The sequence below is a fragment of the Spinacia oleracea genome, chromosome 6, assembly GCF_020520425.1.
Source record: "Spinacia oleracea cultivar Varoflay chromosome 6, BTI_SOV_V1, whole genome shotgun sequence".
Taxonomy (NCBI): domain Eukaryota; kingdom Viridiplantae; phylum Streptophyta; class Magnoliopsida; order Caryophyllales; family Amaranthaceae; genus Spinacia; species Spinacia oleracea.
The window spans coordinates 133,955,998-134,028,086 of record NC_079492.1 but is presented as its reverse complement, the minus strand read 5'-3'; the positions used below and the strand labels follow the sequence as shown (position 1 = coordinate 134,028,086).

The window sequence follows — 72,089 nt, the reverse complement described above, 5'->3', positions numbered from 1 at the left end:
CAATAGGTAATGATGTTAGGTCCATTTAATTTCAGATACGTTAAAAGGTGAATATAACACACTTTATTAATTATCTTATTTAGACTTATCTGAAATTACTAGAGCTTATCGATCTCAACTTACTTTTCATGACATAAGTAAAAATCAATAACTATAACTAATGCAGGCCATGCTTACATCAAATTTGTAAACATGTACGTTAACCGAGTAATAACTATAATTTTAGCTATAAACAAATAAAGTTATTTATGATGTGCAATACACTGTATGACTTACCTAGTAAGGTGAACAAAAACACTATCTTTATAAAACCGTAGTAATTATATATAAAATATTATGATTCATAGCATTGATGATTTGATTTTTTTTTTCATAGTGACCAATGTTTAAAAATGAAATTCAAATATCTTAAACATGAAAATTCAAATATTATTGATGAAACTTAGCCTTACATATCTTTTAAAATGATTAATCACTTGAATTTATGCGAATTTATTTGAACTTGTTTCTAAAAAAAAGTTCGAAATATAATTAAAAACAAGTTAAAAAAAGTTTCGAACGTGACACGGGATAAGAAAAATAAAAAATATAAAAGAAAAATTCAAACCCACGAAATATCAGTTTCAGGCTAAAGGAATTTCATTTTCACGCTAATCGCAAACCCCTCCCTCTTCTACGGTTCTTGTCGTTGCCGCCCAAGTTCTAACTCGATCCCAAGTCCACCGGCCAGTCGGCCACCGCAAAGAAACGAGCAACGGTCACTCGATCGGTCAACGGAGCAGCCCGAGAAGGTCGTGGACTCGTTTCCCTACCAAGTCATCGCCAAGGATCCCAGCGCTGCCGCCTGCTCATTTCTTTGCGATTGCTCACTTTCTCGTCGCTGTGGAGCCGTGGAGGGTCATCGATCTCGGCCAGGGGTGGAGCTCTCTACGGACTACGTTGCAGATTTTCAAATTGCAGGTAGTTAATAATTTTTTAAATTAAACTTGAACAAATTCAGAAAATAGTTAGTAAGTTAGGATTCCTCAATTTTAATTCCTTGTAAAATTGAATTTAAATTGGCATTCGTGTTTGGTGTTTCTACTTGTTTCCTTCCTGTAAATTGTAATCCTGTTGGTTGCTATTGTGTCTAGATCTGTTGATTTTAATTGATTTAGTTGTTTTTATGATCTGGGATTTGTTTGTTCTTCACTTTTGTTGAGTGGGTATTGGTTTTTTGGATCTGGGTTTGTTGTTATTGATATGGTTTTGTTTTATTGTGTTTTTTGTTGGTAAAGTTTTGAACTTTTTGTGTTTTGAATGGTGGATTTTTATGCCTTTTATTTTCATGTTAATATCATAGCGTGTTCGTGTAGGGAAGAATTAAAAAAATTCGTTTAATAAGGTTGGTGTAGTGTATTGAGCTGGATTTTCTTGGCTGTAACTTGTATTTTGATAATGGAATTCTGAACTTGGTTAATTTTGGTAATGGAGAGATACATGATAAAGAAAATCCAATTCCAACCTGGGTTTGCTTCCTCAAACTCACACCTGCTTGCAGATTTAATAAATTCAACGTAGCACTAGCAACCATGGAAATTGGAATGAACAACTCAATTCTTGATTTTTCCGATTCCTGATTGTTTTCTGGAGGAGACAGAAAAGGTTCCCTGTTCTTCTTTCCAGTTCTAACCCTCTCTTCAAAATGTAAACTTGTTATCGAAATTAAATCTAATTAAGAAGCGCCTTTCTTCTAAATTATAAAAATATTGTTGCATGTCTGCTTTATAAGAAAAACAAAATGTATGATAAAATCACGCGTCCTTCAGTGTTTATTTGAACACATATTTAGGTGAGCTATGAATGAGTCGTGTCTCGCTCATAAAGAATCCTACAGACATTTATGTATACTGTATTGCACTCATAAGGGAACTTACAAGACATTAAGGTTGTTATGTATGTCGAATTGGCTGAGCGAATAATTGGAGCTTTGTTGATTAACATTACACTGGTGTGCTATGCCGTGACTAGCTTAGAAAATGTGTTAGGCACGTACACTCCCCTAATGAAGTGGGTTCGTTTCATTTTATTGTTTGGTTGGTGAATTGTTGAACTATTGTCTGTTCTTTTTGCTGCTGCTGTTGGTGAAGACTCTTCTTGCTTCTTAATTTCAGTTAGCTCTCTCTTAATATCCTGTTGTTGCTGAGGTAGATTGTTTCTCATCTTGTTAGACAAGATTATGTTCAATCTAACCATGAATTGAGTTTCCTTATGCCAATCAGATTATGTTTTGTTCTGACATTATTAGCAAACATGAACTTTCTGGGAACATTATCCTTAAAAAACAATAAAGGGCTGTCTTGGTGAATCTTTCTGATGCTTAAATTCCTTGTTCTGTGTTTCCTTGGTTACAAGCCATGTTTAGAAAGGATTTATTTTTTGTTATTTTCCACATTCGGAGGGGGGGGGGGGGGATAATGTTCTGGAGGTTGTGGTGACTGGCGAATTATTGTATATGGCTTTAGAGGATAGTTTATATATAATCAAAGTTGAAGGAAACAAATTTAAAAGGTTTCAGAAGTAGGATTTTCTCTCAAATGTCTTTAAGTCATAGTCTCTATCCACAGGAAATACATCCTTCGAACTAGGCAAAGAGGAGAGAAGCCCTGAGGAAGAATTTTCCCTACCAAGAGTTCTAGAGTATAGTTGTGATTTCTTCATTTTCTAGGAAGTTAACCAGGTAGAGAAATTGAATTTGGGGACTAGGCTGGGTAGATATCTTTCAAGTGTAAGATAAATTGGAATTAGTTAACACATCCTTGAGATCTTGACCAAATCCCTTCTCCTCATTCAGCTGAAACTTGAGTCTTTGTAGCAAATATGTATGACAAAAAGTCAGGACCCTCAAACTTTTGGATGGGGCTAGTCAAAATTGAGCACCTTTTGGACTATCATTCTGAAATTAGAGAATTGCAACACCAACCAGCATTCTGAAAGTCTGTAGTTTGTATTTTCAGTTTTGTAATGAGCACCTTTTGGACTATCATATGCGGGTTTCATCTAAGATGTGTAACTTACAGATTTCCCTTTACTGGCTTTAATTTAATGATTTACATTTGCAAATTTACATTTTAGGTAGACTAAATTATGTTCCGGGGTAGTTAAATCGCTTGAGATTGCCCATTATTGCCTTTAGTTTAATGATCAGCAACTGCCTGTTTAATCAACTTATTTTGTTTTTGTTATGCCTATGAAAAATCAAATCCGATCTGTGTTTTAAGGCCCTGCAGCCCTGCACCAGTCTTATTATGCCATGTTTGTGAAGAAGCGTGCTCATGCTCGTGTAAGTATTATTTATTGGCTGGATGTCTACGACCTCATTTTTACAGGAGTAAAGAGTTTAAGATAGGATTAACTTTGCATATTCCATGGTTTCAGTTGTGGAGCATTGCGGCATATCTGTATTTCCAGCTTGTTTATTAAGTTCTGGTGCCATCATCAATATATGATCCACTCAGTAGCTGACTTGATTCACCTTAGACCTTGAAAATTTACAAAAAGAACTCATATTTATAAAAATGTGATCTGAGACCTGTTGTCTGCTTCATCGGCCATAGGCTATAGGTATTTTCTTTCTGCTTGCTAAGCCATTTATATCTGATTTTCCTGGAATTGAAAGTTATGTTTACTGGGATGCATGTTTTTGTTAGAGTTCTAGTAACTACATAGTGATAACTAGGTCATTTATGTAGTTTATATTTTTATACGGATTATCCTCTTTTACTTTCGCATTTCTTTCTATCAAGGAAATCTGAAACCACTCTTGCACTTTGCAGCTGAAAAAAGAAGGCAACTGGTGGCGGAAGAAACAACATCCAAGAGTGGGCAATTTACTTTCCTGAATTGATTCAATCTAAGCACAAGTACAGTAGCTGCCCTGTTAAGGAGAATGTGAAGCTCTATGCTAACAAATTTTAATTTACTCAGTTAGCCAGGAGCTGAGATGCAACTCCATAGACACTGTAAGCCAAATTAAAGTTGCAGGGAAGTAGGGAATTCATAGTAGTTATTGAAGACTTTATATGTTTTCACAGCAGTTGAAGACCTTAGTTAAAGACCTTAGTTGAAGACCTTATCTGTTCTGTTTGAGCTCAGGCATTTTTTTTTTTACCATAGTTGACTATGGTTAACTTTGCTAAACCTTTATGGCTTTCAAAGTGTTGTTCTCTAGGTGTTTGTTTGTTTTCGCTTGTACAAACGGCATTTTCTTTGAGTTTAATACAATGAATTCTTTACAACAAAAAATAACTCATTGGGTTATATAGAGTAATATATATATTGCAAATATTATTATCTTAAAAATTCTTCGTCACCAATAAATTAAGAAAGTGGCTAATTTGCAACTGACTTTTTTAGTTGCTACATAGGAACCAATACATTTAGTACCAATTTAGCGACTAAAGTCACTTAGTCACTAAACTACGACAGAATTAGCTAGTACCAATTAGTACCAATTTAGTGACTGCTTAAACGTTTGTTGTTAATTTGTCACTATATGATACAGTTACTAAATTGTCACGATACCGTTGGTTGTTAATTTGTGACCACAAGATACGGTCACTAAATTGCCGCGAAATTGGTGGTCGTTAATTTGTGACTGCGTAATACGGTCACTACATTGTGGCGAAATAACCATCACAAGTTAGGCACTAATAAAGTGTCGGTCGCTACATAGTAACTAGAAAATTCGGTCACAAAATAGCGATGATTACTAATCAGTCATCAAATAAACACAGATTTAGTGGTTACTATATGGTGACTGATAATATTTTCGGTCGCAAAATTGAGACAGTTAAAATTTTGCGACCAGGTCTTTAGCGACGGATCAAATCAGTCACAAATCCGTCGCTAAAGACGTTTTGCGACTGAATTTTGATGTTTAGCGACCGATTTTTCCGTCACTAAATGCCACTTTTCTTGTAGTAATTCGAAGTTTTCTTGGTTTAGCGGGTTATTATAGACGCTTTGTGCAAGACTTTTCTAGAATCGCCAAACCAATGACAACCTTGATGAAGAAAGAAGCGAAGTTTGAATGGAATAACCAGTGTGAGGAAGCGTTCCAAGCCTTAAAGACGCAATTGACAACCGCGCCAGTGTTAACTTTGCCAGATGAGAGCGGTACTTATGATGTGTATAGTGATGCCTCTAAGAATGGTTTAGGGTGTGTGTTGATGCAGAACGGGAAAGTGATTGCGTATGCATCAAGGCAGTTGAAGCAATATGAATCCAATTACCCTACCCATGATTTAGAGTTAGCCGCCATAGTGTTTGCATTGAAAATATGGAGACACTATCTGTATGGTGTGAAATGTAGGATATTTACGGATCATAAGAATTTGAAGTACATTTTCACACAAAAGGACTTAAATATGCGCCAACGAAGGTGGTTGGAATTGATCAAGGACTATGATCTGGATATTCAGTACCATGAGGGAAAAGCCAATGTAGTTGCAGATGCCTTGAGTAGGAAATCAAATCATGGTGTGAATACGTTAGTAGTTGCTAACGAGCTGTGTAAGGACATGCAGCGATTGAATCTAGAAATAGTGAGTGGAGAATTCCTTGAGGGTATGATGAATGCCTTAACCATCTAGTCGTCAGTATTTGATGAAATCAGGGAGAATCGGGCTGGTGATGTTAAGCTAGAGCGGATCAAGGAGAAGATTTCGCAAGGAAATGAGGTTGATTTTAAGATCCACGAGGATGGAATTTTGAGGTATAAAGGACGATGGTGCGTACCTCAAAAGTGTGGTGAACTAAAGGAGAAGTTGATGAGAGAAGGTCACAATACGCCATATTCTGTTCACCCGGGAAGTGACAAGCTGTATAAGGATCTGAAAAAGGTCTATTGGTGGCCAAGGATGAAGAAAGAAGTGGCTGAATTCGTGGCAAGGTGTTTGACTTGTCAGAAGGTTAAAATTGAGCGTAGGAGACCTCAGGGAAAGGTCCAACCTTTAGAAATTCCAAGTTGGAAGTGGGACTGTATCTCAATGGACTTTGTTACTTGTTTACCCAAGTCGAAAAGTGGAAATGACACCATTTGGGTAGTGGTTGATAGGTTGACTAAGTCAGCAGTGTTCATACCAATGAAAGAAACCTGGAAAATGGAACAACTTGCCAAATCTTACATCAAACATGTAGTGAGATTACATGGAGTTCCTAAGGATATCGTATCAGATAGAGATTCTAGGTTCCTTTCGAATTTCTGGAAAAGTGTGCAGAAGAACTTTGGTACCACATTGAAAATGAGTACAACATTCCACCTAGCCACGGATGGACAAACCGAAAGGACTGTTCAAACCCTAGAAGATATGCTAAGAGCTTGTGTGATTGATTTCCAAGGAGGATGGGAAGATAGCCTAGATTTAATTGAGTTTTCATACAACAATAGGTCAATAGCTATCATGCCAGTATTGGAATGGCACCATTCGAAGCCCTGTATGGACGAAAATGTAGAAGTCCACTATGTTGGAATGACATTAGTGAAACCGTTGTACTAGGTCCCCAATAGATAGAGGACACTATGAATCAGGTTAGGACTATTCAATCCAAAATCCAAGCTGCGCAAGATCACCAAAAGAGCTACGCAGATTTAAAGCGTAGGGATGAAGAGTTCCAAGTAGGTGACAAGTGTTGTTAAAGGTTTCACCAATTAAAAGAGTGATGAGATTTGGGAAGAAGGGAAAGCTTAGCCCAAAATATATAGGCCCATATGAGATCTTAGAACGGATAGGGAAGGTAGCGTATAGACTAGCCTTGCCCATGGATTTGCATAGAGTGCATAATGTGTTTCATGTGTCCCAATTGAGGAAGTATGTCCCAGATAAGTCTCATGTACTGCAACCGGAGACCATAGAGTTAGACCAAAGTTTGACCTTTGAGGAAAGACCTGTCAAGATACTTGATAGCAAAGTGCGTAGCACTCGAACTAAGGATGTTAAGATCGTAAAAGTGTTGTGGTCTAACCAAGAGTCTGAGGAAGCTACCTGGGAAGCGGAGGAGGAAATTAGAAAGAAATATCCCGAGCTTTCTCCCGAGGTTAGTTGAGTTACGGGGCCGTAACTCGTTTTCTTTAAGGGGGGTAGAGTGCGGTAGAATTTCGCGCTTTTTACCTTATTTACCCAATTTACCCTTAAGGATATGCTTGAATCGTTGTTTCCAGTGAAGTATCATTGTTTATTGTCATGTTGAATTACTTAAAGAGTACAACAACTAAAACTTTTTGCAAAGAAAACGCACTAAAGTCTCAAAATAATCTCAAGTTTAGTTTTAAAATTGTGATTTCCGTGCCCAAGTTTCGGGACGAAACTTCTTTTAAGGAGGGTAGACTGTAATACCTCGTATTTTTCTATTATTATAAATATATTTTATTATATTTATAAAGCATTTCGTTGTATTTTTACAAATTAATTTCATTTAATGAGAATTAAATGCACTTTTATTTTTAATTAATTTAAATATTAATTATTTCGAAAACCGTATTTTTATTAAATAAATTCAAGGAATTTATTTAATCGGGAATTGTTGGGTCGTATTTCAAAAACGAATTTAATAAACTTAAAGCCCGGTCGTTTTGTTTAATTTAATCCAAAAAAGCTTGCAAGGAAATTAAGGAACTAAGCCCGAAAGCAAGCCCAACTCAAAATTACCCTAACCTAGCCCACAAGGGAGAGAAAACCTATAAATAGACCCTCTCATTAAACCCTCACAAAATTTTCAGCACTCCCTCTCTCTCCTCACTTTCTCTCTCCTTGGGGCACCCTTCCCTCTCCTCTCGTCCGACCCCTTTGCTTGCCGTGCAAGGCACGCTGCCGTGCCGTGTGTGCTCGCCCAGCCTCACGCGTCGTGCCTCGTCCCGCAGCCCGCAGCGCCCCGTGTTGCTGCTGCCTTGTCCCTCGCCCAGCACTTCGCGTGCCCCTCTCTCTCTCGTCGCCTCGCCCAGCAGCGCAGCGCCCTCGCTGCTGCTGTGTGTTGCGTGCGCGTCGTCCCGCCCAGCAGCCACGCGAGCTCGTGCCCGCTCGCCCCTGTGTTGCGCGCCCAGCGCCTGCCTGCCCCTCTCGCCCTCGTCGCGTGCTCGTGCGCACTGCTGCTGCAAGGCGTGCGTGTGTTGTGTTGTTGCGTTGATTGTTCGACGCACACGCACACAACACAATTAATTGTTGTGTGCGTGTGTGTTGTTGAATTGGGACAATCAAATTATGTTTTCAAAAATATTAATTTTCAGTTTTAAATTGATTTAATTATTGTGATTGAGTTTAATTATTGGATTGTTTAGATTAATTAAAACGGTTATGAACACCGTATTGGGTTAGTATTGTGTTTTAATTAAAGAGATTGGTTTTGATGATTTAAATTATGATTTTCAGATTTTATATGTTATAAAGTGTGGATTTTTGAAATCAAAACATGTTTTCGGATTAAACTATTGCTAGGGTTTTGGTTTCAAATTGATTAAGCAATTGATTTACATAATTTAATGTCAATTTAAATTATGGGAATCAATCAAAATTTTCAGAATGTTTATGAGCTTTAAAAAGTTGGTTTTTAAGGGTTTTAAAGCGAAAAAGTCAATGTTTTTATACTAGGACTTGAGTTGACTATTTGAGACTATTAAATTACCAATTAATGAATGATTTTTAATTAAACTAAGGGTTTTAGTTTCTTAAATAGTTGCTGGAAATTTAGTAAACATGGATAATAATTTAGTTCTCTTATTTTGTTTTATAGGAGTTGATTTCTAGTGAGTCGTGATTCGCACAGTGGCCCCCGTACTTAGGTATTCCAGGTACGTACAAGACTAGGGTGACCACCCATCCCATGAGGACTTTATGAAGTGTATTGAATGCGAATCATGTGAACTTATATGTTATGAATTCATGTTTGATGATTGGGAATGAATATGTTATTATGAATTCATGTTTAATGTTGAGAACGAGCATGTTATTATTATTATTGAATCTATATGAACGAGCATGTTATGAATTGAATTATGCCTTATAGATTCTATTGAACTATCATGTTATGGACTTTTATAATCATTGAATTATGTCAAGCATGTTGTTCAAGTTGGTTTGCATGTATGAGTATTGCGCATGCAAGTTGTTATTATTATTATGCTATAGTACAGGATGTCTAGCATAATTATTGAGCCGGTCGAATATTGCCAGTGAGCAATATATATTCTACCAAAGGGGTAGAATATGTTAGAGACACTACTACAAAAGTTGGAATAAGAAACGCAAGATATAGAACGGTTAAGTTAGAAGAGTGCTTTCTGCAAGTATACAGTACACTTTTCTTAGTTCACTGTTATTTGAGAAAAAGAATACAAAGCGCCTATCTTGATACCTGTTTTTTGTGATGTTCTCACAATAAGAAATTACTTCACCAAATAAAATATCTATAATACTCAACGGTGTTCTAATACATCTGCTTCATATCTTTTACAAAAATAAATAAATAAACAAATTAGAGTGATGGCGGCGTGCTTTTTCCATTTCCCCTCAAATGAAAACCTAACCCTCACACTATACTACTCACGCAGCCACATTAGCAAACCGCCTCCTTAGATGATATTTTTCCTAATATCTCATTCTTCTCTAGGTCTCTGATCTATAACGTGTTATTTCTTCGCGATCGAATCCCTCTCTGCTCTCAAGGAGCCTTTTCTATCACTTCAGCTTCTTCTCAGTTCAAAGGAATTCATGTATCAGTTTTTTAATTTAGAGAATTTACCGATTTGTTGTTGTTGCTGCTGCTTAATCAGGTCGGCAAAGTTCGATTAAGTGTAGAGCAAATGCACATTGTAATTAACTATCTCAATGTTTAATTTATAATTATAAACTTAAATTGATATTAGACTATGCATATATGCGAGATTTTTATTTGTTAATTTATGAATTCTTAGATTGTTTATTTTGATATGACTAAAATGATTGTTTGAACTGTTCACAAATTCAGATCTGATACATGTTATGAACTATGTTAAGTTTTAGTTTTAGGCATTTTTTAGATTTAGAAATGTAAGTTAAGATTTTTATGTTACTGTTTCAGGTTCCAATGGTCTGTTCTTTAACTTTTATTATGTACCATCGTTGGTGGTTGCTTAATGTCATGTACTACGTATCATCTAAATACCTGTCTGCTAGTTGTATTTCGTTGTATTGCGGTGGGGGAATGTGGGTTTTTTTGGTTTTTGTTACAGTTACTCACCATAAGTGAAAGACAATGGGCTACGAATAGATAGCTCCCAATCCCATTGACCATAAATTGGTTACAACTTATTACGCCTTTGATAACAAATCTGAAATTATTCTAGTTAATTTTTGTTTTATTTGTCTTTAATTTGTCTAGACTATTACAAAATTTTCTAATTCGTTTGTTTGTTTTGCTGCAGATCAATGTAGTTTTTTCGGGTGTTGGTCGTGTTGTGGAGTGCTATAAGGGTTATCATTTTTCTAAATTGTTCTTAGGAGTTGTATACTATAACTTTCGTTTATGTTAATTAAGTTGTAAATTTTGTAACTTAGTAAAATTTCGTTGACTGTAATGTATTTTAAATCGTTAAATGTGAATAACAACTTGTATTTGGAAATTGGAGGTTGTTTTTTACTTGTTCTTTAATATTTTGTATTATAGAATATCCAAATTTCATTTATTAATTCCTAAATAAAAAATTATTATTTTTAAAAAAAAAGGAAGAATAGAAAACGGTTATCATAGAAAATCGTTCTCTATTGTAAACACAAAATATAATGGTTACGTAAGTTAACCGTTCTATATTCCTTGTTTATTTTCTGATTTTAAGAAGAATAGAGGACGACTATGTACGGAAGGCGCGCTTTATTATAGAGTATAGGAGACGGTTATGTACGTTAACCGTTCTATATTCCTTCTTCATTTTCTGATTTTAGGAAGGGAATAGAGGACGCTTATCTCTTATCACTGAACTTTATGATTAGGTATATAAAACGCTTATTTTACCCGTTTTATAAACTTTATAGTGCGCTGAGTTGGAGAACGCCTCTAAGGCGTCCTATAAAGTGTATTTCAACAGTGCTCTATACCCTTTTTTGTAGTAGTGAGAGTCTATGTGAATTGAATTAAGGACAATTCGTGCTAAGGGCACACCCCGCTTGTTAATAGGCAATGTCGGGTTATCTCAAACAGTGTTTTTGAGAAGGAACAATGGGAGTAATTTCACTTGAGTCTTGTTTGGTCACAAGTCCTAAAGAATTAAAATAATGAAGTGTCATTGTTGAATTGTTTAATTGTTCAATTGTGTGTATGTTATGTCTTGAGTCACCTTGAACATAATATACTAATTAACGTAAAGTGTAACCCAAAGAGCTTCAAAACTCTTGGAACGTATATACCTTGAGTATGAACAATGGGGGGAGTCTTGCCGGAAAACTTGTACTCCTAGAATGATACAAGACGTTGTTTCATTCTCTTTTATGTCGTTGTGCATTGGAATTCCTGTCGGTATGGCCGACTGTCGGTAGTAGCCCGACTTATTTTGGTGTATGGTTGGCTCCCATCACCCTTTCTTTCCTTTTGAGGATACTTTACTTTACCCGTTCGAAGCTACTTTTTATTAAACTGTGAGTCAAGAGTTGTTTTAAGTGTCGAGTCTTGTCTCCATGTTTACTTGTTTATTATATGGCTTTTGCATGTGAATTATTTAATTGGTCGAGTGAAGCATGTTAGGATAGAATGTTATTCTAGCTTGTTCGTATTCAGCTTTTGCTGACTTCGTGCTTCATGTCTTCTGGTCATGGCCTTCGCCTTAATGACCCTATGATGATCCATCAATTGCATTTGCGTTGTTGGGGAGTAGATTTTCAATAAAGCAGGTCTGTAGAGATAACTTGCGGGAGAAGTTATCATGGGATTCGAGTTGAGAGTTTTATGCTTCCGTATTTTATAAACTCTATTTATTTCTATTTATAGTCATGACTAATACTACTATTTTCAGTTAATGGATTTCAAACGGTTTGTTTTAGTTTGGGCCTCAACGGTTCCAACTTGTTTTAATGACCATTAACTATTTATTTAATGTGTTTTGAAAGTTAGTTATTTCTGCTGCGTAATTCTGGTAAATAGCCTTAGCCGTTATCACGGTGGCGGTAATATCTTGGTAATTCCTGTGTTTTAAGTTGGAAAATGTTTTATAAAAAGCAAGGAATTATTAGGGTGTTACACCATAACATAGTTTTACAATTCAAAACTCTTTTACCAAAAGAGAAATTTGAATCTAGGGATGGGTTTACATACGTGGGTGATGGAAAGTGGATGAATTTTATTTTGTACCCGGCCTTTCGATACGGGGATTGGGAGGGGTGGGTAGGTGTTAAGTGATCAAATAATGAGGTCAATGAGGCGAGTATTAAGTGGGTGTGACTACCGAAAGGAAGGGTGAATGAGATAACTTAATGCGATGACAAGGGTGATGAATGGGGATGAAAATAATTTTGTCCATGTACCATTATTTGTTTTAATTTTTTTTAATAAATAAGACACTGAAAGGGGAAATAACCATTATCCGTCATTGTTTTAATTACGAGAATATCTATAAGCATTATTTTAATGATAATTGTCTACCAGATTTTCATATAAATTTATATTTAGATTATAAACCATGCATCACACGGGTACTATACTAGTATATACTCTACTAAAAGACAGGGCACTAGCTATGAAGCCGACACCTGTCCCTATTTTTTAGTGTTTAATTATCATTTACTTTTTTTGACCTACATATATATCAAATAATTATTTAAGGTAATCAATATCTTTTACAAATCCATTTTATCATATACGGAGTATTTGGAAGAACAAAATAATTCTACGGAGTATTATTTTGTCATACTTAACAAGAGTTTCCTAATATAATGATATATTATTTTGTCAACCTTAAATGATTATGATTCCAAATAAATTTATAGTGAGCAAATATAACTAAGAATGTGTAATATTTTGTACGTAATATAATTTTTTTAAAAAAATAGATTCGACCTAAAAATATAACTATTAAATGTGATATTATACAACAGTGAATAATTATACATATCTTACAAGAAGGAAAAAAACTAATGTGACTTATATATTAAGAAATATTTAACTACGTAATTCGTATTAAACAAGTTAGTCGATGCATGCACAACTAACACATTGTGCTCTCTGTTTTTTTCAAAAATCCTTCAAATTTTTTGGTAAAAAATTAAAAAAAATGGATACTACTTCGTACTCCATATCTTATAATATTATAAAAGTACTTAAATAATGCATTAAGATTCTATGAAATAATTTACTTATTTCTAAAAATCGTCTCATTTCTATAAATTATTGATTATACTTTATATCAATTACTTTACAGTAATAAATACTTCATGAAAAATATATTTTGATATTTCTAAATAAAAAATATATTTTTATATACTCTTTAAAAAAAATCATTTAACATATGAATATGGTAAAAAAGAAAATTAATATTACAAGAAAATGAATGCAACATCACTTATGTATAAATTTTGTACAAAATTAACATTTTGATACGTAAATCGTGCGTCTCTCTTTGGTGGATTATGGGGATAAAATTGTAAGCGATGATGGATTTTAGGGGTACTGCATTCTATTCACCTGATTTTCACTTATTTTTTTATAAATTTATCATATCTGAACTTACCTGAACTTATTAGAACTTATCAAAACTTATTTTAGTTATAATTATAATGGGTCTACCCTTATTTTTCCAGATCTTATCTTATCTGAAATTATCTGAACTTATGCGAACTTATATGGAACTATTTCTAAAAATAAATGGAAATAAGGTGAACAAAACAGAGCCTTAGACTGGAACCGTCTGTCTAACCTGTATCTTTCATCTAATTGATTATGAATATATCTACATCTTTTCACTACTAACCTCAATTAAATAGGAGAATGACAATGACGACAACACATGCTCAATTATAAGGAAAAAAACTAAAGAATTAAAGGGAAATACAATACCTTATGAATTTGGAGTAAAATTTGCTACTCCTTGCAAAGTCTGGTGAATTTGGCTTGAGAATTCTAGAACCTGACCATTCAAAGAGGGAAAAGAATGGAACACCTCAAAGAAGTGGATGCATTTTGTTTATGTTTCGTGCTAGAGTACTATTTTACTGTTAGGTTATGAACAATTCAATTGACATGCGGAAAAACATAATTTTTAGAATCCAAGTAAATTCACCTAATCAATGAGCATAATTGAGTATAATACAATTAATGATGTGGGCCTGCCCTACCTGTTCTCGTATCGAACAAGAACAAGTTTAGGACTTCAAATGGCGTCCCTCCAGATAATCCACAACATGTTGAGATCCGCCTTAAATTCGATTAACTAGAATCTCAATATAAGGTATAGTGAATTCAGGATCTCACTTTTAGGTGATAGGCAAACTATGAAAACTCACGTGTGATTCTATTTACATATAACACACATATATAGGAAATAGGAAATAGGAAAACTCTAGGATACCAAAACCCTAGCATGTGAACCGGCTGGCCAAGAACATTGCTTGTGGCCCAAGTTGCTTGTCGCGCAAGAAAAATTGGCGCCCAAGCCTTGTGCAAGGCCTGTAGTGCGCTGGGCAAGCCTATGCGTGCTTGCGAGCACATTGGCCTGCTTGCGGGTTGGTGCTCGTTGCTGGCGTGCTGGCGCTTGCTCGTGCACAGGCCCATGGGTGTTGGTGCTTGCGCGTTACCCCTTAGGCGCTGGCTTGGCTAGCTTGTGCTCTCTGCATGGACCGTGTTGCACGCGACCCTTTAGCCCGTGCTTCCGGCTCATGGATCGAGCTTCGCGTTTCCGATTCATTTTTCGATTCCGGTAATATTGTCGATTCGAACAATATTTCCATTTTCTTTAATATTTCCGATTCCGACAATATTTCCGATTCCGACAATATTTCCGATTTCGACAATATTTCCGTTTCTGGCAGTATTTCTATTGCCAATAATATTTTCTGATTCAAACCATATTTTCGTTTCCGATAATATCTTCGACTTCAGTAATATTTATGTTTCTGCTATGAACCATATTTCTGTTTCCGACAATATTTTCATTTTCGGTACTCCGATAATATTTCCGATGCGTATCATAATTCCGCTTTCCGGCAATATCTCCGTTTCAGACAATATTCTTGTTTTTGCCTTTTGATGATTTGTTTAGCTCCCACTGAAACCAATATTCATCATTTCCGAATTTCATTTAGAGTATTAACTGAATATAATATTCACCTAAATACTTGATCCGTTAACGTACTATTTTTGTGACCCTACGGGTTTCGTCAAGAATAAGTTGTGGCATTAATATATTAATTCCACTCGAACTGAAGTGGTCTCTAACTAGGCATTCAGATCACTTGATCTCACTGAATAATTAACTTGCTTAATTAATACTAAACCACATTTATTAGACTTCACATTAAATGCAAACTTGGACCAATGGCATATTTCCTTCATGTACTAGATTGGATAATTATATTGTTTTAGATTATTTTTTATTGTTGAAAGGTATTACTTGGGTATGTAATTAGAATTCTCCGGTAACTTTTGCTTACAACGCCTAGGTAATTAATAATGGAAATTTTGCTCTATTATTATTAGTTAACTAAAATAGCAGTTAATATATATGTATATATTTTTTAAACAATTCATGTATGGTTAAGGGTGAGTTAAGTATGAGTTAATTTGTCTGAGAATTGAAGATAGATTCCAACCGGTGAAAAAGTAAAACGTACACCCTAAACAATGAAAAGATTGATAACTTAGACCCATTTTGTTTCCTTATTTCAGTTTTCCGCCAAACAAAACTTTGCACGAGCCATAAAATTATTGTTTGCGCGTCAATGTGTGTCACGAGCGATTTCATTTCTCGCGTGTGAATGTCCATATGCGCAAGATAATCTCAAAAGCTTTGACAGATAGAATGTAAAAAATGCATGTGATGACTTACCTAGTATTTCCTCAATTCCATGAAGTTTCTCAGTTTTACCTATTCTCTCCGTCTCTTTTTGTTCTTTACGTTTTTCTTTTAGGGTGTACCAAAATGTTCTTTAAATTTTCTTTTATATTATCACATAAATGCTTAAATATTCTATCAAATTTGTGTCCAATGATTATTTTAACCAATTAAATTCATTGGGTCATTTAGTGTCTCACACTTTTCCTTTGGGACATTAAAATTTTCTCATTTTTGCAATATCAGAATTTTGATAAAGGTGAAAACATTATTAAAAAAAACGTAACTTGCTTGTTTAAATTAAAAATAAAGGAATTTCAATGTAAAATTAGTCGTTAAAGTGCGTGCAAAATACCAAACGTAAACAACAAAAAGAGACAGTTGGAGTAGTTATTTTTATTATTTACTTAAAATGAATTAATTACAATTAAGTATTAATTATGATATCATTGGTGGACTAAAGTAGCAATTGACATCAAGCATTAGAAATGTACTTTGAACATAGTAATTAACAACTTTATCAATATAGGTAGTAATTGACAAAATCCCAAACAACCTAGGTAGTAATTGGAAAATTTTCCATAAAATTTATAATTGTTGGAAGTACGTAAAATTAAGCGGATATAGGGTAATTCTATCTATAATTACCTCTAAATACATAAATAATATAAAAATATTATATAAAGATTGTATAGAAAATCAAATTAAAGAAACTATATATAATTAGTGTTATAACGGAAGCAAAGAAATATTAAATAACGTTTTTAAAAGCGGTGTAGTATTACAAAGTATTTTATACTCCAGTTCTCAATGAATGATTTGATGGTAGACAACTTCTTCTACCATCAAACCATGCTTTCAGAACTTTAACACGGTGAAAAACCAACCTTTGTAAACAACCTCATTCAAGGTTGAATTGAAATTTATTCAACGTTTGGTAGAAGAAGTTGTCTATCATCAAATCATTCATTGAGAACTGGAGTATAAAATAGTTTGTAATACTACACCGCCTTTAAAAATACTACACCGCCTTTAAACATTATACTTTGTAATACTACACCGCCTTTAAAAATACAAGTAAAACAATGGTGTAAGACTTCATTTAATAACACGAAGTAACACGGTTAAAGATGGTTGTGGGCCGGCCCGACCCAAATCAACACGAAAAAAGCCCGGCCTGACACGGGCACGAAATCATGGGTTGAGCCTGGGCCTGGGCCTAAATTTTTTGGAAAAAGCACGACATGACTTGACCCGACACGACAAAATACGCACAATTCAGTTAAATTAACCTTAGGCATTACAACCCGGCCCGGCACAAAGGCTCATGGGCTAGGGCCGGGCCTAGACCCTGTTTTAAATTTTTCGGCCCGGCCCGACGCAATACAACATGGGCCTGGCATGGGTTCGACACGGTTAGGCCCGTGTGCTCGGCCCAAAGCCCTACTGAGCCCGACCTACGACCATATTTAAACACGGTAAGGGAGAAGGAGTTAAAAGAAATAGGAAAATATGCCGATTACTACATAGATGTTTAGAGAGTTTGTCAATTACTATTTAGCTTGTTAAAAAAATCAACTAACTTGTTAAAAGTTATCAATTACTACCTACATTTCTAATGTCAATTGCTACTTTAGTCTAATTAGTACACTAATGACCTCATAATTAACACTTAATTATAATTTAATCATTTTAATTAAGTAATAAAAAAATAAAATCCAAAAAATAATTCTCAACATTAAATCCCAAAAGTTACCTGAAATTAATTAAAATCAAAATCTTTCTTTGGAATTTTTTCTGATCATTTTGGATCTTTAATTTTTTTAAAAAACAATTGCGTAATTTCAGAAAGAAAATACAAAATGATAAATCCCTAATAAAAATTCCAAAAAAAAAATTCCCAAAATTAATTCCCGGATATATTTGATCTTTTTTTTGGTTTTTATAATTTTTATTTAATTAATTAAAATGATATAATTATAATTAATGATTAATTATGATATCATTAGTAGACTCATTGGTGGGAATATGGACTAAGATAATTGACATCAATTGTTTGGGTAGGTAGTAATTGACAACTTTTAATAAAATAGGCAGTAATTATCAAACTCACTAACAACGTAAGTAGTAATTGACAAATTTTCCTAAAACAAATAAAATACCTTTCTTTCCTACATATCCTCAATAATACATTAACATCATCAAAAGGTATTGCACGTACAAGGTGTACAAGGATGACTTTACCCCAATTTTTTTATAACGTTTACCTAGTTTTATGTTACTTTTAATATATTTTGAATAACTTTTTAGATTATTTGTCATTTAACACCTCACAAAATCCAACTTTTATAATTTAACACCTTACTTAATTTTTATTATATTTAAACACCTTAAAAAACAAAAAAAAAATTAGAAATCAACACTACCTAATGATTTTTGCTAGAAAAAACGTTGGTTTTTAACTATTTTATACTCCAGTTCTCAATGAATGATTTGATGGTAGACAACTTCTTCCACCATCAAACCATGCTTTCAGAACTTTAACACAGTGAAAAACCAACGTTTTTTCCTAACGGTAATCGTTAAGTGGTGTCGATTTCTAACTTTTTTTGGTCTTTTAAGGTGTTTAATTATAGTAAAAATTAAGTAAGGTGTTAAATTACAAAAACTGATTTTTTAAGGAAAAATTGATTCTAAAATACAACCTTTAAGCGATTTGCTTAAAAATGACTGAGTTTTGATTTAGCTAAGAATAACACAATCTTTGACACATATCTTCTTTAAAAGGGTTTCGTTTATCAACGTCCTGCTATATATCTCAGGTAATATGTTGACATGACTTTTTTTCTTCTTTTCTTCTAAAGCCATTACAGGCCTCTTCATCTTTTCTCCCCCATGTTTCCTCTTCAGCTCAGTCACTGTTCTTCTTCCTACTCTCCCCCATTGTTCTTCTTCTACAACGCATTTGTTCTTCTTCCTCCTATATCCTCCCATGTTCTCCTTTTACAGCGCCAGGACATCAATTACTTCGTCGCATACCATTATTCTCTTGTCAAATTTCGAGATTTTGAATTGTTTATAACTCATTTGATGTTTCGCTTATCAAATTGAATAAATTGAATAAATTGAATAAAAAAGGAAATATACACCATTTCCGAATTTTAGAAAATTCACTTAGGCCTAAAGATCTACAAACAAACAAACGGATAAATAATAGAAGAGAGAGAAAGCAAAGGCAACAAACATACACAACAACAAGAACAGATACAACAACACCAATGACAACAACAACAAAACAACAATAATAGAAGCGACATATTTAAGGAAGAGGGTGGCGCTCAACCCGGATGGTGGCTGAAACAAAAGACGACATTGAGTCGGCAAAGGCAGTAACCTCGCAACGGAGGTGGGGAAATTGAGCGGCAATAACGTCAACAACAACAATACTAGCACCAAAACAATATTAACCAACAACAATAGAATACTACAAGAGAGATACGGAAGATCAAAGAGAGATGAATTGGAGATTTTGGGCTACAAATCAGTGGGGATTTTTGGAGGTTTTTTGACGTTCTTTGGGGTGGAGTCAAGAGGTGAAGAAAAAATAAACGAAAAAAATAATTTGTAATGATAATAAAAGACACGTCAGCATATTACTGACAGGCTAAAGTCGTATCACCTTATCAAAAATAAACCTAAGTCCACTAGCTGGGTAGCAAGGGAAGTCAGGATCGAATCCACAGGGAAACACTGTTCTTCCTACTATTAATTAACTAATCTAGACTACTGGTAACAAAAGGTTTGGATTGGTTTGTATGCTAAACTAAGGCAATAATCAAAATGGAATATAACAATATTAAAGGAATCTAGGGCAACGGTTCACCACAAATGCAGACCGTGATTGGACAACGGACAACAACAATCAATTAACAATCATAACTAGGAAAACATGCATCTCTCGAATCTTATGAATTCCTTAGGATAAAATAACTAGCAGGCTCTCGCTATGTACTAGAAACAATTCCTATCTAATAGCCACAGACAAAAAACATCAGATTTATACCTCTCGGCGCATAATCTAAGGTTAATCAAACTCAAATCAAAATAGTCCGGCCGAACAGAATTGACGAGCAATAATAGTAAGCTATAAAAATTACAATTAATTAATCAACTAATCATGTCCACAATTAATCCCAATCATGCATTCATGGGTCCCCTAAACCCTAGAAAATAGACTACTCACTCATGATAACAAATAACAAAGCAATTAATATAATGGAAAACATGATCAAAAGCAATTAATAAAACAAGATAGAAATTAAATCAATACCTAAACGAAGAACGAAAGGATGAAATAAAAATTAAAGCTTTGATTGAAATTAAAACTAAGTGTTTGGAACAATTTAGAGAGAAAACTAAAAAATAACTAAGTAACAATACTAGAATAAGAGATACCACTAAAAATATAAGGGGCTAGTATTTATAGTTTGCCCAAAATACAAGCCAAAAACCGGAAATAAACATGCGCATAAGTGCAGGAGGTTGGCGTCGCCAGATCGGGTGAAAGGCTGCTCGGATCGGGCATTCTGCCCAATCGGGCGGTTGCGAAATACCCAGAACAGCGCCCGGATGGCAGCTCGATCCGGATCGGACGAAGTCCGCCCGGTCGGGCGCGTGTTGAAACTGCACGATCCTCTATCTTCAAAACGCCATATCTCCTTCGTTATTCGTCGGAATTAGGCGAGTGACCACTTGTTGGAAAGGTATTGAAGTCTAAAATCTAACCTAATTAGAATTACTTCATTTGGAGTTGTAGAACTTGAGTTATGATTAAAATAGTGGACTATAGTCATTTTTCTACTTCTTTCGTTATTCGCTTTGCTTCAAAACTCTTCCAACTTAATGTTTCTGCTCTCGAAAGTACAAATCTCTTGTATTGATTCAAATGAGTAGGAAATACACAAAAATATGCTAATTCCTACAATGATGAACTGAAACTACAAACACACTACAAGGAGCACATTAGTACTAAAAATAGCTCTGAAGAGCTCATTTGAAGCATAAAAGTATACTAAGGGACGGGGTTAAAACTCTATATAAAACACACATATCAATTACCCGAGGTAGCAGGTCGTCGATGACGGAAGCCTTTAAGAGAAGATGTGTGTAAAAGGTTATGTTATTCTTAGTTAATCCATAACTCGACCCTTTTTAAGCATACCGCTTAAAGATTGTATTTTTAGAATCGATTTTTCCTTTTTTTAAGGTGTTAAAATGACAATAAATCCTTATTTTTATATTATAAAAAAAAGTTGACCGATAAACATTTTAAAGGGTTAAATGATTAATTTTATATATTATTAGTAATTTTGAAGAAATAATTTTATTAAAATAAAAAAATTATCTCTATTAAAATAGATAACTTTTACTTATTTCATGGTAATTTTAAGTATTTTGCATTAACTTTTATTCATGTAACCCCATTAATAACTCCACATAAGTAATCCAATTGGACAATTATCACATAAATTTACCTCAAACACAACAAGAGTTAGCTCTAATCTCTGTAAGTCTGTAACACGTTCAACAACTGAAGAATTAATACCTATAGCACCTTAATTGACAATTTCATTGGGTTAACATTTTTGGAAATTCCTGAGTTCCCCAAGTTTTTTTCTCCGACGCTTCTGTAAAGGTCGTCGACTAATGACGACTTCTATACCACATAAGATATGATCCGTCGACTTTATATGCCTAATCTAAACCGTTCAAATAAAAAATGGAAAATAATAATTAAAGAGACCCGTTTGTTTGTTGTCAATATAGAGTAAGGGTGAGTTTATCCCCAGACTCACCTTCAATCTTCAGACTCTGTCACATCAGTTTTCCACTAACTTTTTCATTTTTCAGACTCACACAAAACTCACCATATTTTTACACATTATCCCCAGACTCACCTCAGACTCACATAACTCTTAAAATAATATTTTATGTATATATCTTTTTTTTGGTACATTTTCTAAATAATATTGAAACTATGTTTTCTTATATATAAACAAAGTAGACCCGATCAAAAGGCGGGCCGGGTTGAGGACATAAAAATTTGTCCACTATGTCGGGGCGGGTCGGGCCAAACTTCGGGCCAATTTTGTATTGCCAAAAACCGTTATTTCGGGATAAAAATAGCAAGCTTTTCGGGCAAATTTCGGGTCGGGCCAAATTTATAACTAAAATTGTTGTTTTTGCGTTGTCCAAATGCCGTAATTTTTTAAAAAAATCGGGTCGGGCCGAGCCTTCTACTCAACACCGGTAATTTTCGGACCTGGTCAAGCCGGGCCAAGCCCATGTTGAGCAGCTCTAAAACAAAGTAATTTATAATTCGAGAAAAAAATGAAAAAAAGAGTTAATTTCGAAATTGACATGTATTCCGTACAAATTAGAAACAATAATACAACATATTAAATTCAAAAGATCTAGAACATAAATTTTAAGGCAAATGAAACAAAATAATACATAAACCATCAATAATTTAGTTGGGTGAAATAAGATAAATTAAATTTGATGATGTGGCATGATTTGATTGGAGGAATAAAAAAGTGGAGTCTTAAATGAGTCTTGGATTTTCAAACTCACTCCAAGACTTAGTGTAATCTTTTACCACATTATCCCAAGATTTAGGCTTGAGACTCACCTCGAGGCTCCCTTCAAAACTAGGGATAAACTCACCCTAACTGGGTAAAAGTTTTAATTTCTTTTAGTACCCTTCTAACTTTCATCATTTAAACTTTGGTACTCATACTACTAAAAAGAAATCTATACCTAGTATTTAAAAATCAAAACCATAAATCTATAGATGATATGTGACATCCTTTTTTTCATGCATTATTTTTTGACATGTGGCATCCCCTTTTTTAATTCATCATTTTTTTCCCAATTGATTCTTATATTTTACGACTCTAGCACCTTTTCCACTTCATATTCTCCATTCAACATCGATTACCATTTTAATTCATATATCATTATTCAATCTTTTCCACTTCATCTCTTTCTTTAACACTTAATATTAATTTCATCATTTAATTTAATTTTATGAAGTATTTTCTTTTAACCTTCAAATTTCTTACCTCTTTTAAATCATATATTCCTACTCAAATCCAAGCTAGCCCTCCAAAAAAAATGAATTTTAAAAGACAGTTTAACAACCACTAATTGCCCGTTCTTGAAATGGGTTTAAGAGCTAGTTCAATTAATAAACCCTTCCAATCATCTTCTACATGCTCAACCTTCACCGCTTTCGACTTTTGGAAAACTTGCTAACCATTGGTTTATTTTTCGCAATTAGCAGTCCATCATCTTCGTGTTCTTCTATTTATTTCCGAAAATTGGATTCACTCAATTGATCTAACCAACTCACTTGGCTAAGGGATTGAAGCTGATTTAATTAGGGTTTGTTGATTTGTCAAATTACTACTACGAAATTGAAGGATAAATCTTCTAAATCTGTAAGTTTTCGGCCTTAATTCCGATTATGTTATTTATGTATTAATTTTTTCTCTTATTTATTATATTTGAATTAATTTTTCGACTTTTCGTTTTTCTTGATTCTTATATGTTGATGTTCTTATTTTGATCTGGTAATGTATAACTTTAGGTGTGCATTTAATACCTTAAGAATTAATCAGATAATGGGTATTTATCGTTTTAGATCAGACATTTCGATTACTTAAATCATTTTATTTTCTCTCGGAATTCTGGTTATTATGTAAAAAGAAAAAAAACGAATAAAATTAGGGGAGAAGTTATGGTAGTTTGTTCAGATAGTTCTTCATAATTATGCTTAACTAAGTGAAAATAAAGAAAAATAAAATAAAAGATGGGTTAGTTCATGAAACAGGGAAATAACTCTACTGTTGAGCCTGAAATAAAAAGTTTATGTTACTCAAGAGTAGTTGTTATTTGTTAACACAGGAGTATTCCATTTTGGAAGTTTTATAAAAGCTTCCTCAATTTCACTATTTTATTGGGTTGTTCAAAAAATTTCTGTATTGCATGCTCAAAAGAGTTTGATAATTTTTTTTGAAGAAGTTGTAGTTGACAATGTTCACGAAAGAGATAATCAAAGAACCGGAAAGTGTTACAAGCAGGAAATGACATTCAAATCAGGGAATGCCCATCATAGAATAGCATAAAACCCAGTGAGGTTGAGGTGGAATATGATTCTCAGCCTTTTTAATCGCCATTTTTAACTTTAATATGCAATGTATCATGTAGCTTATTTCAAACAACAGACCACTACTTTTGATATGGTTTATGGAATTGAGTTGAAATTTCAGCATTTCTGATTTATTGTTTTATGCCAATGCCATTTATTGATGATAAATTTCTTCTGGCTTTGTTTAGTTTTTGTAAATGGGTGTGAAGTTGTTGACTGAATGTGTAGAACAGTTCAAATTTAGCTGCAAATTTTTGGAAAGTTGATTTTTTTGCTTCTTATTAATTTTAGGGGATTTAAATTTGACACACTCAAGTTCACTCAAAACGTACTTCACTACCACTTCAACAGAAGAATACTCCCGCGAATCTCCGAGCTTTCACTTTTAAGAAATAAATGATGGGTAATTCAATTTCTACCTTTCTTAATTTCCAGATAGCATTGAATTGAATACAAGGGGTGTTTGATTTATCATTGCAATTTCTGAATTTGTGTAATTACTGTCAATTTTTCTGAATTTATTTTCAAATTGCAATTCCCTCCCAGAGAAAATGGCTTCGCGTAAGGAGAAGAGAAAAGCTGCTCGACAAGAAAAGAAACAACATAAACATCAATCTTTGATTCAGCACCAGGTTTATACTTCAAACCCATTGCACTACTTTATTACGGAGTATCAATTTTGATGTATTGATTTAAGGGTTAGCATTTTTGGGGTTTTTGTTGTTGCTTTGTGTTTGTTGGGCTTTCTCCTATTTTGACTTTTGTATGTATTTACTGGTTACCCTGAAGAAAATTAGCAAATCCAAACGGAATTTGGAAAATTTGAGGACGGGGGTTTTGAAGGATTGCAGTGTGAAAGAGACGGTGGTTTGTCAGGGGCAACTTGAAGGTTCAGCGGTGAAAGGCGGCGAGTTAGGGAATGTAAGAATTAAAAAAGTGAGGAATACGGAAGGAAAAGGAAGAACGTTGTCTATGATGGAGAGTGATAGCGATGGGGATAATGCTAAGCCTGATGTTATTAAGAGTAGGATGCCCAAGAGAGATCAAATGAAGTTCAATGGAAAGAAGACAAAGTTTGAGGAGTACTTGGAAATGGAAACGAAGGCAGGGCCGTCAATGGAGGAGGACTTGGAGTTGGAACGGAGATTAGCTAAGAAGCTCAAGTTGAAAAAGGGGAAATTGGATGATGGTGGTGATGGACTTGATGTTTTATTTGAAGGTATTCCATCTTTTGATGATTCGTCTGAGCAAGAGTACAATAGATATTATGATAGTGAAACAGAAAGTTTACTAGATGGTGATGATAAGAAGAGCAAGAAAAAGAGAAAGAAAATGAAAAAACCAGAGCGAGAACTTGGGCTTGACAAAATTGAAGCTTCTCATGATTCACTTACGGAGGAGAGCATTTCATTTGAATCTGGTGAAGGGGATGAGCCTAATAGCGATAGTGAAACAGAAATCGTGGAGAGCGCTGAAAAGAAGAAAAGAAAGAGGGGAAAGAAGAAGAGAAGAAACTCAGAGCCAGAAGGCTCTGATGATGATGATATGAAACAATCTGAGAACATGTCACTAGAATCGGGTGAAGAGAGTGAGGAAACTACAGAGTTAGAAACCGATACTGCCGCTGCGGATGGGGTACAGAGCACTAGCAAGTATGTCGCACCTCATTTGAGATCTAAATCTGGTGATGATTTGCAAGAGTATATACAAATTCGAAGACGGCTTCGAGGTATTTCATTATATTTGCTCTAGCTTTTCTTTTCTTTTCATTCATCTGATTGCTCACTTTCGTCCCCTTCGCTTAAGGTCTGTTAAACAGGATGTCAGAATCCAACGTGGAGTCGATTACTGGAGAAATTTTCTCAATATTCCAGGTATATGATTTTTGTTCAAACTAATTGAAGTTGTAACTGAAATCTTGGTTTTGATTAGTTCTTATTATCTAACTTTATAATCTGAATTCCATGCTGTGCTCATGTAATCATATGTGTTGAATGGCTGGACCTAGTGCTATAGATCAATCATTTCATAGGCTGCCTAGCAAATTAACAATAGGACTTAAGATTGGGTTGGTATAAAAGTCTCTTTCCAGAATTCTTGACAAGTTTATACTTATTCCATATCCACTCTCCCCATGCTCTAGTGCTAAGCTGCTATGTGTGCTTTATAATAGGATAAGTTTTTCCTTATTATTTTCCTAGGTCGTAATTCTTCTATGCCAATATTTCTGCCTGGATATCACTTGCTTTCTATTTAGCTTACTCCTAGTCTGTCATTGTTCTCTAGTCTGTCAGTCGAGCAGTTGCATCACAAATTATCAGTGAAGAAGTTTTGGCTTCATGTGCTGGAGGTCCACGGGGAAATGAACAGTAAGAATCTGACCTTTCAAATTCATTTTCTTTTAATATTAATGTCTCTTGTATGCTGTTCTTCTGTGGGAACGTTTTTGATGCGTTTTTGAGATTTGAATAGTGAAAAGGATATAGGAAATGCAGTGCAAATTGGAAAGAGTAGTTTATGTTCAGGAAGTAGCTTCCTTAATGTATCACGTTGTAAACTTTGTGTAGTCATGATAGTTGATGTAGCGATGTGACATGTACTTTGAACCTAAATGCTGGATTGTTAATACTCCTGCAGAGAATTGGATGATGCATGCTGTATTCTTGTCTATCTATGAGCTTGCATTTTGTAACGTGTGTGCGCGCATACTCTATTTTAGAATAGCATTATTTCGTTGCTTGGTCTTGAAATTTACGTGGTTATACAGACACACAACATCCATTTGAAAAGTAAGTAGGAAAACCCATGCCTGTCCTTGCATCAGTTCATATCCCATCTCTCTAGTGTTTGGTGAACTATTTAAGGGCTTAAGGTGCTTTTGGTAGGGGGTTTCTGTACAAGGAAAAGAGCATCAAAACTCTCCTTTCTCTCTGTGAATATATTTGATTCAACTTTCCCCCCCTCATTTTCTTTTCCCACTTTCTAATGGTTTTACACTTTTACCCCAAGTTTTTCTCAGGCCCCTCCACCTAGGGTTTTAATGCTTCTAACTCATGGTTTTGGATCTAATATTCTAGGCAAAAGTGTTACTGTGGATGTAGGCATGAGTAAAAGTGATACTTGAAGAATGAATTGAAAATGATATTGCTCGTAGCTTCTGTTTTAAACTGAAGCAAAAGGATAGGTTAACAATTACGTTCGTAATGCGATTGTGTTGTATAGATTTAAAGGATATCTTTTCTACCTTCATTTTTTTCTTAATTATTTTAAATTCCTTATATAAGGTTTTGTTTATTATTTTAAAATCTTAATAGTTCTATGGACTAACTAAAAACCTTTGAAGCATGTTAAGATAGTATGCATTCTACTTGTGCTGAGATCAGCAGGTTTGGTGACTACATCCTTTGTTGAGCATTTCTTGGAGTATCAAAGGTGTACTTAGCCTGCATTTTTATTTTGTGTTGAATAAATCATGCCTGTGTAGTTTAATTTTGTATTGACTTGTGTATGTACTTTTGATAACTGATTAGATTATGCCTTTGTGTATTTTAGATTCTAATGTTAAAACCTACAATTGAGATGATGAGTCTCATTCTACGTCACTCTCTCTCACTCTGGGATTTGATTTGATGCATCACCAACTTAAGACATTGTTTTACTTGATAATAAATGGTGCATTCGAACAAGTAATATGGTAGAATGAGAATAGGTAATGTTAGATAGTCGCTACTTAATACCTATGAAACCTCACTTTATCATTTTTTTGAAGTACTTGTTTGGAATGCTCATATTCCAATAGGGATATAAAACTAATGACTGACATTTTCAGTTGGATACGTCCTGGTTTCGAACCAAGTTTGGTAGAAAGAGAGTATATAAAAATGAGAGGGACCTAGAACAAAAAATGATGTAATATATACCCAACAACTTGCTTTAGATAGAAAAGTAAACAATATATTTGCTTGCTCGTAAGCGCTTCCCTTTTCTTGTGTGTGTGTGTTTGCAAACAGATTAATGTGAAAGGTACACGTCATTTAGAAATCGGTATAAGTTTCACAAGTGTCGTGATCCCATATCAAATGTTAGGACCAAACTCCATGTGTCCAACATTTGAGTTATGGCATGCAGTACGTAGTATCTAGGTCATTATTAATCCCATATATGTTACGTTAGGTTTATGATTACTTGATTGTGTATGTGATTTATGGCATTTTTATTGTTTCTAAGGAACGCTCATGTCAATACACTATTAGGTTTATCTCATAAACCCTAGCTTAATGGGTTGGGACTTGGGAGAGTGCAATATACCTGCTGATCCAACCACAGATTATAGAGCACACACACAAATGAGAGACAAGAGGAAGCTTGCTAGATAGAACACTCAAATGAGTACGGTTACAAGGTAGTAGCTTTACAAATCTCAAAAGGTAGTGACTTTAGGTCACAAGTCTCAATACTCAATACTAATGCCTTTCTCTCTCTTTCTCTTCCTACTTATGCACTCTAGCTACTACTCAAGTACACTCCATTAATTACACTTCTTGTCTTCTTGTTGTGGTAACGGCTTGCTCCACCACCTTTACTTGCTTTGCCTTGTCTCCTCTTAGGCTCTGACTGCTGCTGCTGCTTTCCCCTGCTTGTGTCTCCTACTATAAACTAAGTGGACACGTGGATGGTTAGGATGAGTCATTACAGAGAGGTTATCTAACCAGATGTAGAAAGTTTGAGAGACATAAGAAACCTTAGCTCATAGGCTGCCGCAAATACAAGCCAAATCCAGCCTTCTGCTTACTTTACTTGCCCTCAGAGCTCAAACCTCTAGTACGCTTTCTCTTTAGTCGGTGGCTGTGGTGATGTTCTCTCTCCATCGGCAAGAGGAAACCTTTCTACTCAATCTTATCCCTGTCCAATCTTTCTCTGCCCTTTGTGTATGATGTTCCTACCTCGTAGCCTTTCAGAGATCTACCTTCTGCTGATTTGTGTTCTCACAGCAGCTTCATTGCTTCCCTTATGTTGCTTTGTTGTCACTTGTCGCCCTCACTGTGTTCTTAAGTCAAATATGCTTTTCTGTTGTTTGGTTTTCTTTGATGGATCCTAGACCATTTTCTGCCTCCAAGCTGCTGCCTCAATCTCATGTGTCTTTTGATTAACAATTAATTACTCTTTTTCTTTCCCTTGAATGAGGTCTTTTTTTATTTTTATATGTTAACTTTGAATTTTGGTTTTCTAGGTGTGTTTTTTACTTTTTTGTTATCTAGATTTCTTTGGGTATTGTCTTGTAGCTTGCAGTTTGTCTAAATATTTTATATTTGGATTTGTTTTTAATTTATTGCATACTCTCAGCTGCCCCAGTAGTAGTCTTTGTCAGGGTTGGTCTGCTGGTATTATGGTACCCTACCCTAAGGCTTGGGTTTCATGGTGGTTTTTCCTTGCATTGTTGTACCCAAGATATTGATTCAGAGTTGTGTTTATTGTTTAGCATTTGAAGCGTGTTTTCTTATCACATGAACAAATAGGGGCAGAAAAAGTTGGCAGCTATGTTATGTTAACTTTGCTTCTTTAGATTCGTGAATTCAGTAGCATCATTAGCATGTGTGTGCAAACTTATCTCAGTGTTTGTCCACTCTTTCCTAGTCGTATTTATTTGTCCTTTGTATTTGACTTTATTGTTTTTTTCTGCATATGAAGGTATGCAGCAGTATTTGCAGCCTTTGTAGCTGGTATGGCTTCTATGTTTGGAATTGACTTTGGTGCGAGATTCATGGCATCCCTTGCGAAGTCCTTTGAGGTACAGGTTCTGTAGTTTCTTTTGAAGAATTAGAATATTATCATTAAACATCTAGATTCTACTTGTTTGCAAACTTGGTGGAGTTATGTGGATAGGGCATTGGTGCAATGTGCCATCTCTTCTTTGTGCTTATAAATTTGTGCATCATGCTAACTGTTTTAAGTCTAATTATTGTCTTCAAATTAGGATGAATACTCCAAGGAAGACAATCTTTCGCTCAGGAATTTGTCACTTCTCCTCTCCTACTTGTGCATATTTGGAGTGTGCGCTAGGTAAATTTTCTGATTTATGCATCTGATTTTATATAAGCTTATCAATTTTGTGTTTTGTTTGAAGGAATCAAATGATGTTGTGCTTACATTTGGACACCGCTTTTACTGTAGACATGTTTTTATTGTATTATTAGTTGTGTAATTGCTTTCATCATTATCATTATCATTATCATTACCCATTGCCTCAAAGAGGCTCCCGCAAGAAGCGGGGTAAGGGGGGATCGGGTGTACGCAACCTTACCCCTTCAATTGCAGAGAGGTTGTTTCCAATTGACCCAAAAGCAATAACGGGACGACAACGGGACGACCATCTTCTACTTCATGGAAAGGAAGCGAAGAGGTTTTAAGAGCCATTTTGATTTAGTCCATTACTTCCCACAGCCAAAATAACAAATGAATCTTTGGCTCCATCGGAAATATCAATGAGCATTAAAATTTTGATAAGTAAAGCAGTTGTGTAATTGCTTTACTTATCAAAATTTTAATGCTCATTGATAATGCCCATATGTATTGCATGGACGCTCAAGGTGCTAGATGAATAACATTTCAGTGAGGATAACATTTTGATTGTGGTTGTAAATGTCTCACTAAATGTCCTTGTATCTGTTCTAGCTGAAGTAGCAGGACTGTTTTTCTGTTGCTATACTCTGAACCCTTGACACGTTACACCCATGCACTGGGTGGTTTACTACTGTTGCAAGCTGTGTATTTCTCCTAAATGCTGTCCCACAAAAACTTCCCATTTCTCGCTAAATGCTTGTTTCAAAAAAGCACAAAAGACTTCCCATTTCCCCCACGAGTTGAGTCCACTTATAATTATATTTTCTCCCCCCCCCCCCCCACCTCTTTTTTATTCTCTTTCTGTCGACTCCTATAAATTATTATGGAACCCAACTTCTTTCACCTCGAATGAAAAATATTAAACTAATACCCGCTATCTTATTTTTTATTCACTTATACTCCATAAAACCCCACCACCTATCTCCTAACTTGTGCGCGCAAGAGAAATGAGAAGTTATCAAGTCTCGGTGCTTGATAGTTCTATTGCATGAGTTCTTCTCTTTCTCAACTCATTTTTGATGGTTTCATTTATCATGGGGTATCTTGTAGTTGTTAACAAAAATTTGAGGCCTTCGTTTTTAAAAACTTTGCCATATTCTAGGCCTAGAGTCCTATGTGTGTGATTTGAATGAAGACTATGTTACTTAGTTATGGGGTTATATCATGGTCTTACTCACTCGGTATTCATGTTACTCCGGCATTACATAAATGATTGTACGTCTCTCTAGTTCGTTTTGAGATTATGTGGGTTACTCGTTTGGGTTTAATGGAAAGTTGTAGACTGGTGGGGTGAATATATTGGAGGAAGTTTGGCGATCCTGCATAAATTAAGTTTGTGAAGGAAAAACTCAAAATTTTGTATAAAAAAGTTTTGTGACAGTAGAGCTTTAAGGAAGTTAGGTCTTGTTGGGTTCAACTTGTTTAACTTATTTTGGCTTGAGACAAAGTAAGTTCTTTAGATAAGTTCAATAAGTTTTTTCGGACAACTTCAAATACAAAGAAGACAAATTCAGACAAAATAAGTTGAACTAAAGTACCAAACCAAGCCTTAATTTGAAATTGTGTGAGGCTCTTAAATATCTTGGAGCTGAGGTGTGTAGCTGCCAGATGAAGGCGTGTACATCATGCACAAAAAGAACATTATTTAACAAATATGCTCAGCTTCAATTTTTATGAATGTATTTCCGAGTATCAGCTGGAAAATCTCACTGTAATTAATTTTCAAATACACTGAATCATAACTTAGAGAACATGCTTTCATTTTTGTTTCTGGTAGAAATAACGTTCTTAGTTTTGGAATAAAAGAAAAGTTCAAACAAGGTATTGGTGGAAGAACACTACTGTTTTCGACTTGACTAATCGTCTAGATTAACCTTTTTGATTTTGACTCGCGCCCAATAATAATTTTGAAGAAGCTAATCCTCTCTTTTTTGTGGCTATGAAGAAGCTATGGGTTGTATTGGAGGATTCATTTCTCTTTTCTTTCTTTTTTTCTTGTTTTTTTATGGGGGGCTCTTCCTTTCTCTATAGTTCTCTGATGATCTTATCACTTTTCTCCCTAGTGATGTTGATTTGTTCAAGGATGTTATCTAATCTCATTTTTGAGCTTAAGATGAATCCTAGAAACTAGGAAGGGTTCATTAGCCTTTTGCCTTTTGATTTATCTAGGTTTTTACTCCTCTTTTTTTATGCTGGTTGTGTAACCAACTGTTTGCCAGTTAAATAGTGTCATGAGAAGAGGTAATGCTAAGAGAGCTTCTATTGTTATTGAAATGTAAAGAATTCATATGAAGCTTTATGCCTCCTGTGTTACATGGACTCTTTATTTTACCTCAAATACCTGTGTTGGATCCTCGACACCCGGACATGGACATGTACATGAACACTTTGACACTTCATTTTGGACCAAAATCATGCAATTTTTTCACAAAAGAGCCATGCCGGACACTTGGACACGTACCCGTGGTCAATATGGGTATCCGAGTCCTGGTAACATACGAAGTTTATATCTCTCTAAATTTGGATTACAGTTCCCTTTTGTGTACAGAAATCAATTGTTAAGGCCTTTCCAAAAGCCATGACTTCTACAGGTGAATCCGCATAAATTTGAGCGGTCGTGGCAAGATCCTTATTCTTGCTGCATTTTTGAGGAGTCTTGAGAGGATGGTGGGAAACTTCGGTTAGTTATTGTTTGGGAAGAACATAAAGATAGCTTTTTTGGGGTAGGATAAAGTTTGTAGGCTTACAAGAGCTGGATTGGGTTGGGAATTTTGGTTCCAGACTTCCAGTTAACATTTCGTTGGGAAAAATATGTCATGATCCATCATTCAATTTTGGCACTGAGTAAGTTTAAGCGGTTGTTGATGGCCTTGCTGACATGTGCAGCATGTGCCTCTTCTGACTCATGGAGGTTTTTCCCCTATAGATTTACTATGTTTCCTCTTATGGAGTACAAAGTTAGATTTTTGGATAAGACTGGGTTTTGAGGCTTGAGAGGAATCCCTGGCAGTTTTGTGGCCTTACTTGCCTTAGTATGTCTTTTCTCCTCAATTCATCACCTCTCTACATTACATAGTGCTCTGATTTCTCAATTCTCTTGGCTATGAGAGGGTGCTATTTGAATGCAATTTCATTATTTAAGTCTAAGAGTTGAGTTTTGATTGATCTGACAAATTTATTGGGCTTGTCCAAGTTTTTTTTAGGAGTCTATAAAGAGGATCTGGTTACGGAACTCGTACAATGTCTTTCTTTTAGCTCTTTTTATGAGCACTTACAAACCACATTATCACCTTTTCCTGCACTCTTGGAAAGGAACCCAAGTTCGCTAATAATACTCCCTGCATTCCTAAATGCTCGCAACACTTGCCTCTTCCGGCCGTTTTTTAATACTTGCAAACTTCCTATTTTGGCAAGGGGCCACTGATTTTTATTGTTTCTTTCTCCCACTAACCCCACTTGTATAAGTTCTTTATCGGATTCACTCTCCCACTAACCCCACCAAGTGTTGCGACGCGAGTATTTAGGGACGGAGGGAGTACGTGAAACTGGAGCCTAAGTGCTGATTCCTTGATGTTTGTATGTTATAGAGCGTGGGGGTAGAGTCTTCTATTTTTCCTTGTGCTTATATTTCTTGTTGAATAGGTTATTAGCCATTGTAGGATCAGAAGGGCTTGTGCAATTAGTATTCTCCTGGAGCAATTGCAGACCCACTATGTTACAGCAAAAGTAGAGGAAATCACCATGCTGATAGCATATTGTTTTACCCCTTGGTGCTGAGTTAGAAAGAAATGACCAGATTCTCTGAGAAGTACATGTACTAGCAGGAGTCTTATGGTTTACGATGTGTGTGGCTTAAGTTTGATAATTATGTAGTGCATTTGGCATGCTGTATGCCTGTATCTTCCCATTAGCTCCTTCAGAAGGCTCACTGTCTTACCTTGATTTATCTTTCCTTTTGTTCTATTAAATGTTTTTTCTTTCTATCTTTAAAAAGAAAATCCTCCTGTGTATGCTCTGTTTCAGTCAGGCATTAGCTTTGCACGTGTGTCTTGCTCTTGATTGGCGGACTTGGTCATTACTTAGATTGCTTATACGTTTTCTACTTGGAGGCTGCAGCTGTGATCCTATGCTATAATCATATCTAGTATTGATTTTCTCAGCTAACTCTGGCTTCTGCATCCACCTTGCAGTGACTTGATTTATGATTATCTGATAAAGCTTAGCAAACAGCTGGCGGAGATCGATGTCTCTACCATCTTAGCGATTTTACAATGTAAGGACTCCCTTTCTGTTTGCAAATTTACAAAGCGGAATATGTAGCTTCTGGGTCTTCAATCTTTTGAGATTTCTTCTGTTCCTTAAATCCCTCACCCCAGCTGCAACAAGTTTGTTGGTGGAGATGGATAAGTAGTTGTTAAATATGTTTATCTTTATAATACAAACAACTGTGAACTTCTGATAATCGTTATTCAAATGTTGTTTTATTTAGAATTAGAATAAACAACGCTGACAAGTAAGTGAAGTAAACTAGTCATATTTCCTCTACCAAACAGGTTGTGGAATGAAGTTGCGGGGGGATGATCCTGCTTCCATGAAAGACTTCATCTCAAGTGTTCAGAGCAGAGTGAATGAGTTAAAGGCTATTTCCGGAGATGCTGAGGCGACTATGTATAGCAAGAGGGTACTGTCTTCGTGGCCCTTTAGATTGTTCGAAGATTGTGTTTTTGTGTATGTTCTTGGCATCATGTGATAAAACAATTGATATGGTGCAGATGGAGTTTATGCTTGAGACTATATGTGAAATCAAGAATAACAAGAAGCGTGTTAAGGAGGATTCTTCACCACATACACGTATAAAGAAATGGCTGCAGAAGGTTTTTTTTATTCCTTTTAATTATTTTCTTTCTACTTTTCCGTTCTTTTTAGTGTTTTTTGAAACATTATACTTTTGGTTCTCTGTTGGCATCTGAACTACATAAACTTTTCCTTGATTTATATATTATTTTTTAATTTTTTTATCAGACCTCTAGCAGCCAAAGGCTCTTTCTTCTTGTGTGCATACATTGGAGTCTAACCTTATAAGAGTCAATTAGCATCTGAGAAAAGTTAGAAGGCGTTTTACATCTTAAAATTTGTTTGATTTAGAAAAGTTTGCTTGTTTTAAATTGTTGCTTTTTTAAATTTAACAACTAAGAAAATGAGAAGAATGTGATTTGTGAGAGAAGAATTGATAGAACAAGCAAATTGTTTAATTGTAGCCTCTTCTGGAAAACCTTGTGTGAGAGACAGTTAAAAATCGATTTCTTTCTGTTTTCCGGAGTGGTTTTTCTGAAAGAAAGCCAGATTTCTGGTAGCAAATTCGTCTAGTTCTCAATTTTTACGTGGTTTGTTTGATATTCAAAATTAGCCATTCAGTCTCTTTTTAATATGTGCTCCCAAAACTGGTGATCCTTGTTAGTCAAGAGTCACATAACTCGTAGGTATATACTCCAATATTTATCACTGTTCTACATGCTCATCTATGACATGAACTGTCTGCAACTGATGTGCATATGGAACATATCTGGCAAAGTATCTGGGACGAATGTGTTTTCTTCAACACCATGAAATTCAATTATATTTGTTTGTTTAAAAGCCTATCCTCTTATTTGCAGCTAAGAGTTGAGGATATTACACTCCGAGGAGTCAAATGGAGTAAGCTGCTTGATCCCAAGAAGAAAGGGCAATGGTGGTTTTCTGGGGACTTGTCTTCTCGAACAGAAGATGTCCGCAATGTCGCTGGTAAGATGGATAAAGAGGTTAATGAGGCCGAAAAGATGTTAAAGCTAGCTGCCAAACAAAGAATGAATACTGATACCAGAAGGGCAATTTTTTGTGTTATAATGAGTGGTGAAGATTATATTGATGCATATGAGCAACTGTTGAGCTTGAATCTACAAGGAAAGCAGGTCTGTGCCTAGATTTATGCTTGCACCACAAAAACATTTATGAACTAAAATTTTCAATTGTTATTCTTGTGCTTGGCCTCAGAATTGAACTTCAGTTCTATTACATGTTGCAGGATAGAGAGATCATGCGAGTTCTTGTAGAGTGCTGTTTGCAGGAGAAGGTTTTCAATAAGTATTATACTGCTCTTGCTTCTAAGCTTTGCAGTCATGACAAAAACCACAAGTTCACTCTTCAGGTTCGACTTTTCAAGATTCAAAAGAATCTTCCCCCTTTTTCTTTTTCTTATTAAATCTATTGCTTCAAATTTTCTATTTGGCTTAACAGTTCTAGAGGATGCCATAAAAGCTTGAAGGTAATTAAGTAAATAATTTCTGTTATTAAATTAGAGGTGCCAATTTATGCTGAAAGCTACTGATATAAAACATAAAACTTACTGAAGAGGTGTGTAAAAAGTATATGTGAATAATACCTGATTTAGAAAGGAAAAGAAAAAAGAAGTGAAACAATAAACACAAGTATTTATGCACTTATTTTTGCTCTGATATGATGCAGTATTGCCTTTGGGACCATTTGAAAGAGCTGGAGTCGATGCCTTTGATGAGATCAATGCACCTGGCTAAATTTGAGGCAGAAATGTTTGCAAGCTTCACTCTTTCCCTTGCTGCTCTGAAAGTCGTGGATCTGATTGATGCCACTCAGCTTTCTGCAAAGAGAATAATGCATTTTCGAATGCTCTTTGAAGCACTTTTTGAGTACCCAGATAATGTGGTGTGGAACGTCTTTACACGAGTCACCATCACCCCTGAGCTCGAAGAACTTCGAAATGGCCTGGAGTTCTTCATCAGAGAGTACGTCGTAACCAGTAATAAAAATGCTACAAAAAGGTTAAAGCTTATTAAGAAAGCTCTTAACAATGCCGAAGGTGTTTTGATGTAGATTTAATTATTAAAAATTTTGCCCTCTTTAGTTATGATAGATTAAGAATTTCCCTGGTTAATTTTAAAGAGGGGAGAGGATCGTTGTCTAGAAGCATTTTCCTTGTGTATTTATTTAGTCATTTAGTAACAAGTTTATAACTTATTTTGTATGATGATTCCCTATCACTTAATTGGTTTTTGCAAAAACTTCCGGAGCCTCTATTATACACCTGACTAACTTGAGGTTTGTGCACCGAAGGCTAATAATTCCTCGTTTGGATATCTGCGTCTAAATCAGGCACCGATAAGACCATTGTCTGTTTGCAAGAAATAACCTTGAAGCTATTGTGTTTTTAAGGTACACTCGTGTACATAATAGATGTGCAAATTCTTGCCCGGTGAAATTGACTTTGCAATAATAGTGAATCCTTTGTTCAATATTCTTCAAAAGTATGATCACAATTGTAAATCTGCCTTTGTTTTCAACTCTTTGATGATTCATGTTCAAAAAATCCATAAGCCTAAATTATTCTTGTTTGTTTGAATCGTAAGACTTGTTTTGTTTAGTGCTATCTTTTACTTTGGTACCTAATTTTGGATTTCAATTTGATTTGCAATAACTGTTGGCTTCATACATCTTCATAAACGAATTAGGTCCTTTTCTTTGTGAGGTGTTCTAAGTAGCAACATATGTTGAATTAAATAGAGTTTACAAAGTACAATAAAAAAAACATAATACAAACTTTTTGAAAGAGCTATGCTATGCTAAATAGAAGCAAAAAACGTGCTTATAATTATTTTTTTTCGCGAAAGCTCGAATGGAACTTAGGTTATTTTCTCATACATATTACTTTAGTAAAGTACATTTTATGTAGATTGCCATGTATAAAATGTAGGGCGTTCAAGGATCTCTATATGGCAGGTTCTTCTATACACGACAATCGCATTTTTCACTAGAGCAGGCTCTGTAACACGAGTTGCAATGCTCCTTTGATTCTATGCACAAAACTTCTGAGAAAATTTGAGAACCTAGCATAGGTATACAAAAGTCACAAAGGTTATGTTCCTCTTCCTAAACAAGGTAATAGAGCAATGCCTTTCTTTTACATACAGGGAAAACACGGAAAGTTCACTGCTCCATGAGTGCAGGAGCTTGAATATGAGATAGCTCCATTTACAACATCATCTTTCTTTGCACATCCAGAGGGGCGGTGGGTAAACAGCTCAAGTACATAATAAATATCGTTTATGCATTTCCGTGGATTTAATCCATGGACACGGCAATCCATTTATCATCTTTATGCATGACAGTGGCTCCTGTAGGTAACGTCATATTCGGTGTCAATGGGAAAACTTTTATCCTTTTATGCGAAGACGACGAAACGTCAGAGCCGCCCAATTTCTGACTAATTTCATGGACTAGTGATCTAGAAGGCGATTGACTGGGATCACTGGATAAGTTCTGTGTAGAGGGCCCGGTGCCCAGTCCACGAACATTTTGATCAGTATCCTGGCCATATGAACCTGCGAGGACATAAAATAAAGCTGGTCATTCTACTTTACTTTAAAATGTAATTCAAACCCAAGGAAACGGGTTTTAAAAATCATGAAGATGTAGCACAGCTACTCAGCTAACTTGTCTTTAGACATAATAGATCTAGTACCTTATGCATGTATATTTAAGGTATACTTGAAGTTAAAAATTAAAATTAAAATGTATTAGGCACTAATTTTGCTACTTTCAATTATTTCTCACAGGACTTGGTTCCCAGGTAAATACATCAGTGGAAGACGCAACTTACACAACCATTTGATCTATGACGGAAATTTCTGTTCTTAGTTAAAGTAAAGTACAACCTGATGCAAAATAATTCTTCCATATTTTGTTCATCCAATATTTGAACTTAACAATACAATCTAGAATCTTTTTTGCAAAATTCTATGCAAGGAAATGGGTGAGAAAACCGACAAACTGTGAGAGATTTTGTAAATCTTTCCATATACTCTATAACAAAGAACTAAAGACCTAATTTTGAGCAAACTAGAACTTGTCCCTAGTTTCAATCACACTTTTCAGTAATGGGTATATACGGGCAAATTTGTGAGAAAATACCTTTTAAAACATGAAATAAGCGAGATAGCACCTGTTATAATTTTTAGTGAAATATGCCGTAGACTTCAACCTTTCCAATTTTTAAGTCCAACTTTTATGCAGAAAAATAGGTACTAAAGAAAAAGACTTTACGAAAATTCAATTGAGTAGAGCCATTAGACTATCAAACCCCGAGTTGTTAGATAATGGAGTATCTTCTTAAATGAGGAAAACTAGAGCAAGTGAGATCTGCTGAATATAGTGGATATCATCACCTCACAAGACAAAGAAATTTTAGCATTTAGAAACATCTGGGCTTGCTTACTCTTATCATGAGGTTTGATTTCTTTTTTGTTTGCTTAGTTAATTTGAGTAGCTTAGAGACCATAAGGAAGAAGAAAACCATATGGAGCAGAGACAACGTTTGATGAGAGAAATATAAAGGAAAGAGTGTGTGCAGCATGCACAAAGAAAGACGGAGAATGAGGGGCCATCGCTTGATGATTGACATTTTCGCCGGATTTCGGCAAACAATATGTGATTTTTAAAAGATTTGGTTTTATAGGATACTATCTCGCAAATTTTATGTTTTAGAAGGTGTTTTTACTCACAAATTTTTCCGAACATATATTCAGATTTTAGGCTCTGCAAAAAAGTCTTTTGCGTATCTAGAAATATCAATATGATCATACATTCATACCCATGTTCAAATATTCTCAACATGGTTAAAATAACGTCAACTGAACTGCTGTCCATAGGCACTATATGGCTTCTCAGAACTTAAGCTCAAGATGACTAACCACGATATAGGGTTATACTTGAATCACAGAAGATATTATTGAATGGAGCTGAATAATTCTAACACAAATTAATCGAACTGTAAGCCTCCATAAACATGAAAATTCTCAAGTGTTACACCTGGATTATCTACCCATTTCTCAAGGTCAGGTCATGCTTATTAAAGATCACACACGCACGCGCGCGCGCGCGCACACACACACACAGGCACTAGATATCTCATTACTAGCTGTCTGTCCGTCTTATATACAGAAATCACCATTGATAAAATGGACGTACTCAGTTTCCATATGAGCTATTCTACAAGGGAACACCTGAGGTTGACTTTTGGTGTCCCCCATGTGAAATACTAATACTACCCCCGTTAATGTGTCAACAACAACAACAACAACAACAACAACAACAACAAAGCCTTAGTCCAAAAGTGATTTGGGTCGGTTAACATGAATCGTCGTAGGAGATCGTCATTGTCACCAATCAAACCAGAAAGGAGCAGGAAGTAAAACAAGAAAAAAACTAGGAAGAGAAAGTGGAATTAATGAAAGTAAGACAAGAGAAAAATGTATATATATATTATATTATTATAGAAGAAATATTGTAAGAGATAATAAAAAATAAGTAAAGTTTAAAATAAATAAATAAGTAAAATAAGTACATCCCGTTAATGTGTTAACAATGTTTATAAATATATACCAAGATAATTTTAAGGATTATTTAACATTCTTATACATAATAGTATAAAATCAATATTTATAAAAAATGTCACCACATCGCGTGCATAAACACTTAGTAGACCGTATATTCCACAATTCCTCAGGACTCTTAGCACCCTAGGACCAAAAAAGAAAAAGCTTGTGGACCGCAACTTTGATCATACACGTGATTGCATGATGCACATCCTACTCTCGCAGAAACATACACTTCAAATAATACAAACAATAGTTAAAATAAAAATAAAAAAACATACTACACTTGTATGTTCTGTGTTCTTTCATCACAATGTCATGTTTTTTCATTTATGTTTATTTATTTTGAACAGAATATTCTTTTACTTTGAACTAATGTTCTTTTACTTTAAACTATGTTCCTTCGAGACTGAATGATGCACCTGAGTGTAGGATATGAGAGTTGCTTATGGATTCCTTTAACGGCTAGCTACCAGCAGCACTGCAGACACTCAAGAGTACCACCTTCTTAGCAAGCTAACTCATCCAAATGAGAAAAATTCTGTTTATTTATAACGTTTTCACTTTTATCAAAATTCTGTTATTGGGAATATGAGAAAAATTTGATGTCCTAATAGAAAGGTGTGAGAAATTAAATAACCCAATGAATTTAATTGGTTAAAATAATCATGTGACACAAATTTTGATAGAATATTAAAGCATTTATGTGATGATATAAAAGGAAATGTAAAGAACATTTTGAGACACCAAAAAAGGAAAACGTAAAAAACAAAAAGAGACAGAGGGAGTAGAATTTATACATGCAAAACAAACCTAAATTCATGATTATGACTAAAGATGAGTAAGTTTAAGTAGATGATACACATTACCATTTCCGCATCTAACTTGTTCCATGTAAAGTCTTTTAGATACAGGATCTGGAGCAGAAATGTGTTTATCTGGCGATTCAGCAACGGGAATCAAGTGCGACTGGGGAGATGAATAATGAGATGCGTCATTGACATGGAATCCTGGTGAATCAGCTTTAGAGTTTTGTTTCCCTTTACCTACAAAAGAGTGTTCTATGAGTTATCAACAGTAGAAAATTGTGTATAACATTTCATCTTAGCAAAAAGAAAATACGACAAAGGAAAACTGACTCAAGATTGATTAGGTTTCAGAGATAATCGATGGTTGATTGGGTTTGCTTTAGTTATTGAACCCTTTATCCACTAGAAGCTAAAAACAAAGAAGACTATATCAACTACTTAAAGAGAAGAACCCTTGCAGGTAGTATTGTGTTTCTAAGTGCCTCTTCTATAACGAAGGTGTTGCATACTTGGATCATTAAGAACCAGTTCCTATTATTAACAGCCAAGTTTCAGCAGTAAAAATTATAAAGCTCGTATAGCAAAATACACTAGTGCATCAGTAAGAATAAGTTCAAATCAGCACAAAAAGTTAAATCAGTAAAAATAATTTTCCAGTAAAAACCAGGGAAAAAACAGGACCTTCTTGTGCCAGGGATATAGCTGTTGCTTGAGCTTACAGACTTGATGTCATGAGAAGTGTTACTTAACACTCAAATCCCCACCCCACCCCCCAACCCCCGCCCCGCGTATTGGCAAAGGCGGATTACAACATAAAAGTGGTAATTATTGGCCCAATTTAACAAATTAGGTAGTGAATTGCATATCGTTCCGAATCTAATACTCCTGTATTAGGTAGCTATTGTCATGAGGAACGGATTGCTAAATTTCACAAGTCTTTACACCTTCAGTCTACTGCCGTTTTGGTGTCAATTTTTTTTCTTTGGGTGTCAGTTTATTAATAAAGACAGCCCTTGGACAACCTCCTCTATTGTTGGTCCTGTTTAATTTGAGGTCAAAGGTAGGCTTCTTGGTTTCCTATGATGTTCACACAGAAGTAGATTGTACATAACCAGGTTGTAATTGAGGTTTTTTTGGCTTCTTAGGAAGGCTACTTAAATAGTAGGTCACTACCCTCTCTCCTACCTCATGGAGTCACAGGCCACGATGAGCCACAAAGGCAATACAAACTATATATGGGGGAGTGGGGATTCGAACCTATGACATATAGTACACACTACACAGGCCCTAAGTCTTAACCACTAGGACAAGATATCATTGGTACAGATCTACATTATTTGTCAGTTCCTTTGCAATAAAAAGCCCTATATTAAAACGATAAAAAGGCAAAAGGGAACCAGGCACTGGTACTCACAAATCACAAAAGTTCTGGCACGCAAAAAAAATGTATGGAATTCCATCCCCATTTCATGTCAACTACATGTCGATTTCTATATGTCCATATTAGTCCATATCAAACTTAGGCTAAATCATCTGTAATAGAAATTCAGACCCTTTTGCATACATCATAAAATGAAATAGTTTAAACAAGTTATCAAGATGATCAAGTGATCAACTGTAAAGTATCACTATTTTGAAAGCAATAAGATCCTTTATTTGCCAAAATGAATTGCAAAGTATCTTACGTTCTTTAAGAACAATATAGGCCACCTTTGCTGCATTCATCTCTGCCAGCTTCTTGGTCTTTGCTTCTTGTCCAGTAAAGGACTCCTCGTTTATTTCGACGGCCGAAGAAAAAATAGGGTTATGAGGAGGGCCAGAACGGGTTGTAACATACGCTGGTAAACAAGCATATTCTTTCTGAGCTAATTCTTGTAGAAGATTTTTGAAGAAACCTGGATCTTCCTGCAAAAATTGGATAAAATACAACATGCTTAATGTGATAAATCAATCATGGAAAATGAAAGTAAACAACCATAAGGTGCTTATAGGTTTAAACTTCAAAAGCAACCTCTTCAATTCTATCAGATGATACCGACATTAGAGCAGTTTTTGCAGCAGCATTTTCAGCATCTTTTAGGGTGCTAAAAAATTCATGACTTTCATATGTCTTTCCTTCTAGCAAGACCTTACATTTAAAACGACAAGCATGGGGAGGGCCATCACGCTCAGAAATATACACAGGAAGATTTAGATTTCTCTTTTGAGCATAGATTTGCAGTTGGTTCTTGTGTAAATGTGTCATATCTGCTAACAACAAATTTTCAGAAATCAAATTAGAAGCTCATGCTAGCAGAAACAACCTAAAATGAAAGTGTTCCATGAGCTCATCAGACCTCAGTAAAAGGAACAGACGGAGGAAATCAAAACAAAAATGATGACAACATAAGCATAAACAAAACCTTTATAATTGTATATTTATAACTATTGAATGGCGGACTCAGAACTTGACAATAAACATAACTATAATTTAACTTAACTTTATCTATTGTAGAAATTATTCATAAATGCATAATTATATTCATCAGATGAATCTACAATCAATCAATAGTTATAAATATACAATTAATCATCAAATACAAATATAATATAGATCCAATTATACTCCGTATTAGAAAATGTAAGCATAGTTCATATCTCCAAAATTTCAATTAAAATTAAAGAAGAAAGATATATACTAATGCAGTAATTCACAGTCACATACTTACAAATTTGTTGTATCTTGACAATCAAAGCAAAAAACAACACAAAACTACCGTATTTGATAAGAGCAGCATAAAGACACGGAATTTCTTGTGTAGTTGCCAAAGATAGGGTGAGGTTAGCCGCAGGGATGTCGTGTCAAAGTGCATCAGTGCATTAGGCTCGAAATTGAAGTTCCAAATTTGATTGAATTATTTTTTAGGGTGGTAGATGTAAGCAATGCCAGTGAACCAATGAATCTGACAAGGATAAGGATTTTGGAACAGGAAGCTGACACGGAGGGAAGAAAGAGAAGCGTGGAAACTGGAAAAGTATCAATTTGCCAGTAACTCAGAGTGTCAGTTTTACTTTTTGGGGTTGCAGGGCAGCATATAACTTTTTGTAAAATGGGGCAACAGAACAGCTTTTTTTTTCCATTTCCCAACTGACACCCGATCAGACAATGTGGCTCCACCACTGCACTAAATTTGAGAGGTCTACTGATGGTACTTACTGTTTGAACGCAAAAAAAAAATGTAATTCCGTTATACCTCATATCTTTCTCGGAAATTGTATTAAGCCCAGATTCAACTGAAGCAATTCAAATATACCCCCCCCCCCCCCCCCACACACACACACAAACCCCCAATTAACGAAGCTAAAATTCTAAACGTAGAAATAAAAAGGGAAAGTAGCTAGTAAGTAACTTGAGACTCTTAACTACAACATAGTAAGCATGTCTATCATTAGTCCTATGTCCACTACTGCTCTGAAACTATTTCAGCAATTCAGGGAAAGAATAAGGTCTCCCCAATGATTAAGCACACATAAAAATGGAAATTGTGTGGCAACGGTGATTAACATCCTAATTTCCTAACAATATACTATGTCTTAAGGAATGAAGATTCTTATTCTTTTATTTCTTTTTCTGAAGAAAAGGAGAAAGAAAACTTAAACCAGCATCTTGTATAAAGAAAACAAAATAAAGCAGGAGCGATGCTTAGTTCAATGCCCTTAAGTCCTTAACAAACCAAAATGAGTGTGATTGAGCAACAAACAAGTCCAACTAAGTTAATCCAAGACCTTAACAACCAGTTGGGAATAAGAATGGAAGCCTCAAAGCAACTAATAGATGGATTATTCAAAATTATTGGAAGAAAAAGTGATAAAAAATTTCAGGGGTAGGGGACAAAATTTCCCAATTTAGTCTAGGAAACTTGGAAAGGCTATGATTTGAGTTATGGCCTCTTACTTACTTTATCCGAGCAATTTAAGGTCACTATTTAAAGTTACGGGCTCTTCCCTTTGACATAAGGTCACAATTTAAAGTTTGCTCCACCGGAATTTCCCAGGATCTACCTCCGAGCAAGGGGAAAACCATATTGTGACTTCCAGATAAATGCAATGTATTCGCGTTTCTTAAGCAAACTTTATACACTATTGTTTTACATTTATATCCTTCTTCAGCTATTTAACCGTTTGGACTAAGCCACATTAATGGTATTCTTGAGGCCAGGTGACTTCCAAACTAGATACTGTTCAGTGGTGCCTTGACACCTTGTATTTCAGTGATTTGGTAAATATGGGAAAGACAACCTACCAAATGCTAGGGTAAAAATTTCATTGGTACAGAAAATCAATACCTTTAGAGATATTTATGAATGATCATTAAATGCTTAGCAAAGAGAGGGAAAAGACTCAAAATAAGATGTTTTATATCTGCTTTTACTTTCGACTATAAAACTATTATCACTAGAGGAACAAATAAAAGCACTCAGAAACTTAAAGAACAAACACACATCTTGCCTCACCTTTAAGTTTCTTATCATCCCTATTAGGGGAGTTCACTACACTAAACGAAGTAGCTTGCAGAGATTCATTCGTTTTGGGTTGCTGGGCGTCAATGAAGGTTGGTTGAACTTGTAAAGCAGTGCTTGCACTAGAAGAACCTGCATAGATTTTTCAACATTATCTCCAGCCCATAAAACTGAAGTAAATTACAAAAGAAACCAGATCCTATTTGTTGACAACAGTTACTACAGAGTAAATAAGATGTAAATGAACGTTCAACCATGTGTACACACAAGCACAAAGAGAGTCTATTAGACCATAGAATTTATCAATGAAGCAAAAGATTTCCCTTTAGTCTCAATTCCATGCGAAGACCTAGGGGGAGGTAGGATACTTCCTAGGTCTAGAAGTTGACAAGCCAAAGATAGGCATCTTCCTTTCTCAAAAGAAGTATGTGTTGGACATGCTCAGACTGCAGAACTTTAAAACTTCCAATGGATCCTCATGTTAAACTTACTCCAGGGAATATGGGTTGACAGCCTGCAGACTTTTAAAACTTCCAATGGACCCTCATGTTAGACTTACTCCAGGTTAACCTCTCTAAAATCCTGGATGGTGTCAAATGCTAGTTGGCAAACTTATGACTTATCTATTTAACAGTCACATATAACATTTACAGTGAATGTGTTAAGCAAGTTCATGAAAAATTCCACATCCTTTCATTTTCAGGCTGCCAAAAGGGTACTAATATATCTTCTGGCTCTCCTAATCAAGGGATTCTGCTAGCCAACAACACCACTGCACAACTGCAAGCATATTGTGACAGTGACTGGGCTGGTTGCCCCTTTAATAGAAGATTTACATAAGGGTTTTAGGTTTTGCGTTATTCTTGGCACATCTCCAACATCTTGGAAATTGAAAAGACAAACTGTTGTGGCCATATCACTGTCCAAGGCAGAGTACAGATAAATGATCATCGCTGTCTGTGAAGTTATGTGGTTAAAACAACTAATGTCATTCTTGTTCATCGTGAGAGAACCAAGCATGTGGCCATAGACTGCTACTTCTTAAGCATGTGTCTCCACATATTAACTAGTAGATGTGTTCACCAAGGTACTTTCTTCTCAATAACATCAACATCTATTGTCCAAGCTGAGAGTCAGCTTGAGGGGGAGTGTTAAGAAGAGCTGATGTTCATCCCATTCAGTTTGGTCCGAAGAACTGTCCAAACAAAGCCTTTTTCAAAGCTTTTTTTTCCCTTTACGTTGTGTCTGTTAAGCAAGAGAGTTGGAGGCTGCAACCTTTTGTTGTAATGTGCCACAGCCAGTTGCCTCAGGTCTTGGTAGGTGTAGTGTGCAAGGCCTATATAATGCTTTGTGATGCTCAATTTTAGAGAAAAATAGAAACACACAAATATTTCAGTGAAATTTGATGGCTAATTATTTCTGTTGCTGTGTTGATTAGAACACAAATGTTCTCAATCCTTAATTCCCTACTATTACTAAAGTGTATTTTCAGCCTAGTTACTCCAATTCTTCATTTTTCTTGTGTCTGCATACTCGTCACTCAAACACTATATTGGACAAACATCATACAAAACTAATGTGTTTTGGACAAACATCATGCAAAACACTCATAAAATGGGTTGTCTAACCCCTGGACGGTTCTAGCCGATAACATAGTTAATTATACAACCTTAACAACCATAAAAAAAATTATTACATTAGAAATTAAAACAATAATAATAATTTCCTCTCTCAGATAATACATAAAAACCAATTACATCAAAAAAAATCAATAAGGACCAATTACATAATCGACAGAGGAATAAATGGACACTGAATCACAAATCAAGATCAACCCCACTCGAACTCAATGCCAAAAAGATAGCCCATTTCCACAAAAATAACGTTTTCACAAATTTGAAGCCGAAATTTTAATAAGAAATTCAACCCAGATGGACAAAATTATAGGTAGGGGGGGGGGGGGGGGGGGACAGACAGAAAATTAAATTAAAAGATTTACCAAACTAAAATCGAAACAAAATTACCAGTAAGATGCTGAAATGCGATATGAGCAACCAAATTGTGGGCTTCTTTGGAAGATTTGGAGGGATTCGGAGTTGTGAAAGTGGAGCCATTGACAGATACAGTGGCCTTAAACTGAGGGCAATGATCTAGCCCTTCTCTTTGTGTGGAGTATTCGGGAAGTTGCCATTTTTTGGACTGGCAAAATTCCTGCAATTTTGATTTGTACATCTTTTGGCCCTAAATTTGTAGAAGAAAAAGTTGTTGGCAAAATAAGAAGGAATGTGTAAGAAGGAAGATGAAAATTGGATAGAGATGAGTCACGGGTGTCACATATGGAACTGAGGATTGAAGCCGAAGGTGGTCACTGGTCACTGGTCAGGTGATAATTTTGATGCAAAATTTGGTGAGTTAATCAAATTTGGATTTTGTGGCAATTGCCCGATTTTGTTTATTCCTTTGGCAAATTTGTCAAAAATTATTTTTTATAACCTAAATTTTATGAGAAAGACCTTATATATTTTCCTGTTTTTTTTGAAATCACTCTTTCATGTAATTTTTTTTTTTCAAAAGACAATTAAAAGTAAATATTCGACATTGATTAATATTTACTTGCACTTGAGCAGCATGTGTGGCTTTATGATGTTATAAAATGACCTTTTATAACCCAAATTTTACGAGAAATAACCTTATATACTTATTTTTGTGAAATCACACCTTAATGTAACTTTTTTTGCGAAAGACAACTAAAGACAAGTTTCCGACATTGACTGAACTTTTCCGGCCATTGACCTGCACATGAGCAATACGCGTAGCTTTTTTTTTGCTAACCACACCCAATTTCTTGGATGGTACTCCAAACCCTCATAGTTCCAAATTTTCTCTCCTCCCAAATCCATCAAAAGGTCTTCAACAATGGTGGCATCAACCATGGTGCTCGACCCTAAACCAGTCCCACAACCACCCCAACCTTTAGAACCACTGGCAAATGAATCATTCACTCTCTACAGCCGATTGAAATCCATAGAAAGGCAAATCTCAAAAACTTCCCTCTTTTCAAACTCTGAACTAAAGAATCCCCTTTTTCTCAAACCAAAAGATTTTCAGGCGAAGAAGAAGAGAATGCATCCGAGCTAAAATTAGGCAAAGATAAATTAGGTTTTTCCCAATTGTCAAAACTTCTTGGAAATTTTATTTGTTGCTTAATTAATCGAAATGGTGTTTAATTTAAGAATTGATGACCCCTGATTATCTAGAAATTGAGTAGATATTAATTCTTCTTATTTCTACATTTATTTCATTTTCATTTGCTTATATGCATCACTGTGTAAAATTTGTAGGTGGTACTTATTCCAATTCGTTTATCATGAGCTCAATGGTCAAAAGACTAGAGAATTTCTTGGAATCACTTGTTAAAAATGACACAACCTCGATGAAAGATGCAATTTCTAGATTACAGTAAGTTTTTGAAGAAGACATAGTTTCAATAATAAAAAAAAATTGCAGTTTCTAGAATTCGCTTAGCTTCAGAAGAAGACAAAGAGAAATGAGGTGTGATTAGAAAAATAAAGCCACATGTGTTGCTCACGTGCAAGCCAATTACCGAAAAGCTTAGTCAATGCCGGAAACTTGTCTTTGGTTGTCTTTCACAAAAATCTTTATATTAAGGATTTAAGGTGTGAATTTACATAAAAATGATATAAAGTTCCTTCTCGCTAAATTGGGTTATAAAAAGTCTTTATAACAAAATAATGTCACATGTGTTGCTCACGTGCAAATCATTGGCCGGAAAAGCTCAGTCAATGCCGGAAACTTGTCTTTCGTTGTCTTTCGCAAAACAAAAAAATGTTACATTAAGGTGTGATTTCACAAAAAGAAATACATATAAGGTCATTTCTCGCGAAATTTAAAATTTAGAAACGAGAGAGAAAAATAAAATTTAATAAAAATATGCACGATGATTATGTTGGACACGTATAATGAGAATTATAAAAGACATCAATTAAAATTACCATAAAATAACCATAATTCCATAAACATGTGATGAATCATATTTATATAGGGTATTCTAGGCTCATTTAGGTTGCATTTCTAGGCATTCGTCTCATTTTAGTTGCATTTAGAGTCATAATTGCATAAGTCGTCGTTATTGTACTCTATTACGCCCCGTTTGTGTTTTCTTTGATATTTCAGGTGATTTTACAATCATTTGGGTGCTTTCGGAGTGTTTGGAGGTGGAACGAATGATCACCGGATGGTTTGAGTCGGAGACGAAGTGTTTGATCGGAGAATTGAGTTTTCCGGGGATGATTAACTCGATATATCGCTTGTGCATAGCTCGCAAGACCCCTCGTTGGCTCGCAAGACATCTATCGTAGGCTCGCTACATTTATCGTTGGCTCGCAAGATCCCTCGTTGGCTCGCAAGATCCCTCGTTGGCTCGCAAGACATTTATCGTAGGCTCGCTACATTTATCGTTGGCTCGCTACATCCATCGTCGTGCCTCATCGCTTCATGGTTGCTTGCTTCACTAGGCCAGCGAGGGATGGCTCGCTAGCTCCCTCGCTGCCTCGTTGCTCGTCGCCTTGGCCTGCTATGCATCTCACTAGGCCAGCGAGGGATGGCTCGCTAGCTCCCTCGCTGCCTCGTTGCTCGTCGTCTTGTCTTGCTGCACTTCACTAGGCCAGCGAGGGATGGCTCGCTAGCTCCCTCGCTGCCTATAGCTTCGTCGTCTTGTCTTGCTGCACTTCACTAGGCCAGCGAGGGATGGCTCGCTAGCTCCCTCGCTGCCTATAGCTTCGTCGCTTGGCTTGCTACACACACGCGCAGGGCAGCGAGGGATGGCTCGCTAGCTCCCTCGCTGCTCTACCTTCTTGCTAGTCGCTCATCATGATGCCAGCGAGGGATGGTGCGCGAGATCCCTCGCTGCCCATGCCTCGCCATCTATCTTCCCGTGTGCGCGGCTCGTGCTCGGGTTTGGCTGCCACATCATCGCTCCATCGACCAATCATCGACGACTTTTATTTTTATTTTCATATTTATTTAATTTTTTTTATTTTAGAAAATAGGAGCATATAAATACTCAAGGGAACTAATTAATTTCCCTCATGTTATTATTTTCCTAGAATTCTTTTAAACGTTCAGTTTTATTTCTCTCTCTACACATTATTGAGCCCTAGTTCATTCCATTCAATTAATCAATCTAGAGGTAATTCAATAATTTCTTTTGCTTTTATTCTTTCTTATTATTTTCGTTTCTTAGATTAATTCGTCCTTTGATTATGAATCTCGTTTTCATTATGTATTTCATGCTTGTTAATTCAATTATGAGCGAGTAGTTATATTCTAGGGCTAAGTTAGGGAAGCCATGTTTATACCATGATTGTTATGCAATAAAGTTTGCTAATCTATAGATTATTGCTTGAGTAATTCCAATTGATTTGTTCTTAATCGTTGATTCATGTTATCGGCCAATTTCATGGATTAATTATCTAGCTAATAGGAATTAGAATCGAAAGATCGTGTTTTTAGAGGCTTTGTACAATTGGCAATTCTGATTATGTTAGCGATCGTACTGCATATGTTGAATTGAAAGTGTTAAGACCCGACCGTAGGATTAGCATGTACTTTAATTACTCGGCCTAGTTTATTCGTTGTCGAATTGAATTGTGTTATTGGATTGGTATAAGCATGGTGAACCGAACAGACGCCCTAGACCTTTAATTCATTGATAAATTACGCATTTTTATTATTGTTTTAGCTTTAGTAGTTAATACTCAAACTCAACTTTCGTTATTGAAATAGTTCGTATAATTGGGCAAAAACTAATAGAACTTGTCTCCCTGTGGGATCGACCCGTATTTGCTAAGTATCTGCTAACAACAGACACCGTGCACTTGCGGTATCACTTTTTAATCTATCAAGTTTTTGGCGCCGTTGCCGGGGAGACGGCTATATTCTATTAGTTTTAGTTTGATTATTTGAACTGTTTCCATTGTCTCATTGGAACTCTCAGTTCCAATTGAGGCAAATCTCACTGCGTTTTCTTTCGTTGTTGTTTATGCCCAGGTCTGCCAGAACGGGTACCTTGGTTCCTCCCGATCCCGATCTTGGAAGAAGCAGAAAAAGAAGAAGCAGTCAGGGTCCCAAGACTCACAGACTCCACCGAGTCACACGATGTCTAAATCCCTGAAATCATATGGGGTTCCTTCCTCGAATAGTGTTCCGACTGGGCTCACAATGCCAACTATTGATGCAGTCAACTTTGAGATCAAGCCCGCTCTAATCTCCATGGTCTCACAAAGTCAATTTGGTGGCCATCCATCTGAGGAACCCACCAACCATTTGCAGAGGTTCAACCAACTGTGTGGTACTATCAAGCATCAAGGGGTCACTCAAGACCAATTGAAAGTCATGTTGTTTGGTTTTAGCCTTCGTGATAAGGCTCAGACATGGTTGAATGATGTCAAGGAGACAGAGTGGAGTGCTATTTCACAGGCCTTTCTAGAAGAATTCTTTCCACCCACCAAGACTGCTGAAATAAGGCATAAGCTAACTACATTCACTCAAGAACCTGGTGAATCACTTCGAGAAGCCTGGGATAGATTCAAGGCTTTGCAGCGGTCGTGTCCGCATCACAATATTGAAAAATGGTTCTTGGTTCAGATTTTCTACCATGGTTTGCAAGATGAAACAAAGAACACGGTTGATTCTGCTGCTGGGGGTGTTTTTCTTGACAAAGAAGTGGATGCAGGTTATGATTTTCTTGCCAACTTAGCTGCCAACCATTACAGCACCACCAGATCCACATCTAAGAAGGGAAAATTGGATGTCGATGCTTATGCTCTATTGTCCTCACAAGTGGCAGCCTTGAACCTGAAGATCGATTCTTTGAAGGCTCCTCAGTCTAGTACACCCCCAATGAGTATCAATGCTATGTCTAGTGTAGCTCCAGTGACAACTTCTTACTGCGAAGTATGTGGCATCCAAGGTCACTTTGGTCATGAGTGCTCTTATAGTTTACAGGATACTACGCAATTGGAGCAAGTGAATGCTTTTCAACAGAGACAACCCAATGACCCATACTCCAATTCATTTAATCCGGGTTGGAGGAATCATCCAAATTTCTCATATCGGGGCAACAATGTTCAGAATCCTCAACCCCAGCAACAATGGTCGCAACCACAGTTCCATCCACCTCAACCACATGTTGCTAGGCCTCCATTTCAACAAGGAGCCTCACATAATGCTCCCCCGGGCTTTAATAGGCCCCCGCATCAAGGATATCAACAACCCCCTCAGAGCAGTGCTACTCTAGAGCCTAACATGGGTGATCTGTATAAGCTCATTGCAAATATGCAGAAGACCGCAGAGACAGCTCAAAAGAACCATGATGAGAGCATCAAAGAGTTGAAGAATCAGAATAGAATGTTGGAGAATCAAGTTGCCCAACTTGCTGACACTCTATCTCAAAGGCAACCGGGTACACTACCAGGGCAACCTACTCCGCCCCAGAACAGAGAAAGTGCCAATGCTATCACTCTTAGAAGTGGCACTAAATATAATGGACCCCCGATGCCCACTGATGATGCAACTCTTGCTAAGGGGAACACAGATGGACCAGGGAAAGCAACTGATGCAGAGCCTCGAGTCATGGAAGTTGATAATGCTGATGATGTTGGTGCAAATAAGGGGAAAGAGAAGATTTCTGATTCTCTCCCTATCGTGCCTAAGTTACCTTTCCCTCACCGGATGCAGAAAACTAAGGTCGATCAACAGCTTGGTAAGTTCTTGGCAATGGTCAAGAATCTTGAGGTAACGGTCCCTTTTACTGATTTAATATCTCAAGTTCCTGTTTATGCAAAATTTTTGAAAGAGATGATCACTAAGAAAAGGGATTATGGTGGTGTGGAGAGAGTCGCTCTAACTGAAGAGTGTAGTGCGATATTGCAAAATAAGTCTCCACCCAAACTTAAGGATCCGGGTAGTTTTTCCATCCCCTGTCATGTAGGTGCATTGTTCATTGATAAAGCATTGTGTGATTTAGGTGCAAGTGTGTCTGTCATGCCCCTTTCTGTCTGTAATAGGTTGAATATGGGAAAACTAAAATGCACACAAATCACGTTGCAAATGGCAGATCGTTCTATAAAGTATCCCTTGGGTATTTTGGAGGATGTTCCTGTCCGGGTGGGGAAATTCTACATTCCTGTTGATTTTGTAGTGCTAGATATGGAGGAGGATAGTCAAATTCCCATAATTTTGGGTAGGCCATTTTTATGTACTGCAGGTGCTGTCATTGATGTCAAGTCTGGGTCTCTTACTTTGAGTGTTGGTGATGATACTGTTACTTTTAATCTAACCAATGCTGTGAAGTCTCCTATGCTTGAGAATACTTGTTGCAGGATTGATATTGCAGAAGAAATTTCTCTAGACAACATTCCTAGAATGTTGTATGATGATCTATTGCTGGCGACTCTCACCTTGGAGGCCCGAAAAGGAGAAGGAGATTGTGAGATTGATTCCTTGATCTCGGATTTAGATGGAAGTGAAGCTGAGAAGGTCGATGGTTTTGAGGTATTAGAAACTGTTTGCTCTATTTCCGAACCACAGGTAACGAAAGTAGAACTAAAACCGTTACCATCCCACCTTAAATATGCATTTCTTGATGATACTGAGGATTTTCCTGTGATCGTTAATGCTACACTCGATGATAGCCAGCTTTCTAAGCTTCTGACCGTGCTCCGTATGCACAAAAAGGCAATCGGGTATAGCATTGACGATCTCAAGGGCATTAGTCCTGACTTTTGTATGCATAGAATTAATTTGGAAGCAGATCACCGCCCTCGCATCCAACCACAACGTCGTTTGAATCTTAATATGCAAGATGTGGTGAGAAAAGAGGTAGTGAAACTACTTGATGCGGGCATCATCTATCCCATTTCAGATTCTAAATGGGTGAGCCCGGTGCAAGTCGTTCCTAAGAAGGGGGGGACAACGGTCATTAAGAATGATAAGGATGAGCTTATCCCTACTCGTGTTGTCACAGGTTGGCGTATGTGTATAGATTATAGAATGTTGAATACGGCCACCTTGAAGGATCACTTTCCCCTCCCCTTTATTGACCAGATGCTAGAAAGATTAGCAAAATACAACTTTTTCTGTTATTTGGATGGATATTCAGGTTTCTTTCAGATTCCCATTCACCCGGATGACCAGGAGAAGACGACGTTCACCTGTCCATATGGAACTTTTGCATACCGCAGAATGCCGTTTGGCTTGTGCAACGCCCCTGCTACATTTCAAAGGTGTATGATGGCCATTTTTTCTGACTTCATCGAGGATATCATGGAGGTATTTATGGATGATTTTAGTGTTTATGGTTCTGACTTTGATGTATGTTTGCATAATCTTTCTAAAGTGCTTAAACGTTGTTCTGAGGTGAATTTGGTATTGAACTGGGAAAAGTGCCACTTTATGGTCAATGAATGAGTGGTACTTGGTCATCTTATTTCTGAGCGTGGCATCCAAGTTGACCGAGCAAAGATTGAGGTGATTGAGAAACTTCCCCCTCCTGTGAATGTCAAGGGAGTGAGGAGTTTTCTCGGTCATGCGGGTTTCTATCGCCGTTTCATAAAAGATTTTTCTAAAATTGCGAAACCCCTCACTCAATTACTGCTCAAGGATGCCACATTTGAGTTCACTGATGCTTGTTTGGAGTCTTTTGGCAGGATAAAGAAAGCATTGATAACTGCTCCGATCATTCAGCCTCCGGATTGGGATTTGCCGTTCGAAATTATGTGTGATGCGAGTGATTATGCTGTTGGAGCAGTGCTTGGCCAAAGAAAGAACAAGGTGTTGCATGCCATCTATTATGCAAGCAAAACCTTGGATGGAGCTCAGATGAATTATGCTACTACTGAGAAAGAGCTCCTTGCGGTTGTTTATGCACTTGACAAATTCCGGACGTATCTTGTTGGTTCGAAAGTCATTATACACACTGATCATGCCGCTTTGAAGTATTTGTTGGCCAAGAAAGAGGCCAAACCGAGACTTATTCGATGGATTCTTCTTCTCCAGGAGTTTGATTTGGAGATTCGGGATAAGAAGGGTGCTGAGAATGTTGTTGCAGATCATCTCTCTCGGTTGAAATTTCAATCTAGCACAGACGGGCCTATCAATGATTCTTTTCCTGACGATCATCTATTCTCTGTGTCTACTCAATCCCCATGGTATGCGGACTTTGCAAACTATTGTGTTGGTGGCTCCCATCCTCCGGAATTGACATATCAACAACGTAAGAGATTCTACCATGATGCTAAGCGGTATTTTTGGGATGATCCACATTTGTATCGGAAGTGTGCCGATGGTATGTTTCGTAGGTGTGTAGCGGATTGGGATACCCAAGGGGTTCTTAAGCATTGCCACAGTTTACCTTCTAGTGGCCATCTTGGTGCTATTCCGACCGCCCATCGAACTCTTCAAAGTGGTTTCTATTGGCCTTCTATATTCAAGGATGCTCGTTTCTTTTGCAATGCATGTGATGAATGTCAACGGACGGGCAACGTTTCGAAAAGGCAAGAGCTACCACAGACCGGAATTCTTGAAGTTGAGCCATTTGATGTATGGGGCATTGATTTTATGGGACCGTTCCCTTCCTCATGTGGGAATCGGTACATCTTGGTTGCCGTTGATTACGTTACAAAGTGGGTGGAAGCTATTGCATCGCCAACCAACGACTCTAACGTCGTAAAGAAGCTTTTCAAGAAAATCATCTTTCCGCGCTTTGGAGTCCCAAGGGTCGTGATTAGTGATGGGGGTTCCCATTTTCATCAAAGGACTTTTAAGGCTCTTCTGAAGAAGCACGGAGTTACTCAAAAGGTTGGCATGGCTTATCATCCTCAAACGAGTGGCCAAGTCGAAGTTTCTAATCGACAGATCAAGAGAATTCTCGAAAAAGTGGTCAACAAGTCTCGAAAAGATTGGTCGTTGAAGCTGGATGACACATTGTGGGCGTTGCGCACGGCCTACAAGACTCCGTTGGGGACAACTACGTATAGGTTGGTGTATGGCAAAGCTTGTCATTTACCAGTTGAAATGGAATATCTCTCTACTTGGGCCGTCAAGGAGATCAATATGGATTTAGAAGCGGCCGGTGAAGCGAGACTTCTTCAATTGAATGAGCTAGATGAACTACGGTTTGAAGCTTACGAGAATCATAAGCTCTATAAGGAGCAAACGAAGAAGTTTCATGATAAGATGATTCAAAAACGGGAGTTCAACATCGGTGATAAGGTCTTGCTTTATAATTCACGACTACGGCTTTTTCCAGGAAAGCTTAAGTCTAGATGGTCCGGACCTTTTACTATCACCGAAGTCAAGGAACATGGAGCTATCGAGGTTGCTAGTGAAAATGGCACCAAGTTCAAAGTGAACGGTCAACGTTTGAAGCTATACACTGAAGGAGCGTTTATTGGAAAATTGGAGACAATCTATCTCTCCGATCCACCCACCGACGCTTGACTATTGAGGTTTGGAGTCAAGCTAATGATTTAAAACGAGCGCTTATCGGGAGGCAACCCGATTTCTAACTCCTTTTTTTTTTTTTTTTTTTAAATGAAATTTATTTTATTTATTTGGTTATTTTATTGAAAAAATAAAATAAAAATAAAAAGTATATAAACAACAAAAGAACAAAAAAAAAAAAATTATTTTTGAGTTCACTTGAATTCATCTATTTATTTATTTATTTTCGTATTTTTATTTTTATTTTATTTTTAGATTAGTTTTCAGTCATCGTAATTTTTAATTTATTTTTGCGTGTTTTAATTTTTACTAACGATTCTAATTTTTTTATTTTAGTGGTGCTTGTTTCCTTTTAAAAGATGTGTAGGTGCAAGATCGAGTTAATTTCGGAAATTTTGATGCATCGACAAGCCGCAAGCTCGCGAAACCCAGCGCCTACCCAGCGTGCGCGCTGGCCTATAACCACTCCGATTGAGAGCCACTGCCTTGCCCGCTGGCAATCCAGCGTGAGCGCTGGACTTGTCCCATTGCGTGCATCTCTCGCCAGCGAGCGAGCACTCGTCACCAGCGAGCGATGTCTCGCGTCCTGCCAGCCTTCACTGCCCCTTGCCAATGCCCGCGCTGCTCTTCGTCGTGCACCAGCCAGCCCACCTATGCTCGCGCCCAGCGAGCGCTGGCTCGATGCAGCGAGAGAGCACGCGCAACAAGTCTCGCAGCGCCCAGCGAGGGATCCCTCGTCATCAGCGATCGATATCGCGCAGCTCCAGCGAGCGATGCTCGACCACCAGCGAGAGGTCTCGCGTGCGCATGCCTCGCCATTCCACAGCCCGCGCCACTCCTCTTTGCTCGTAACTTCCAGCGAGCGCTGGCTCGACGCCAGCGAGAGAGCTCGCGCTGCCAGCCCTCATGCCTCACCTCACTCGACGCCATTCAGGCCACAATCAACCCACCCAAAAATCTTTTACCCACGTATCACGCCTTTCTCTCACTCACCAATACTCTCCACCACCACCACCCAACGTCCCATCACTCACCATCACCTACCAACTGCCACAACCACAACACCGCCGGCGACCACCCCCGTTGCCGGCGCCGCCCCAAACCAGCCACCCACCCTCAAAATCCTTCACCTTTTCCCCACCTTAACACCATAAACCCTAGACTTAATCAATTTGGGGGTTTTTGTTTCTCATAATTGGAGTTCAAATTGGTTGAATTGTGCACTTCATAAGGGTCAAAGGAGGAGATTTACATCAATTTCATGCTCTATTCATCACCAAATTGGTAGTAAGATTTGAATTACTCCCTCTATTTTACTCTTTGACATTATTCAAGAATTTCTATGCTTATGGTTAAATTGAATTACATGAATTACTTGATTGTCAATTGAAATTGATTGAGGGACAAATTGCTTCATTGTGAATTCTGGTTTTCATTGATTTGATTGTTGCTTGGAGTACCGGAGTTTTGATTTACTTGGATTGTTGGCATTGTTGATTGTGGTGACACTTATCACAGATTTCATACACCATGACACCACCAAGACGCTCAAATCCTAAGCGTAATGCCACTAAACCAACTGCACCCAAACCTACAACATTCAAAAAGCCACCCACCCCAAAACCCCCACCACCAAAAGTCACCGCACCCATATTACCACCACCCTTACAAGCCCCCACACCCATAATACCACCACCACCACCACATCTAAATCCTGAGCTTCGCCAACAATCTTTGCTAGCCGCCTTGCACAAAAGACCGGTCCGTTCTACACTTTTCTACTCCATAGATGCGGCTACCAAATTGGGACTTCATTCTAGTATTGACGAACTTCTTTCTGGTTCGTCTTGGGAGAAATTTCTTGGTATTACTGAGCTTACTTTTGCAGATTGGACTTATGAATTCCTAGCTTCCTTTGAGTTTAAAGGAGAGCCCTCAAAGATGTATTTTAAACTTGGTGGTGTAGCTCGCGAATTGACTGTCGATGAGGTAAATGATATATTTGGATGGGAGAAAGGATGCTTAATTGATTCATACGGGTTCAACACCTTCTTGGATGACAAGATAGGCGAGGATGGTACACCTTGTGATCTCTCCCACTTTTGGTTTCGAATAACTGGAAAAAAGGATTGGAATCCCGGCCATAGCAAGTGTGGCTCGATCATCAATCCTTCCCTCAGATTACTCCATCGGGTGATTAAGAGTGTCTTCTACCCTAAAAAGGAGATGAATCAAGTCACCTCATCTGACCTCAGACACTTATTGGCTTTCACTATTGAAAGGACCCCGGACTTTCCTACGATTGATTATGGTTCTTTCTTGGTCTCAGCTTTTCATACTGCTCGCAACAGAGATGTTGGAGATATCCATTGTGGCGGTTTTATCACTAGTATTGCCAAACATTTTGGGTTGTCAACTGAGGGCAAGAAGCCGGTTTCATCGAAAAACTATTTGCTTGATATTAAGGCATTGGGTCGTTTTGGTTGGCTCAAGGAGACAGGAGATCGTTATATTTGGAACGTGAAACGAGGGGGACACCGCCTGGCCGACTCCCCTTATGCCTATCTCCCGTGTTCTCGAGCGGATCTCACTACCTTGGGATGTTTGACATTCTCACCTGACTTTCGACGATCGGGGAGCCGGACGGCAGACTCCGCGCGTCCACCCCCCGGACCCTCAGTGAGTCCTCCTGCGTCTCCCATTGCTGCTACCCTCGAGGGTCCGACATCACCTACTCCTATTACTGGCTCTGTACCACTTGAGCACCAGCTGGGGGCCTTTGTTTCGCTTTGCGAAACTTTTCATACTGCTGTCTTTGAACGTCTCTCTGCTCTTGACGACCAGGTTGCCTCTTTGCGACAGGATGTTTTCACCATTCTTGGACGGCTTCCAGCTCCTGCCCCGACTCTTGCTGAGTGAGTCGTTCCTTTTTCTCTTTCCCTTGCATTACTATGTATTGTCGCAGTGGGGTCACTGCATCATTCTAGCTTGGGGGAGGGATATCCTATCCTTTATTGCTTTCTTAGTGTACTTTTTATCGCTTTCATAGGTGTTGTACGCTTTGTACCATCCATTAGGGGTGGGAGTTTACGTGCAACGAAAAAAATGTACTGCTTTCCTAGTATTACTGATTAGTTTAGTTGTCTTTCTTTACTTGCATTACATTCATATTTCCTTATACCCTGCATAGTGAATTTGACTTTCAAACCATGTTCAGACTCTTTTTGACTCTTTAGAGCTTCTCTTGAACTTAGCTATGATTCTGAAATTCAGTCGGTTGTGTTATACATTGATAACTGCTTGGCATTGTGTGAACCAATTGAATGGTATGCGGTAAGATGTTGGTCTCGTATCAAGAATAGCTAGCCAATTATCTTGTAGGTCACCTTACTATGTGTTTGTGTGATTGATGTGACTTGTTATCGTATGATTTTGGCTTGAGATTCACTAGTAGTTTAGTTGCAACTCACGCATGCCGCGTATGACAGAGGCCATTCTCATAGGAAGCCTTCAGACGAATTTAGAAACATCAGTTCCTGCCTTTCATACCCATGTTGTAGCCTTGTCCGTTTATTCTTTTAAATCCACAAAACTGAGCCCTATTAGCCCCGTTGGTTACTTATCCCGAGTCTAGCTTGGGGGAGCTTCGGTGTTCGTAATGGTTTCGTCGATGTTGATTGATTGGCACACTACGCCAATAGTTCGTGGTTCGAGGCTATGTTTGGATTTGTGGTTCGGAAATGGTGTATATTATTGTTGGCACCCAAGCTTGTAACAGTTAGAATTAGATTTATCTATGTACTTTCGATTTCATTCTTTAGTTTCATTTTCAATAAAAAAAAAAAAAAAAAATAAGAAAAAAAAAAAAAATAAGAAAAATCAAAGAAAAATCAAAAATACGTTTTTCGTTTTTGTATATAGTTTGAAGGCAGGGAAAGGGGATTGAACAAAGATCATTGACATTATATTATGTTTTTCCCCTTGGTCATATATAACTTGGTTGATTGTTCGGGTTTCATGGTTCGACGGAGTTGGATTTTCAGCATTATCACGCCGACGCATATAGTTCACATTTGCTCCCCAAGTTGGACCTTACTCTCACTTTTTCCCAAATTATATCCTACCCTTCCTTTCCACCTAGCCCCGTTACAAGCTTACTATAAAGACCTCTTGATCGGCATGTTTGTTTTGTGAATAAGCGAAAATTGTTTCTTGCTATTGTCATCTTACCCCGCGTTGCATCATATATTCATATTCTACAAAGTATGCGGCGAAGACTAGCTTGATTGAGAACGGTTTGTGGCTAAGCTTGGTTGTTTCAATTGTGGATCATGATGCTTTGTGGTTCTATTTGTATCCGAGCTAAATTTCTGTCTTGATAACTTTGTTTGATTGTTTGCCCGAGAGTTGAGTAGGTTTGTTCAAGTTCAATGAAAGTCATGTGCGTCTCATTTCTCTGTTTTTGGTCTAGTGTTGCTTGGGGACAAGCAGCAGTTTAGCTTGGGGGAATTTGATGAATCATATTTATATAGGGTATTCTAGGCTCATTTAGGTTGCATTTCTAGGCATTCGTCTCATTTTAGTTGCATTTAGAGTCATAATTGCATAAGTCGTCGTTATTGTACTCTATTACGCTCCGTTTGTGTTTTCTTTGATATTTCAGGTGATTTTACAATCATTTGGGTGCTTTCGGAGTGTTTGGAGGTGGAACGAATGATCACCGGGTGGTTTGAGTCGGAGACGAAGTGTTTGATCGGAGAATTGAGTTTTCCGGGGATGATTAACTCGATATATCGCTTGTGCATAGCTCGCAAGACCCCTCGTTGGCTCGCAAGACATCTATCGTAGGCTCGCTACATTTATCGTTGGCTCGCAAGATCCCTCGTTGGCTCGCAAGATCCCTCGTTGGCTCGCAAGACATTTATCGTAGGCTCGCTACATTTATCGTTGGCTCGCTACATCCATCGTCGTGCCTCATCGCTTCATGGTTGCTTGCTTCACTAGGCCAGCGAGGGATGGCTCGCTAGCTCCCTCGCTGCCTCGTTGCTCGTCGCCTTGGCCTGCTATGCATCTCACTAGGCCAGCGAGGGATGGCTCGCTAGCTCCCTCGCTGCCTCGTTGCTCGTCGTCTTGTCTTGCTGCACTTCACTAGGCCAGCGAGGGATGGCTCGCTAGCTCCCTCGCTGCCTATAGCTTCGTCGTCTTGTCTTGCTGAACTTCACTAGGCCAGCGAGGGATGGCTCGCTAGCTCCCTCGCTGCCTATAGCTTCGTCGCTTGGCTTGCTACACACACGCGCAGGGCAGCGAGGGATGGCTCGCTAGCTCCCTCGCTGCTCTACCTTCTTGCTAGTCGCTCATCATGATGCCAGCGAGGGATGGTGCGCGAGATCCCTCGCTGCCCATGCCTCGCCATCTATCTTCCCGTGTGCGCGGCTCGTGCTCGGGTTTGGCTGCCACATCATCGCTCCATCGACCAATCATCGACGACTTTTATTTTTATTTTCATATTTATTTAATTTTTTTTATTTTAGAAAATAGGAGCATATAAATACTCAAGGGAACTAATTAATTTCCCTCATGTTATTATTTTCCTAGAATTCTTTTAAACGTTCAGTTTTATTTCTCTCTCTACACATTATTGAGCCCTAGTTCATTCCATTCAATTAATCAATCTAGAGGTAATTCAATAATTTCTTTTGCTTTTATTCTTTCTTATTATTTTCGTTTCTTAGATTAATTCGTCCTTTGATTATGAATCTCGTTTTCATTATGTATTTCATGCTTGTTAATTCAATTATGAGCGAGTAGTTATATTCTAGGGCTAAGTTAGGGAAGCCATGTTTATACCATGATTGTTATGCAATAAAGTTTGCTAATCTATAGATTATTGCTTGAGTAATTCCAATTGATTTGTTCTTAATCGTTGATTCATGTTATCGGCCAATTTCATGGATTAATTATCTAGCTAATAGGAATTAGAATCGAAAGATCGTGTTTTTAGAGGCTTTGTACAATTGGCAATTCTGATTATGTTAGCGATCGTACTGCATATGTTGAATTGAAAGTGTTAAGACCCGACCGTAGGATTAGCATGTACTTTAATTACTCGGCCTAGTTTATTCGTTGTCGAATTGAATTGTGTTATTGGATTGGTATAAGCATGGTGAACCGAACAGACGCCCTAGACCTTTAATTCATTGATAAATTACGCATTTTTATTATTGTTTTAGCTTTAGTAGTTAATACTCAAACTCAACTTTCGTTATTGAAATAGTTCGTATAATTGGGCAAAAACTAATAGAACTTGTCTCCCTGTGGGATCGACCCGTATTTGCTAAGTATCTGCTAACAACAGACACCGTGCACTTGCGGTATCACTTTTTAATCTATCAACATGTCACTTCAAAAACACAAATTCTTACAAAAGATCGTCAGACATTTAATAAATTGTTAGAGCATGTGATACAACCATTTCTTCTACTTAACTATGAGTAGCATATTAATTTTTATTTTTTAATTAGTAATTTAATATAAACTGTGCGTAAGTGCATCACACGGGCTTCGATCTACTTATTAATAATGTGATATTTTTTGAACCAATAAAAAGAAACAGAGGAAGTACCAAACAAGAAATTCAATATTCTTGAAGGGAAATCCCTATATCGCGTATACTCGTAGTGGGATTGATCGTGGCTTAGAAGTGACTAGCCCAAACTACCACTAGACTTCTTGAAGGGAAATCCCTATATCGCGTATTTGTGTAGTATGGTTGATTGGTTGAAGACTTGTTTGTTTCAATCATGCATGAATATTTGGAACTGTCGCTTGCTCTCTGTCCGGTTGAGCTTCTTCACCTTCAGCTGGTCTTCTTCTTCAGCCAAGGTGAGCAAATGCTCATTTTTTCTTTTGTAATTGTACTTTGTTTACTAAGTCTAATAAAACTGTAATGAAGGCGATAAAAGATACATGCGGAGAAAAGACATTCCATAAAATTTCAGAAGTAGAGATACACTGAGTAGTCCTCAGTCCTCATTGACAACAACCCAAGGACAGAACACTCTCGAGGGAAGAAAATATCAAAAACTAAAAAATCCAAAAACCAGGAAACAAAACTAAACAAGGCTTCCTCAAAAGGAGCCACATACTAAAACTCACAGCTACTTTCTAATTCGATTATTTGAGGAACCGAAAGCCAAATATTAATTTCATGTATGAATCCCACCAAAAGCCTGTATGTTCTCGCCACCTTCAGAGAACCCTTTACTTGGTACTGGCAAGCTCTTGACGCAATTGCTTGGCAGCAGCAACCACGTTGGCAAGAGCTGGGTTAACCTCACCATACTTACGGGTCTTGAGACCACAGTCAGGGTTCACCCACAACACGTTGGACTCCAAAACTGCAAGCATTTTCCTGATGCGGTCAGCAATTTCCTCGGTAGATGGAATTCTAGGAGAGTGAATGTCATAGACACCAGGACCAATTCCAGCACCGTACTTAACACCCTCACGGAACACTGATAGGAGCTTCTCATCAGATCGGGAGTTCTCAATGGTGATGACATCAGCATCCATGTCGATGATGGAGTGAATGATGTCATTGAAGTTGGAGTAGCACATGTGGGTGTGGATCTGCAAAAAAGAAAACAAGCCCAACAGAGATGAGTATTTCAGTTCTATTTCTAGCATTTTAATCAGAGCAAAAAGGAGGTGAATGTCGCAAAAGTTACCTGGGTGGTGTCTTGGACTCCGACATTGGTGATACGGAAGGAGTGGACAGCCCACTTCAAGTAGAAACTGTGCTCAGACTTCCTTAGTGGCAAACCTTCTCTCAAAGCAGCCTCGTCGATCTGGATAACGTTGATACCAGCCTTCTCAAGATCCTCCACCTCATCCTTGATGGCCAAAGCAATCTGGTAGCAAGTCTCGTGCCTGAATATACAATAAAACAAATACATGCATGAGAAACTGTTCCCAGTATCCAAACCTTCAATTCCTAGTTTCCAAGGAGGAAAGAGACTATACCTAGGTTGGTCATTTCGGACGAAGGACCAATTGAGGATGGTAACAGGCCCTGTAAGCATACCCTTCATTGGGCGGGAAGTCATACTCTGAGCAGTGGATGACCAGAACACGGTCATTGGGTTGGGGCGGCTGACATCACCATAGATGATTGGTGGCTTCACACAGCGAGATCCGTATGATTGCACCCAACCATTCACAGTGAAGGCAAAACCAGACAACTGCTCTCCGAAGTACTCAACCATGTCATTCCTCTACAACACCAAAAAGCACATGCAGTCAGAATATATATCTAGTTTACAAAACATTACATGGATTTCAACAATTGTGCATAAAACTCACCTCAGGTTCTCCGTGGACAAGGACATCAATGTCAAGTTCTTCTTGTAGCTTGACAACCTTGCTAATCTCCTCCTTGATGGCCTTGACGTACTCTTCCTCGGAAATCCTATGAAAAGTAATGAATCAACAACAGTAATAGAGAAGACTAAATGAATGAGAAAGTAGCGGCTTAAAGCTGCCTTCAAACTGCGACAGGTGACTCACTTCTTGGCTTTGTATTCACGGCGCACCCTCCTAAGCTCCACGGTCTGTGGGAAGGATCCAATGGTGGTGGTGGGAAGAATAGGGAGGTTAAGCTTCTTTTGCTGGGCATCAAGTCTAGCGCTAACATTTGTAGCACGGCGATGGTCTGAGCCCTTCAATCCAGCAGCCTAATTTGCATCAAACAGCCCATGTCAATAATTTGAAATATATCCACCAACACAACACTGCACAAAAGCTGGAGTGGAAAACTACTTACAGCCTTTTGGACAGATTCATTGTTAACCCTTGGGGAGGACTTCCTTGATGCCTGAGCAGCAGCATTGGCAGAGAAGATGGCCTGAAAGAATGTGATAAGTCGTATTAGGGTCAAAATATGCAAACACTACCAAAATAAGAATTGTCAACAGAACTAGATCTACTTGTAGTGTTTGTAATAAAGCAAACAAGAAAATCTAAAGATAATATTAGCAAGCATATGCTAATGTTTACCTCATCCTTTTCACCAGCCAAAGCCTTGGCCAAAGCGTTAACTTCTACAACCTTCTGTGCAGCAAATGCAAGCCATGACTTGATCTCGTCATCAAGCTTAGTCTCGTTAACAAGATCAACAGCAGTGTGAAGAAGTGAGCAGGAAGTGGAGACCACAAGCTTGTCTGCAAGCAATTAACTACGTTAGCCAAAATATAAATTACTAAGCAACATAACTAATTTGCGAGAGATACAAGTAAAGTCACCAACCCTTTCCAACAATGCTCTCAAGACTCTCTAGTGTAGCAACGGAAGCAGCAAGATCGTTGGCCCAAATGTTCCTTCCATCGACCACCCCAGCAAATAGGTATTTGCCTGATGGGAATCCACCCTTAATCAAATCCAAGGTATTGGCTCCACGAACCAAATCGAACCCAAATCCAGAGACACCCTTCAAAGAAACAAGGGTCTTGTATGCCTCAGCGGTAAGATCAGCAAAGTAAGTCTCAACAACAACGTTCAAGCCAGATAAAGTTGATTCTAATTCAGTGTAAGCAGCAGTGAAGGCTTGCAATTGGTGAGATTCAAGGTCCTTCACCAACACAGGCTCATCAAGTTGAATCCAAGAGGCACCAGCTGCCTTAAGTTCACCAATAACTTCCCTGCAAACAGAGCATATTATATCAGAAACTAGAGTTCAAACTAATAAAAGCAAAAAAAAACAAGGGAAAAAAAATGCCGATACTCACTTGTACACTGCTAGAACCTTGGGGAGAAGAGAAAGTAGATCGAATGATTTGTCAACACCCTTAGCAGGCTTGGACAACAACAAGTAGGAGACTGGTCCAACAAGAACTGGGACGGTGTCTACTCCAAGCTGTTGGACAAAAGATGAATCAGTTAATCCAATATTCATAACAACTAAGTGCAACTTGCTTCATACAGACTACTAGAAAAATAAGAAACTTGTATCGGTAATCTATATCTCCTGAATCCTGACAACAAGAACACGCCCTAAATAATATGGAAATTAATTAAGTTCATGATGCTATAGAGCCACTGGGCAACAGGAATTTAGTAACTTGTGTCAAAAGAAAGTGTCAGACCTAAGAGACAAGAAGTGATCAAAATGCACAAGAAACCTACGACTGATGGAATTCAAACCCGGATGTGAAAACTTTTTATAAGACCAAGGCCTTCACAAATCACAACTAAAACCAAACTACAGATAACTTAGCTCTGTTCCAATTCATCCTAAAAAAACCTGGGACACTGGTCTAATATCATTCTTAATTGAACGGCAGAACTCATGTATACGACTCAAATTCAGCAGAGATTTTCCAAAACAAATACTTCTTTGTAAGAAACAACCAGTTCATTTAAGATGGAAATCATCCTTCGATGCTTGAATAATGGGCATTTTTCTTTTATCCTAGCTAATTATAATGAAAGAAAAAGCTTATAAATAAAAGTAATAGTAAAAGTTCAATGAATGAACACATACAGCCTTGGCCTCCTTGTATTCATTCACAGCCTTGTGGGAAGAGTAAGCGAAGGTCACTTCTGGGCCCAACTCGGGAACAATGTAATGGCTGCAGCAAGCAACATACATATTAGCACAAAGAAAAACTTAAGAACAGAAACACAATTCAAACTGAATACTAAATACGCATAGGTCTGTTTCATCACTTACTAGTTGGTGTCGAACCACTTGGTCATCTCCATAGCTGGCACAGTGGCATTTCCTCTGGCCATGGAGAAGTAAACATCGAATTCAATCTCACCACCGGTCCACCCGTATCTTGGGGGAACAGCCCCAAGCATGGCGGTGGTGTCGAGGACCTGGTCGTAGTAAGCAAAGGTGTTGCTGGGAATGTACTTGATACCAACATCAGACATCTGCTTCCAGATGGATGATCTGAGATCAGCAGACACCTTTTTCAAATCTTCAGCACTGCTCTTACCATCCCAGAAGGACTCAAGAGCAAACTTGAGCTCTCTCTTAGGTCCCATACGGGGGTATCCGACAATGTGGGAAGCCATGCTGCAGGGAAACAATACAAACAAGCTTCAGCGCCATTTTCCATAGTTGTTCAATAAACGACAGAACAACAGACTTGTAAAGGTTCATGACTAAACTATTTGACTTAGGTCCAAATCCAAGAATAAATAATCAGCTAAATAATTCAAGTAACTAATAATTACATACATTTTGACTTAGAATCGATTCCCAAAAACTACCCTAGAATAAATGGTCGCCTAAACAATTGCATTGGCTAATACTCTGAATTTCAAATTCAAATCGATTTCCAATAATAACAATCCTAGAATAAGTTGTCACCCACATAAGTTCTTCAAATGACTAATATTTCTCTAAATTTGACTTCAATTGATTTACGACCTTTTATCCAACTAAATCAGAAATTTCATTAAAAAGGTATCCATGTCAGTAAAAGTAACGAAAAGAAATGTCACAAGTACATTTTTCGGAAACTCTTATTAAATGTTAACATCTGACAACTTTTAGTGAATAATGGATCAAACATTCTTTAAAATCATTTAATTACGCTAAAAAATCTTGATCTGTACTACAGTATCAATCAAAGCTTCCCTTTCTAACCTTGAGGTCTTAAGTTCGTATCTCATGACGCCAGCTTTTATAATTGATCTACCAACCTTAAATTATTTTTTTTATAATTAATGTAACATAGGAATCAGATTATGTTTGAAGTCAAACACAAATAAAATCTATAAACTATGATCTTACCTTAGCATTTTAACAAAACACCTACACTAATTAAGCTAAAATCGACGCAAAAATTGATCAATCTATCAAATGAAGTTTGGATCATGCGAGAATAAACACAATGCACAACAATCACAACAGTCAACAGATCTATAATTTAATTTAATTAAAAAAAAAGTAGTATTCCGTATTACTTAGATCTAGTTTCCTATGATCCGACATTTAATTAATTAATAATTTCATCATCAGATCTACATTTTACAAATAGAAAAATTCAGATCCTAAGAAAAAAAATCTGAACAGCCGACACCTCAAAAAGTAGATCTAAATCAAATCAAATTAATCAACCAATCTAAACTAAGAATGAACTCACATAGATCGACAGATTGATTTCGATCAAAAAAACAAATCGAAATGAAGAAGAATATGAAAGAGAAATGACGGGGAAAATCGAGCATAAATAATGTAAACATGGGACGATAATTCAGAAAGTCCTGACTCAAAAACGAAAGGTCTAGAACAAAAATCGGTCCGCGCGAACAGAAAGGAAGGAAAGAGAAAGAGTACCTGGGAGCCATAGATGAAATCCTTGGTAGAAATGGGATCCAAATCACCAAGAATAGAGAGAGAAAGTAGAGATAGAAGGTAGAGTAAGAGGTAGTAGGCGAGCAATTTAGTAGTGAGTGTTTGGGGTATTTATAGAGCCAGTGAAGTTGAGGGTGGGTGCCATTTCTGGGGTTGGTGAGTGTTTTTTTTTCTTTTTCTTTTTTTTTATTTTTTCCCTACTATTTTACGCCTAGATCTGTCACCTTTTTATTTCTTTTTTATTTTTTCTTTTCTTTTTAAGGAGGAAATGATATTTTGGCCCTAAATTTTATGTTATTTAGTTATTTAAAAAAAAAAACCAGATATCAGTGGATCTGGAGAAGTAGACGCGCGTGTGAATGGCACGTGAGGTTGACGCAGTGGTGAAGTGGTTGGGATTGTGAGAGAATGGAGGGGTGGGACCCACTTGAAAGAGTCAGATGACTCAGAATTTCACATTGGTCATTTGGGGGTTGCACTGATGAGTGTGCACAAATTATTATTTTGGAGTGAAAAACAAATACGAGTTCTACGGGAAAATGCATATGGCGCAATACAATTCGTTACACGTGTTGAAATCGTCGGTACTTTTGGACAGTATTTGCGGAGGACTCCAATGGTTAATAAATTAAAAAAAATCCGTAGGTTTTTTTTATATAAAAAAAATTGTCCTATCAGTAGGTTATAAATGAGCCGATATATTCATTAACTACACGTAAATAAACTCGGTAAAAACTTATTCGATAAGTTAATAAACAAGTTTGAATAAAAAAAAAAAGTTCAAACTTCATGTTCGGCTCGTTAATGTTCGTAAACAACTCATTTAAATTCTTTTGTAAGTGTGATTATTTTCAAATATAACTCGTTAGGGCTCGAAAACATATACGGAGTATGACATTTTTAAACATATTTTAGTTAATTTCTTTCTATATCTTAAAGGAAATCAAACATATAAACATTTGGACATAATTTTGTTGTAGAAATGTTGCGATAATACCAACAAACTTATCTAACTGATGAACGAATTGATGGAACAATTGTTGCGTCGTGGACACCCCACTGTCCTAAAAGACGATTTCGTGCTACGTACCTTCCGGTGCAGTAGAACAGAAAGCGGTCGCCCTCCAGGATTACCGCAACTCTGAATTTGTGTGCACTCACAAACCCGAATGAAATCAGTGTCCAAAACCGAGAGAGATTTTTCAGAGAGAAATGAAAAATGTTTAATTTTCTAGAAATTGTGTGTATTGTGTTTTGAAATGAACAGAAAATTTGATTAAGTAATCAGAGTTAGGGAGAGAAGCAGACAAAAACGGGCAGAAATAATTAAGGTTGTAACGGACGCCATTAAGGCCAATTAATCCAACGGTTACGTAATCAATACAGATTCTTGCAACAAGGACTTAATCAACATAGTTTCTTACCAAAAAAAAATAGATAAGACCCACAAAACCCACCCCACGCCCACGCATCGCATTCCCCAAGATCCCCAAGTCCCGACCCTAACCACCAACCCGCACGTGTTATGTGTCCATCCATACCACTATCTCACTTTCATATACAAGAGTACAACATCTCTCCTACTTTATAAACAAGGAAAAACGAGATTTTCTACCAATGTGGGACAATTTCCACAACAAAAATTTTCACTCTTTTCTTGTTGTTCTCTTTAGAACTTCCAACAAACAAATTGAAAAAACATACTACATTACTACGAGAGTAAGAGTAATAAAATTAAATGGACGCATAATTTTTTTTTGTTTTAAAGGTAAAAGGGTCATTTATTTTCAAACTCGAAATGCAAACGAGCTAGCCTGATCATGAACAAAGCTCGAACAAAACCAAATTCTTAACGAGCCAAGCTTTAACAAAAAAATTCAAAGCTTGACAGGGTAAAGTCGTATCACCTAATCAAAAATAACCTAAGTCCACTAGCTAGGTAGCAAGGGAAGTCAGGATCGAATCCACAGGGAAACAATGTTCTTTCTACTATTAATCAATTAAACTAGACTATTGGGAACAAGAGTTGGTTTGATGGTTTGCTAAAACTAGCTACGGCGATAATTAAACAACTA

At 37.0% G+C, this 72,089-nt stretch overlaps 3 protein-coding genes, 1 long non-coding RNA gene and 1 other non-coding gene across 5 annotated transcripts; 2 read left to right on the top strand and 3 right to left on the bottom strand.

The window, feature by feature from the left end:
* Positions 1-9,438: 9,438 nt before the first annotated feature.
* Positions 9,439-10,633, top strand: LOC130463914 (uncharacterized). The gene is made up of 2 exons (XR_008924128.1): positions 9,439-9,844; positions 10,436-10,633. It is a non-coding gene; the product is annotated as an uncharacterized lncRNA (long non-coding RNA).
* Positions 10,634-23,292: 12,659 nt separating this feature from the next.
* On the top strand, positions 23,293-37,470 carry LOC110785334 (uncharacterized). Its single transcript, XM_021989771.2, has 14 exons — positions 23,293-23,547; positions 24,549-24,660; positions 24,804-24,889; positions 25,047-25,986; positions 26,064-26,131; positions 26,544-26,626; positions 29,946-30,045; positions 30,232-30,317; positions 34,568-34,650; positions 34,931-35,058; positions 35,150-35,251; positions 36,032-36,325; positions 36,439-36,561; positions 36,879-37,470. Exons 2-14 carry the CDS (start codon positions 24,654-24,656, stop codon positions 37,260-37,262), a joined length of 2,484 nt encoding a protein of 827 aa, XP_021845463.1. The 5' UTR covers positions 23,293-23,547; positions 24,549-24,653; the 3' UTR covers positions 37,263-37,470.
* Positions 37,471-38,013: 543 nt separating this feature from the next.
* Positions 38,014-48,531, bottom strand: LOC110785335 (double-stranded RNA-binding protein 1). The gene is made up of 6 exons (XM_021989772.2): positions 48,152-48,531; positions 46,122-46,259; positions 43,640-43,875; positions 43,314-43,533; positions 41,689-41,865; positions 38,014-38,767 (listed from the first exon to the last, which is right to left on the bottom strand). The coding sequence occupies exons 1-6, from the start codon at positions 48,357-48,359 to the stop codon at positions 38,508-38,510; spliced, it is 1,239 nt and encodes a 412-aa protein (XP_021845464.1). The 5' UTR covers positions 48,360-48,531; the 3' UTR covers positions 38,014-38,507.
* A 4,134-nt stretch (positions 48,532-52,665) lies between these two features.
* On the bottom strand, positions 52,666-52,771 carry LOC130464658 (small nucleolar RNA R71). The gene has a single exon (XR_008925022.1). It is a non-coding gene; the product is annotated as a small nucleolar RNA R71 (small nucleolar RNA).
* An 11,842-nt stretch (positions 52,772-64,613) lies between these two features.
* On the bottom strand, positions 64,614-70,211 carry LOC110785336 (5-methyltetrahydropteroyltriglutamate--homocysteine methyltransferase). The gene is made up of 12 exons (XM_021989773.2): positions 69,997-70,211; positions 68,377-68,727; positions 68,188-68,275; positions 67,433-67,560; positions 66,954-67,345; positions 66,705-66,868; positions 66,472-66,552; positions 66,216-66,382; positions 66,012-66,117; positions 65,673-65,923; positions 65,378-65,579; positions 64,614-65,279 (listed from the first exon to the last, which is right to left on the bottom strand). Exons 1-12 carry the CDS (start codon positions 70,005-70,007, stop codon positions 64,911-64,913), a joined length of 2,310 nt encoding a protein of 769 aa, XP_021845465.2. The 5' UTR covers positions 70,008-70,211; the 3' UTR covers positions 64,614-64,910.
* Between the last annotated feature and the right edge of the window lie 1,878 nt (positions 70,212-72,089).

Excerpts from the sequence above, each read along its gene's own strand:
- LOC110785334 (XM_021989771.2), top strand. Across the intron at positions 24,890-25,046 it reads AATCTTTGATTCAGCACCAG|AAAATTAGCAAATCCAAACG; the intron begins GTTTATACTTCA and ends GTTACCCTGAAG. Across the intron at positions 35,252-36,031 it reads TAAAGAAATGGCTGCAGAAG|CTAAGAGTTGAGGATATTAC; the intron begins GTTTTTTTTATT and ends TCTTATTTGCAG.
- LOC110785335 (XM_021989772.2), bottom strand. The coding sequence starts at position 48,359 with ATGTACAAATCAAAATTGCAGGAATTTTGCCAGTCCAAAAAATGGCAA. Across the intron at positions 46,260-48,151 it reads CGCATTTCAGCATCTTACTG|GTTCTTCTAGTGCAAGCACT; the intron begins GTAATTTTGTTT and ends AAATCTATGCAG. Across the intron at positions 41,866-43,313 it reads CTATATTGTTCTTAAAGAAC|GTAAAGGGAAACAAAACTCT; the intron begins GTAAGATACTTT and ends ACTCTTTTGTAG.
- LOC110785336 (XM_021989773.2), bottom strand. Across the intron at positions 67,561-68,187 it reads AATACAAGGAGGCCAAGGCT|CTTGGAGTAGACACCGTCCC; the intron begins GTATGTGTTCAT and ends TTTGTCCAACAG. Across the intron at positions 67,346-67,432 it reads AAGGTTCTAGCAGTGTACAA|GGAAGTTATTGGTGAACTTA; the intron begins GTGAGTATCGGC and ends CTCTGTTTGCAG.